At 42.8% G+C, this 72089-nt stretch overlaps 2 protein-coding genes across 3 annotated transcripts; both read right to left on the minus strand.

Annotated features, from left to right (window-relative positions):
- Nucleotides 1-694: 694 nt before the first annotated feature.
- LOC115141421 (transforming growth factor beta-2 proprotein-like) lies at nucleotides 695-25559 on the minus strand. Its single transcript, XM_029680258.2, has 7 exons — nucleotides 24257-25559; nucleotides 5870-6033; nucleotides 2873-3005; nucleotides 2644-2754; nucleotides 1785-1953; nucleotides 1236-1389; nucleotides 695-986 (listed from the first exon to the last, which is right to left on the minus strand). The coding sequence occupies exons 1-7, from the start codon at nucleotides 24600-24602 to the stop codon at nucleotides 828-830; spliced, it is 1236 nt and encodes a 411-aa protein (XP_029536118.1). The 5' UTR covers nucleotides 24603-25559; the 3' UTR covers nucleotides 695-827.
- Nucleotides 25560-28385: 2826 nt separating this feature from the next.
- On the minus strand, nucleotides 28386-37125 carry LOC115141422 (RRP15-like protein). 2 transcript variants are annotated; one of them, XM_029680260.2, is made up of 6 exons: nucleotides 37031-37125; nucleotides 36035-36399; nucleotides 35688-35785; nucleotides 34088-34277; nucleotides 28790-28966; nucleotides 28386-28655 (listed from the first exon to the last, which is right to left on the minus strand). In XM_029680260.2, exons 1-5 carry the CDS (start codon nucleotides 37077-37079, stop codon nucleotides 28808-28810), a joined length of 861 nt encoding a protein of 286 aa, XP_029536120.1. In that variant the 5' UTR covers nucleotides 37080-37125; the 3' UTR covers nucleotides 28386-28655; nucleotides 28790-28807. The 2 variants fall into 2 exon arrangements, with proteins under 2 accessions (XP_029536120.1, XP_029536119.1); XM_029680259.2 differs by having other exon boundaries at nucleotides 28386-28966.
- Between the last annotated feature and the right edge of the window lie 34964 nt (nucleotides 37126-72089).

The raw sequence follows: 72089 nt of genomic DNA on the forward strand, positions 1-72089 counted from the left end.
CCACCACTTCTCTCTCTCGAGAGAGAGTTTGAAAACAATTTGGGTGCTAACCATAAAACACTGGATTTTAAATAGGCAACACAATTATCAAAACTCAAAACAAAATATAAAATTACAATAGGTTCAAAAGGATGCAAAAGGAGACAAACAGCTTTGAATGTTGAAACCGGGGTCGGTCGTCTTTGTTTCTCAGACGTATTATTTCACATATAGACACGTATACTTTTTTCCAGTGTTTGCCGTACTCTTGCGTCTTTGTGTGACAAGTGTGTGAGGTGAGGCATGTTAACAGGGCCTTTCTAAACACAAAAACACAGGCACGCCTGTACAAAAGCCACAGCTGTGTGTGTGTGTGCGCACGTGTGTGTGTGTGTGTATGTGTGTGTGTGTGTGTGTGTGTATGGTTGTTTCAGGAGACATGTTTTCTGTACCTAGATCTGCTCAGCACCTTTTCCATTTGTGCTTGTAGGAGATCAAATATGTCTTTACAATAGTGCAGGAGACTGATCGTGTGACTGACTGTGTGTACAGTATGTGTTTGTGGAAGAATGTGTGTATATGTACAGTATGTGTATTTATGTGTGTGTGTGTGTGTGTGTGTGTGTGTACATGTGTGTGTAGGTGTGGGTGGGTGGGTGCATACACGTGTGTGTACGCATGTGTGTGTGACTGAATGTGTGTTTATCCAAGTGTGTGTGTGTGTGTGTGTGTGTGTGTGTGTGTGTGTGTGTGTGTGTGTGTGTGTGTGACTGACTGAATATGCACGTGTGTATGAATGTGTGTGACTGAATGTGTGTGTATGAATGTGTGTTGCCTTGTAACAGTTCCTAGCTGCACTTGCAGGACTTGACGATCATGTTGGAGAGCTGCTCTATCTTGGGGGTCTTGCCGATGTAATAGAGGATGGTGAGAGGTTCCAGATCCTGAGACACACAGCAGGGCGATGCTGACGCCTCCGGGTTGATGGTGTTGTACAGACCTAGCACCTGAAGCGAAGAATCACACACAGAGATCAAGTATGAGACTTGATGTTGACAAAGGCAATGGTCTTTGACCAGTGCTGCTTGAAACTATGAAAAAACAAAAAAGAGGAATGAGACGATCTACAGAATAACTCCACTGCCACAATGATCGCTACGCCACACTGCTACTCTCACCACTGCTCTACACTACCACTCTGACCTCTGCTGGCTCTAAACTGTGGATTATTTAACTTTTGACCCTTGACTTCTCACCTTGGAATGCTGGGTGTCAGCGCTCCATAGATAAGGACAGGCCCCGGCGCAGAAGTTAGCGTTGTAACCCTTGGGCTCGTGGATCCACCGCCAGCCCAGATCCTTCTTGAAGTCGATGTAGAGCGACCGCAAGCAGCAGTTATCCTGAACATTTCTGTGTGTAGGAAGACAGAGAGAGTTAGGAGTGAGGGATGGATACGGTTCTGTGGGAGCCACAAGTGTGTGTGTGTTTGTATGTGTGTGTGGGTGTGTGTGTGTGTGTGTGTGTGTGTGTGTGTGTGTGTGGGTGTGTGTAAGAGAGTGAATACATGCATAGCTGTGAGCAGAGAGAGTTCTGCGATAAGAGCAATTGCCAAGTGTGTGTGTGTCACTGAGAGGGTGAGCTGCTGACAGAGAAGGTAACTATTTACTAGGTATGTAAAGTATCTATTAGGTGTGTGTGTATGTGTGTGTGTATGCGCACATGCTTGTGTGTGTGTGTTGAGTTCCCGACAGCAGAGTGGTGTCGGGGTCATGTGAGGATCAGTGGGGATCAGTATGGGTCAGTACCTGGAGCAGAAGGCAGCGTCCAGGGCTCGTTTGGAGCGGTGGCTCTTGTGCTGGGACTCCAGGCGGTAGGAGGGCAGCAGCATCATGAGCAGGTGTGGAGCCTGGGCGCTGTGGCGCCGCTTCCTATACACCTTCAGGTCTCCGCTGTGGTGGAAGCTGTCATCTATACCTGTCAATCACACACATACATATCATCAATATTCATCATGTTCATACAATGTCAAATCAAGTTAGGGGAAATCAAGTGTGACATTTTAAAGTGGAAATGACACATTTAAAAAAAAAACTTGAATACACTACAATTTGCATTTCCTGCTGTACAGGAATATTCTCTGTGACAACAGAGTGATCAAATTAAGATATAACATCTGTGTAGGACCCATAGGGCTCTGGTCAAAAGAAGTGCACTATATAGTGACTTGTGTGCCACTTGGGATGCAACCAAAATGATCTGTACCAGTGAATCACACAAACTACATATCTGCTACTTACTACACTTCTTATTTACACTTGCCAAACACATTGTTGCATAACTATTCATGTCAGTTATCTACATATGAATAAAAGTAAAATACAATGTACTTATTTATCAATATACAGATATCTTTATTTGATCACTCTGTTGTCGCAGATAATTTTACTGTAGTGTTAAAAAAGGCTTCTAAAGTTTGTAATTTCCACTTAAAAATGTCAGACTTGATTTTCCCAAATGAAAAATGTATCAACCCCTTCAAAACTGTCCATAATAATTCACATTTCCTGTTGCTGCAGGATTCTTTTCTTGCTGTGAGAAACTAGTCAAATTAAGATAGCATCTGTATACCTGTAGAGTAACACACATATACTGTCCAATACATACCTGCAAAGCGGGTTTCCAGCTCCTCACTCTTATTGGGGATGATGTAGTTGTTTGAGGGAACAAACGTGCAGCACGGACAGTGCAAGCTGATCTTGAATCCACTGTTTCTGTCTGGGGGGAAAAATAGACAGGATTGTTCTATACAACAGGCCAATGAGATTTCAGCACCATGTACTGTCTGATCAGTGATTCAGCTGTAGTATAGGAGGTCAAAACCTCTGTGTCCTACCTCTGTGAAGCAACCATTCACTGACTGCCTCTGTCACATCAAAAGACAGCCACTCCCCCTCCATGCGCGTGCGCACCACCTTGCTGTCGATGTAGCGCTGCGTCGGGGAAGCCAGGTCCTTGTGACTTAAAATCTGTGGAAACACATCAAGCGCACAACACAAGTCCTATGTATGAGAACAACCTGGAGGGAAATTCTTGTAAGTCCCAGAAGCCACTCCTGGTTGGTCCCCTCTGTCTCCCAGACTGCTCTCTCCCTGATCGATTGAGCAGGTCTAGGAGGAGCCGAGCTGGGCCGGAAACAGATGCCGGACAGAGCGTTGTTATTCTGCTGTCCTTCATAACCATGTATTTTTGTTGGCCATGCTCTCCTTAATGTGAAAAACACTGCTCCTCTACTCCACCACTGTCTGCTACACCACTGAGATCTACTGCTGCTACAGGGAAGCCTGACGAGAGAAGCGAGAGAGGGAGGGAGAGAGAGAGAGAGAGGCAGAGCGAGAGAAAAATGAAGTTGAGACCAGTCAAAATCTCTGAAAAGTAAGCCTACAGAGACTGTGGCCAATTGCTTACAAACCCTTGAGATGAGAGACAGACATGGGGGGCCCATCGACCTGGATGGTCACTTACTTCAACATATCTAGGCCCTAGCTATCTTTCCTCTAGGCCCTGGTTAGTCTTCACTAGGCCCTGGCGAGTGAACCATCTCAGGGCCCAATCACTCCTCCACAGTCATGGCAAAGAGAGAACCTTCCTAGTAGTTAATGTATAGTATCACTGTATCTCTGAAAAATACATAATTATGGTGATAGGCTCAATTTCACTCTGTATCTGAATGTGTGTGGAACTACACACGTCGGCGTAAGGTTTTGGGTGTCCACTTCATGTACAGCACGACTTGAATGTATTACTGAAGGTTGTCAGTTGATCTCCTTGGAGAAACTCTCCCTGGTTGTACGGGCTCCATCCGTCCTCCCAAACACGCTTTCAACCGCCTGTCTTCGCGTGAGAAAATCCTTCATGTTGAGCTGTGTTTAGGCCATTCCGCTGACTGGACATAAACACCACTACGGCCTGGGAATGGGCTGGTGCCGACGGTCCTACACCGTGTGGAGGCAGGAGACGCTGGGCTGGCTGGGCCGGTAGAGCATCCCTTTGGAGACTCAGCACCGGGGTCTAAATCACCGCTCTGCATTCCACACTCCTCTCTGTCGACGCACAAATAACGCTGGACTGATCCAAGAGCCGCCCGGCTCCCGACACTACTGACTCACACATTTCTAACAGGCCCACGCTGAGCTTCATAATGTGTGTGTGTGTGCAGGCATGTACGTGCAAGTACGGCATACAGTCATTTAGTGGTAAGCATTATGTACTGGTGTGAAGTGGTAAAACTTGGGGGATTGAAACAAAGAATAGTATCTACGTGGAATACCACCATATTGTTATTCATGCTATGTTAACTGTGCTAATAGAGACACTGTATGTATATAGTATGGAGTGGTTGAGTAAAGAATAAAGGAAAATACACACCATAACGTACATCAGCTGTGCACAGTAAATCACCTGCTGAGTGTCGATGAACGGTGGCGATTGAACATGTAGAAACATCCGGAAATTAACAGAAAATGACAGCTGTTGTTCTGTGGTCAGGGGTGATAAGATGGCCACTCACTGCTTTTAACCATTCGCTAGCACGGTCTGTTTTGTCCTTAAGTGGAAATGACACTAGATGCAGCTCAGAGTGGTTCATCAACTAGGTTTTCATCCAATTGGCTAAAGATTTTCATGCAAATATTCTAAAATCTGCATAAAAACAACATGCACATTTTCCCACCAGAGATGTGTTTCCATAGAATGGACTTGTTGTGGATAAAAAGCTGTGCGTGATGTCATAGTGCACATAGTACCGAATAAATGCATTTTCAACTCTACTGATGGTTTTCTCACAAAAGATGTTGCGTTACATAGCGAGTGTGCCCACTCTGGTATTGACACATGCGCTCTAGCCAACAGCTCGCAGATACACTGCGGTTAGGCATATAGCCTACACGATGAGATTATTATGGACAAAAGAGCAAGATTATGTTTATTTGTCAAACGCCAAGCATCGATGATCATGTCACCAAAATAAGACCCTCGATATTTATTGGAAAGGAGCATATTAAGGTCATCACATTGCACCTTCGCCAACCTGTGAAGTTCATCTTCATTTATTTCATCTGTAACCTAATAAACTGCATGCTTTCCGGGACAAGTCGTAGTGGGAGTACCACACAACATGTCACCGCCTGACTCCAAGTTTACTTCGATATGATGGTTATTATATCAATATTGGTGAATAAAAGCGTTTCCACCGACATTTCTCGCATAATTAATTATACTGACACAAAAAGATGCCAACTTGTCTAGTGTACTTTGTTTAGTCTATATTTGGTAAGTTTACCGACAAATGTTCTGTTTCCATCAGGGTTGTCGGTACATTTTTTATCCAACATGTACAGTACTTCCCTAAAAGCATAAAAAGGTTGGAGTAGCGTCACTACAGACTTAGGTTCGAACCCAGGCTGTATCACAACCGGCCGTGATCGGGAGTCCCATAAGGCGACGCACAGCGTCGTCCGGGTTAAGGGAGGGTTTGGCCGGGGGGGGGGGGGACCCTTTACTTGGCTCATTGCGCTCTAGCGACTGCTTGTGGCTGGCCGGGCGCCTGCAGGCTGACTTCAGATGTCAGTTAAACAGAGTTTCCTCCGACTCATTGGTGCGTATGGTTTCCAGGTTAAGAGGGAGGGTGTTAAGAAGTGTGGTTTGGCGGGTGACGTTTCGGAGGACACATGACTGGACCTTTGCCTCCCGAGCCCGTTGGGGACTTGCAGCGATGAGACAAGATCGAAATTGAAGAGAGAAAAGGGGGTTAACATTTTCTTTTGAATAAAATAAAGAAATAAATTAGATGGATGGAAACCTGGTTAGAGATGAGGACAGAAGGGAGGTTTACCTGGTACAGCTCAATCCTCTGTTCAGACACGCGGGCCTTGGTGTTCTGGAGGCGGAAGACGCGTAGCTCAGCCTTGACCAGGTTAGAGGCATTCTTCTCCATGGAGGTCACGTCGAAGGTGAGCCGTCTGTAGTACGGGTTGTAGTGCGTGGGAGAGATGACATCTGAAACACAGGAAGGAGGACAGAGTTTAGCAACACGACTGACGATTGTGTTTGTGTAAAGACAAGACCAATCCAAATGTAATGGCTGACAGGGTGGAAATTCCTCCCTACTTTTTACTCTTCCCCAGTTTATTCACTCACTATGTTCAGCTGAGAGGTCATAAAAAGGCAAAATGACATCCACTCTAATCTTTGCTACTTCAAAGAACGGTCAAATTATCACAGTTCCTCTATGAGAAACCACAGCAGTTATCAAAATGGCTCACACGCCAGATTAGAATTGATGCCATTCGCTCTCTTGCAATGTTACGGCACACACATCTCCCTGTCTCTCGAAAGGGTCACTTGGGGGTAATGCTGCAGTTCATATGGTTCCTATAGGAACCCGGTACTATGGTAACATTCACTGAATACTCCCGAACATGTGTGTAGCTCTGTGTAACTATCTGATACGGCATCTGCACAGTAGTACTGTAACACTCACACACAACTCAAAACCATGTGTGGTGGAAGCGTGTGTTTGACAGAAGCTTATACAGTGGAACCGGGTGACACACTTCACATTGACAACCCTGTGTGTAGTGGTGCGCCTGACAGCCGTGCTTGGGCGCACAAAGCAAAGCAACACACGTAATGCTGGGAACCATGTGTGCGGTGGTGTGTGTTTGACAGTTCCCTACACCACGGTGTATTAGGAGGCCCGGAGCCTTAAATTGATGGCTGCAGCGTTAGGCAGAAGCCCAGGATTAGCCAGCCACCATGGATTGTTTAAAGAGAGTATACAACCGCAACGACCATCAAGACAGGAGGGAGAGAAGGGGGAGAGAAACTGCTAAGCAGTTAGTTGTACTTGGAGCCAGACCTAAATGGACAACTACAGACAAAATACCATTTATTTTACTCAACGTTGAGATAAATTAGTTGAATTATAATAGCTTGCGTGTGTGTGCGGTTTGTATGCGTGTTAAACACAAAGCTGTGACAATGCTCTTGTGTCAGAGAGAGCATGGGTGAGGTGACTGTGTCTAATGTGACCTTTGACCTTCTCAGTGAGATACCCACTCAGGTCTCTCACAGGCACCTACCAAATACCCGTCCCAGCGTCATGTTTCAGAGCAGTTCCTGTCTTTTTTTTTAATCAGTCTATCAATCTTTTTTCTCCTGCTCTTGTGTGTTGCGCCAGTGACCAATGGTCTGGGCGCGCCAACACTAACCCTTCTCTGTGTGACCAGAGAGTCAGATGAGCCAAGACTAACTACGCTCTTGCTCGCTTCCTTCCCATCCGTCAACAGAGAAAGTCACACTTCCAAGTCCCAATGGGCCAGCATAAGGCCGTGTGTAACTTCTACACAGCAGCGCTGCCTCATGAATGAGGCCGCTGTGCTTAAACACAACACTGGCCGCATTGACCGAGGGCACAGGAAATAGTGCAGCTGGACTAACCACAATGAACACACACTCGCCTAATGCACAGGTCTGGATATCCATTCGCACACATACAATCTATTTGCATACACTTCAAACAGACATACATACCCCACCAGACACGCCACAACGTGTTTCTTCATGGTACCGAAACCAAAAACAGATTTAATGCATTGCTCAGTTATGTATAGAGCCATGTCATCGTGGAATGCTCTTCCACCAGATGTTACTTAAGCAAAACGCAAGTTTAGCTTTAAAAACGGATTAAAAAATGCACTGTGCACCACAGCGACTCCTCTTTCTAAAGATGTCATTTAACTGTACTGTATATAAGAATATGAATATGTATATATGAATTGTGTGTAAATAGTATTTTTTGTTGTCTCCACCTGTCTTTCCTATATAACTCTTATTTAATAAAAAAAGTATAATTGAATGTATCTTGTCCATAACTGTTCTGTACTTCGTTATGTATTTGTACGTTTTATGTGGACCCCAGGAAGAGTAGCTGCTGCATGTACAGTAGCTAATGGGGATCGTAATAAACTAAACCAAACACACGCAAGCACACACACACACACACACACAAAGCTACTGTATATCCGTTATATACACATGGAATGCTCTCTCACACACACAACTACTGCACAATAGGTCATTTTACTCAACAAAACATAAACAGTCAAGCAGACACACACAATACAGTAATACATCGTCCCTCAAGCCGAGTCAGACCACGGTAACACTGATTTATACGAACATGACACCAAAATGATCCACCACAACTGGCGCCGCTGTGGTCCGTCTGTGTGCACTGCACCCGGGCTCATTCAGGGAATTGAGACGCGAGGAGGCAGTGGTGATGTCACACACGGAACGGAACACACCAAGCGCAGGCTCATTGGGAGGGGGTGAGGGGGTTGGGTAGAGGGGCTGCACTATACTTTCATTAAGCAGACCAAGGCCTCCCTTCTACCCCCTTTCCTCCCATGTGATGTCACATGAGTGCTGTCACACACTGTGAGTAGACAGCCCCCCTGATCCCTCTAATCATTCCCTTCATTACTCATCACTTCCATGACATTACAGGCCAATGACAAAATAGTCGGGCATGTGCTGCTGGGAGAAAAAAATACTATCCTGCCCCCATGTATATTCAGAAGGCAAGCAATGATTGTCATGGACTTTTCAAAAATAAACAACAAGTACATAGTTCTACTTCTTATCACATTTTTCAATCGGGCAAATCAGTTATGTGGCAAGTCACATTCAAGCAACCGAGGGAGGAAAAAAACTGGGCTTATCTTTCAGGGATCACACTGTTTCATAATAACACACCATGATTTTCTTCCTGCGCGGGAAGGAAGAAACCTGTCCTGGGATACTTCAAACATCAGCTTATAACATTTATTCATAACAACCTTCGGAAACATACAGTGCCGGAAAATATTCAGACCCTTTGACTTTCCCCCTCATTTTGTTATGTTTGGCATTATTCTAAAATGGATTAAATAAATAACAAATCATCAGCAATCTACACACAATAGCCCATAATGACAAAGCGAAAACAGGATTTGTCTGTAGAAGGAATTGTCCGTAGAGCTCCGAGACAGGATTGTGTCGAGGCACAGATCTGGGGAAGGGTACCAAAAAATGTCTGCAGCATTGAAGGTCCCCAAAAACACAGTGGCCTCCATCATTCTTAAATGGAAGAAGTTTGGAACCACCAAGACCCTTCCTAGAGCCACCTGGCCAAACTGAGCAATCGGGGGAGAAGGACCTTGGTCAGGGAGGTGACAAAGAACCCGATGGCCACTCTGACAGAGCTCTAGAGTTCCTCTGTGGAGATGGGAGAACCTTCCAGAAGGACAACCATCTCTGTAGCACTCCACCAATTAGGCCTTTATGGTAGAGTGGCCAGACGGAAACCACTCCTCAGTAAATGGTACATGACAGCCCACTTGGAGTTTGCCAAAAGGCACCGTATAGACTCTCAAACCATGAGAATCAAGTTTATATGGTCTGATGAAACCAAGATTCAACTCTTGGTCCTGAATTCCAAGCGTCACGTCTGGAGGAAACCTTCCTACGGTGAAGCATGATGGTGGAGGCATCATGCTGTAGGGGTGTTTTTCAGCGTCAACGACTGGGAGACTAGTTCGGATTGAGGCAAAGATACCGACGCAAAGTACAGAGCGATCCTTGATGAAAACCTTCTCCAGAGTGCTCAGGACCTCAGACAAAGATTCACCTTCCAACAGGACAACGACCCTAAGCACCCAGACAAGACAACGCAGGAGTGGCTTCGGGACAAGTCTCTGAATGTCCTTGAGTGGCCAAACAGAGCCCGGACTTGACCCAGATAGAACATCTCTGGAGAGACCTGAAAATAGCTGTGCAGCAACGCTCCCCATCCAACCTGACAAAGCTTGAGAATATCTGCAGCGAAGAATGGGGAAAAACTCCCAAATACAGGTGTGCCAAGCTTGTAGCGTCATACCCAAGAAGACTCGAGGCTGTGTTTGCTGCCAAATGTGATTCAAGTACTGAGCAAAGGGTCTGAATACTTATGTAAATGTGATATTATTATTTATTTATTTTCTTCTAAAAAAAAACGTTTTTGCTTTGTCATTATGAGGTATTGTATGTAGATTGATGAGTGGGGAAAAAAACAATTCAATACATTTTAGAATAAGGCTATAAACTAATAAAATGTGGAGAAAGTCAAGGGGTCTGAATACTTTCCGAAGGCACTGTATATACCTGTTCACCGAACATCTCATTCCAAAATCATGGGCTTTAATATGCTCTCCTCACAAGTAGAGTCTTATAGAGAAGTGGTTCCCAAACTCTGGCGTCAGCAGAGGGGTCGCGGGGGTCCACCCCCTCTCACAATATACAGCTCTGCAAAAAATGAAGAGACCACTGCAAAATGACCCGTTTCTCTGGTTTTACTATTTATAGGTATCCGTTTGGGTAAAATGAACATTTCTGTTTTATTCTATAAACTTACGACAACATTTCTCCCAAATTCCCCCCCAAAATATTGTCATTTAGATCATTTACTTGCAGAAAATGACAACTGGTCAAATTAACAAAAAAAAGTTGCAGCGTTGTCAGACCTCAAATAATGCAAAGAAAATATGTTGACTAGTGTTTATCTTGGGGGAATTACATTAAATATGCATCTTTCCCACGGCTCCAGAGCCGAGACGACTGTGAACTGCTCAATGTCTGCTGTGCAGTTATCTAAACAGCAGAGTCACAGGGACCTGTGCCAACCAATGCAACCCCTCCCAGGGTCCTTCACTCCTCACACTGTCACTGACCCTACACACACTTCCTGCACCCTGGCTCCACCCCCTTGCTTCCTGTCCCCAGAGCGGTTCCAGTACTGCAGCCAGCATCATCTTTATCTTTTAATGCACTCCAGACATGCAGGTTTTATACAGTGCACCGTGGTGTGTGTGTGTGTGTTGCAAAACTCTCTCAGTTTATACTGTAATGACACTAAAACTGCCCTTAATTGCAGACTGTTTGTCAAATGGTGATGTTTCAAACTGTGTCTGGCTTCTACATTACAGAGCGACATTAAGGAGAGGTTGATTTTTTTACATGAAAGGACCTTTATGGTGCTTGGCACAGGTCAGTGAAACACCTGAAGTGGGCAAACATTTGACCTTCGAGAAAGGAAAAAACTATTTAAGGCCGAACTGTTTCATTTGGAGTTAGTCTGTGCTGGTTTCGGCTGAGCCCACTGCTCCGGCAGCACTTGACTTTGACTCCTTTTGCTAATGGTCAGCCAATAAAAATGTCTGCACAGTTTTTACTTAGGATCTACACACAATGTTAAAATCTCATTCAACAAGCTCTTTCGTCTCCTTAACTGAAGACAACTTGATTTTTCCTGCCTTCACTGCCTGATAATAAACAGTGCAAATCATTGAGAAACAGCTGAAGAGTGCCTACAAAAGTTAAAAATACCTAACTCACAAGGTTCTGCTCTGGAGAAAACTTGCCTGGTCCCAGATCTGTGTGGGCTGTCTTGCCAATGATCATTGTCATGCCAAACATTTAGCATGACAACAACCAGAAGTTAGCTATACAGCACAAGCAGATCTGGGACCAGGCTAAAAACTGTGGTTTCAATAAAAACCTGTGATACTAGCACAGGCTATTAGGATTTCATAACAACACCTGCAAGTGTTTTTGCAGATAAATTGGCATGGTGCATGCAAACACAGTCACACACACACAGTCACACACGGGGATATTATAGGGTGTTTTGTGTAATATTAAAACATTTGAGTTGCTTGGAGACCTTTATGGCATAACATGTGGCTTTAATAAAATGTGACATTAAGTGGTATATATTTTACGAGGAGACATTCATTTTCTTTATTGTTGGAATGGTCCTACAAGCCATGAATTACCAGGAAAATATCAAAATGTTTGTTCAAATTTCCCAAAAGTCTGATTTATTACTTTGTAAAATTACTGGATGCAACTGTTTGCTGCCTCAGAGTCATTTTCACCATTTGAAAATGGAAATTGAGACCAAATATTGGTTTGCAGGGCCGAGATACCGGGACAGACCGAAGGGGAAATTATTTGACCTACTTTGGAGCATTTCTGACTTCTTTAAGACATGCTTTCAGATTCCCCAGGCTTACTCTATGGACAGACAGCCTGCTCTCTCACACACACACACTGGACCGGCAAGTGGTACCGATGCACCATGTCGGGAACCAACAGGACACTGAATAGCTTTTACCAGGAGTAGCCATAAGACTACTAAATAGTTAACCAAATAGCTACCCGGACTATCTCAGGACTTTACAGTGCGACCATTTACTCACATATGTGCCCAAACATTTTTCTGTGCGACCTATAATTTGATATTTATTTGCCTTAAATATTTATCATTGTGCTCCAACAGTTCTTTGTGTCCACCTACATTCTTCCACTTTGGCGCACACGTGCTCCTTGTAAAAAATATATTAAAAAATCAGCATAGAGTATCTGCATTATCTGCAGTATCTGCATTTGACCCTCTTTGCAGTAACTCTTTTGACTCATCAAATACGCTGCTGCTGTTACTGTTCATTATCTATCCTGTTGCCTAGTCATTTTACCCCTACCGATATGTACATACAGTTCATTCAGAAAGTATTCAGACCACTTGACTTTTTGAAAAAATGTTGTTCCGTTACAGCCTTATTCTAAAATTGATTAAATTGTTTTTTTCCCCTCATCAATCTACACACAATACCCAAAATGTATTACAAAGAAAAAACTGAAATATCACATGTACATAAGTATTCCGACCCTTTACTCAGTACTTTGTTGAAGCACCTTTGACAGCAATTACAGCCTTGAGTCTTCTTGGATATGACGCTACAAGCCTTGCACACCAGTATTTGTGGAGTTTCTCCCATTTTTCTCTGCAGATCCTCTCAAGCTGTGTCAGGTTGGATGGGGAGCGCCACTGAAATGCTATTTTTAGGTCTCCCCAGAGATGTTCGATCAGGTTCAAGTCTGGGCTCTGGCTGGGCTCTGGCTGGGCCACTCAAGGACATTCAGCGACTTGTCCCGAAGCCACTCCTTGTCGTTATCCAGTTGGAAGGTGAACCTTCACCCCAGTCTGAGGTCCTAAGCGCTCAGGAGCAGGTTTTCATCACAGATCTCTCTGTGCTCCGTCCATCTTTCCCTCGATCATGACTAGTCTCCCAGTCCCTGCCACTGAAAAACATCCCCAAAGCATGATGCTGCCACAACCATACTTCACCTTGGGAATAGGGCCAGATTTCCTCTAGACATGACGCTTGGGATTCAGGCCAAAGAGTTCAATCTTGGTTTCATCAGACCAGAGATTCTTGTTTCTCATGGTCTGAGATTCCATTAGATGCCTTTTGGCAAACTCCAAGCGGGCTGTAATGTACCTTTTATTGAGGAGTGGCTTCCGCAGAGGAACCATGGAGCTCTGTCAGAGTGACCATCGGGTTCTTGGTCACCTCCCTGACCAAGACCCATCACCCCCGATTGCTCAGTTTGGCTGGGTGGCTCTAGGAAGAGTCCTGGTGGTTCCAAACTTCTTCCATTTAAGAATGATGGAGGCTACTTTGTTCTTGGGGACCTTCAATACTGCAGACATTTTTGTGCCTCGACACAATCCTGTCTTGGAGCTCTACGAACAATTCCTCATGGCTTGGTTAAAACATGATCTAAAAACCTGCTTTTTGCTTTGTCATTATGGGCTATTGTGTATAGATTGATGAGGAAAATGTTTGATTTAATCCATTTTAGAATAAGGCAGTAACGTAACAAAATGTGTAAAAAGGGAAGTGGTCTAAATACTTTCCGAATGCACTGTATCTACCGCAATTACCTCGTACCCCTTCGGTACTGGTGCTCTGTGTATATAGCCAAGTTGTTGTTACTCATTGTGTATTTATTCCTTGTGTTATTATTTCTTCTATATTTTTCTCTTTGCATTGTTGGGGAGGGCCCGTGAGTAACCATTTCACTGTTAGTCTACACCTGCTGTTTACCAAGCATGTGACAAATAAAACGTTATTTGAGACGAGGAGACGTGGAGAGGAGAGAGCGAAGATAGAAGGGAGGAATGCAAAGGTGAGCGGGAGAGAGAGGGAGAGACAGATCCTATGTGGAATCAAGACGACCATCTAAGGATGAAAAAGAAAAAAGAAAAGGCATGAGCAATGACAACGGAGAGAAATATTTGTCAAGAAAAGGTCACGGAGAGGTCGAGGAAAGGTGAGAGGAGAGGTAAAGTCGACTGGCTGAGAAAGTCATACTTGACAGATGGAATAAGAGAACAACGAGACAGCGATAAAGAGAGAAGTCGAGAAGGAAACAGGGACAGACAGACAGGAGATCACAGAGGACAGAGTGGGGGGAGAGTGAGAGAGAGAGAGAGAGAGAGAGAGAGAGAGAGAGAGAGAGAGGGAATGTGAGACGGAAGAGAGCTCCCGCCTGTCTCGTTCCCTGCAGACGCCTCCACCCAGCCACTCACCTGCCAATAGCAAATTGAAAACAACTCTGCACATAATCCCTGGGAACTAAAAATACCCGGTGCTTTGAAGCCCCTTCCACGAAGGCCTGTCGGTCTCCAAAGACCTCTTTCCCAGCAACAGACCAACACACACACACAGAAATGTATATACACACATACACAGAAACACACAGAGAGAGAGAGAGAGAGAGAGAGAGAGAGAGAGAGAGAGAGAGAGAGAGAGAGAAAGAGACTCAGATGAGAGGGGTTTTTGGGCTTCAGCCACCAGTCAGACACATGGTCCCTCTCCACTGTTGCTGTATGGCAACCAGAAAACAAGCAAACTAGGCAGCAGCATAACAGAGCAGCGATGGAGAAAGATGAGGAGAGATAGTGGAAGAGAGATATATAGAGAAAGAGGGAAGGAGAGAGAGATACCTTATGGTGGTGTGTGTGTGTTTGTGTTTAAATGTGTGTGTGTATGAGAGAGAGAGAGAGAGAGAGAGAGAGAGAGAGAGAGGGCGAGCAAGAGAGCGAGGGTGTGCATGCATGCTGGGTAGCAGTGGCCTGGTCCAAACTCAGTGGGAGAATACCTCACCTCATTAATCGCTGAATACATAAACCTTCGGAACACTATGACACACACTGCAATACACCATCCTCTGCTCGATGATTGCGTAACATTACAAACCGCAATCACACATTCAACAGTCCCATAAAACGTGCCTCTCCGCAGGACACATTCACTAAACTGCCCTCCACTAACAGCAGCACTAGCTCTCACTCCCTTCTATTACTCTCATGTTAGAGTATCATCTTACACGGGAACCTGTCCCATGGTTGTAAACAATACCAAAAGTCGGAGAAACAGTTGTTATTCTTTTGCTTACTCTTTCTCCGGTTCTTTTTCTTCTTTTTAAAAATCTTTCCCTCGGTTATGCAATGCTGCTTGGCCACGGTTGTCCTCCAGTTCAAATGGCAGCAGCGTCCAGGTCTTGCGTAAGTTTAGCGGAGGATCGAGCCCCATTCTCAACAACAATCCCACAGCGCTGCCGATGCTGATACCTCCTGGCTCTCTGTCCCTCTCTCTCTCTCCTTCTCCCTCTCGAAGAACACAAATGAGACATCAACAGGGTGCACAACAGCAGAGAAACTGACACCGACAAAGACCTACTGCAGATACCTCAGTCAAAGAACCACACAACACCAAAGCTACATGGCATTATGATTACATATCAAACACAGTTTCATTATGATAGAACTCAGCTCCATGACACAGCAACAACATAGACAGGATTACGTATCACAGCCATATACCTGAAACAGGGATACAGGGGAAACACATTGACTATAGTAGTTGCTTTCGGACAATATCCTTTCAAGACTGATGTGCAATTGCTTGAGGTACAGTGGCACCAAACGCAGGAAATCACTCTCCCTTGAAACAGCTTGGTGAAAGTCAGATGCAGCTAATAATAGTGGCAAACACAGCGTGAGCGTGAGGCTTTGTCTCGCCCACAAATAGTTCAAACGGGCCCGCTCTCCACAGTGTGTTTGTCTTCCTGTTTGGCTGTTTGTATGTACAGCCCTCTCCTCACGAAGCAGCAACACACGCACGAACGCACATACGGACACATGCGCCACAAGACCAATGGTATTTACAGAAGTTTAGGGGAGATAGTTTAAGTGAACACTCTTGCCTAACTAAACACAATCCATCACACACGTCGAGCCACACCAGGCTCAACACACTGAGCTAACACATTCGAACACACAAACACCAGCAGTCAAACACAAACTAACAAAGATGCTGATATTATAGAAAAGGCCCAATGGAGTCAAAAACTAGATATGCCTGTACTTCGTATTTCTGCACTATGAGGGAATAATACTGTGAAAAAGTGCAAATGACGATAACGCTCTTTTAGTGTAAGAGCTGTTCAAAAGACCGCCTGAAATGTCAGCCTGTTTTGGTGGGATGGAGTTTTGACCTACCTGGTGACATCACCAGGTGTTAAATGAGTTAATAGACCAATAAGAAAGAGAGTTCCAAACCTCTGTCAATAACAGCTTGTTTTCCACCCTCCCCACTCAGACCACTCCCAGACAGTCCTAGAGAAAATCTTGCTTGAGAAATTGCTCTTTGCTAAGAAGCTATTTTTGTTTCTTTTGGACCATTTTAATTTAAACCAATCTTGTTACCCAAACAATGATTTGATAATGAAATAAAAACAACTGCATTGGACCTTCCATACTGCACGCACACACACAGGACACAAGCACATACAGTACCAGTAAAAAGTTTGGACACACCTACTCATTCTTTATTTTTACAATTGTCTACATTGTAGAATAGTAGTGAAGACATCAACACTATGAAATAACACATATGGAATCATGTAGTAACCAAACAAGTGTTAAACAAATCAAAATATATTTTATATTTTAGACTCTTCAAACCAGCCACCCTTTGCCTTGATGACACACTCTTGGCATTCTCTCAACCAGATTCATGAGATAGTCACCTGGAATGTATTTAAATTAACAGGTGTGACTTGTGAAAACTTAATTTATGGAATTTCTTTCCTTCTTAATGTGTTTGAGCCAATCAGTTGTGTTGTGACAAGGTAGGGGTGGTATACAGAAGATACAAATAAAGACAAACCTTTGAATGAGTAGGTGTGTCCAAACTTTTGACTGGTATTGCACATGCTTGGATGCACGCAAGCACACATGTAACACTAACACGGGCGGACACACACATGCATGTACACAATACACACCATTAAATCTTAATACAAGCAGTGCTATTCATAAATGTGCACTTGTCTTTAAGTCCTATGTAAGTCTGACACTCTCTGCTTCCCATAATACACGTGACACATCCTTCCTGCAGACAGTTTAAAAAGCTGATTAGAAGTCATTCTGTAACTAAAACACTTGACACATACACACTGAGCTTTTCTTTTATAGTGACCCTCCGCAAACTCTCACCAGAAGAATGTCTCTGCACAGTGCTAGGCTAGCTAGCTCACCTTAGGAGAGTTATATTATGAAGAACAAAGAACTGCACAAAAGCAAAGTAACAAATAAAAATCTAATTAAATAGTATTTCTCATATGCTTTGCAGACAACAGGTGTAGACTAAGTGAAATGCTTACTTACGGGCCATTCCAACATTTTTTTACGTTACAGAATTATTTGAAAATGGATTAAATTGTTTTTTTCCCCACTCATCAATCTACACACAATATCTCATAATGACAGAGCAAAAACAGTCAAAACAGTACTTTGTTGAAGCACCTTTTCAAGTCTTCTTGGGTATGATGCTACAAACTTGGCACACCTGTATTTGGGGAGTTTCTCACATTCTTCTCTGCAGATCCTCTCAAGCTCTGTCAGGTTGGATGGGGAGCATCGCTGCACAGCTATTCTCAGATCTCTCCAGAGATGTTCGATCGGGTTCAAGTCCGGGTTCTGGCTGGGCCACTCAAGGACATTCAGAGACTTGTCCCAAAGCCACTCCTGTGTTGTCTTGGCTGTGTGCTTAGGGTTGTTGTCCTGTTGGAAGGTGAACCTTCGCCCCAGTCTGAGGTCCTGAGTGCTCTGGAGCAGGATTTCATCAAGGATCTCTCTGTTATTTTGCTCCGTTCAGCTTACGCTCGATCCTGACTAGTCTCCCAGTCCCTTTAGCTGAAAAACATCTCCACAGAAGGGTGCTGCCACCACCATGCTTCACCGTAGGTATGGTGCCAGGTTTCCCCCCAGACGTGATGCTTGGCATTCAGGCCAAAGAGTTTTATTTTGGTTTCATCAGACCAGAGAATCTTGTTTCTCATGATCTGAGAGTCCTTCAGGTGGCTTTTGGAAAACTGTCATGTGTCAGGCTGTCATGTGCCTTTTACTGAGGAGTGGCTTACGCCTGGCCACTCTACCATAAAGGCCTGATTGGTGGAACGCGGCAGAGATGGCTGTCCTTCTGGAAGATTCTCCCATCTCCACAGAGCAGATGAACTCTGTCAGAGTGACCATCGGGTTCTTGGTCACCTCCCTGACTAAGCCCTTCTCCCCCGATTGCTCAGTTTGGCCGGGCGGACAGCTCTAGGGGAGTCTGGTTCCAAACTTCTTCCATTGTAGAATGATGTAGGCCACTATGTTCTGGGGGAAGTTTAATACAGCAGAAAATGCAGGATTGTGCCTCAACACAACCCTGTCTCGGAGCTCTACAGACAATTCCTTCGGCCTCATGCCTTGGTTTTTGCTCTGACATGCACTTTCAACTATGGGACCTTAAATAGACAGGTGTGTGTCTTTCCAAGTCATGTCCATTCAATTGAATTTAGCACAGGTGGACTCCAATCAAGTTGTAGAAACATCTCAAGGATGCACCTGAGCTCAATAGTCTCATAGCAAAGGGTCTGAATACTTACGTAAATAAGGTATTTCTGTTTATTTTTAATATATTTGCAACAACAAAAAAATCACCTGTTTTCACTTCGTCATTATGGTGTATTGTGTGTAGATTGATGGGGGGGATATTCAATACATTTTAGAATAAGGCTGTAACCTAATAAAACGTGGGAAAAGGGGGTCTGAATAGTAGGTAGGGATAAAGACAACAGGATAGATAATAAAACAGTAGCAGAAGCGTATGTGATGAGTCAAAAGAGTTGGTGGAAAAAGGGTCAATGCAGATAGTCCGGGTAGCTATTGGTTAACTTACTTACTATTTAGCAGTCTTATGGCTTGGGGGTAGAAGCTGTTCAGGGTCCTGTTGGTTCTAGATTGGTTTTATTTAGTTGGTTTTATTTAGTTGGTTTTATTAATCAGCATCATAGCTTGTCAGAGATTAGCAACATGGACGTTGTTCTATCACATTCATGTTCAATTAATTTACCTTAGTAGAGCTGTTACAGCACAAACAAAGTGTTACTTAACTATAGTAAACTACAGCGTATAACAAGGAGGCTTTATGAGCAAACAGCACCGAAGCACTCCAAATCTAAAGTGATTCAAACTTGCCATAATGCCTTTTATTTCAACCATGTAAAGTTGAATGTTCAGAACCTGTTCGTAGTGTAATGTGTTATCGAAAGGCGAGGTAATTAGTGCTCCATTGAATTGTCATTACTAGATAAAGGCAGAAACAACATGCGGTCTCTATTTACATTGGTACAACAGGTAGATGCTTTCCACTCACTGTGTTAGCTCCTTAACAGCTGACTTCTGTTAAAACACTGAAATGTTTGCCCAACGTCTCATAAATTGGAAATAGGTCAAGTGATTTGCTGCAAGTAAAATATATCAATGTCTAATGCATTGAGTGTAGTTTAGATAGTGTAGTCCAATTTACGATTTACGACACTATGTACAATGTACGCTTCTATTCTACAATGTACATTTCCAAAGTTAACATTAATGTAAATGCTTTAGACATGCTATACATAGTTTTATACAAACACTCCCAGTGATATGACTAAAATCATGGGAGTAGTAGGCTGATCTGAATGATTGCACTTCTATATTGAACAAAAACATAAATACAACATGTAAAGTGTTGGTCCCATGTTTCATGAGCTGAAATAAAAGATTCTAGAAATGTTCCATACGCACAAAAAGTGCATTTCTCTCAAATTTTTGGCAGAAATGTCTTTACATTCCTGTTAGTGAGCATTTCTCTTTTGCCAAAGTAATCCCTCCACCTGACAGTTGTGACATATCAAGAAGCTGATTAAACAATCATTACACAGGTGCACCTTGTGCTGGGGACAATAAAAGGCAGCTCTAAAATGTACATTTTTGTCACACAACACAATAACACAAATGTCTCGTGTTTTGACTGCAGGAATGCCCACCAAAGCTGTTTCCAGGGAATGTCATGTTAATTTCTCTACCATAAGCCACAACCAATGTGATTTTAGAGTATTTGGCAGTACGTCCAACCGGCCTCAACCGCAGACCAAGTGTAACCAGGCCAGCCCAGAACCGCTACACCCGGCTTCTTCACCTGCGGGATCGACTGAGGAGTATTCATGTCTGTAATAAAGCCCTTTTTCTCTAATAATTCTGATTGGCTGGGCCTGGCTCCCCAGTGGGTGGCTGTGCCCTTGCCCAAGTCATGTGAAATCCATAGATTAGGACCTAATGAATTTGTTTCAATTGACTGATTTCCTCATATGTACTCATATTACTGTAATTCAGTAACATCGTTGAAATTGTTGCATGTTGTGTTTATATTTTTGTTCAGTATATAATGAGCAGAATGTTCTATATTCAAGTATAGCTGTAACAGTTTGCATTGTAAAGTTGTTACTTATTTCTGTGGTGTAAAGTACTTAAGTAAAAAATACTTTAAAGTTTTTTAGGGGGTATATATGACTACTTTTACTTCACTACATTCCTAAAGAAAATAATATATTTTTTACTCCATACATTTTCCCTGAAACCCAAAAGTACTCATTACATTTTGAATGCTTATCAGGACTGGAAAATGGTCAAATGCACGCATTTATCCTCCCTACTGCCTCTGATCTGGCGGATTCACTAAGAACAAATGCTTTGTTTGTAAATTATGCCTGAGTGTTGGTGTGTGCCCCTGGCTATTCGTAAATTCCACACAAAAAAAGGAAAGAAAATGGTGCCGACTGGTTTGCTTAAAATAAGGGATTTTAAATGATTTATAGTTTTACTTTCATTTTGATAGTTAGGTATATTTTTCAATTACATTTACTTTTGATACTTAAGTATACTTAAAACCAAATACTTTTAGGGAAAGGGGATACCTAGTTAGTTGTACAACTGAATGCATTCAACTGAAATGTGTCCTCCTAATCCCTTTTACTCAAGTAGTATTTTACTGGGTGACTTTCAATTGAATTATTTTCTATTAAGGTATCTTTACTTTTACTCAAGTATGACAATTTGCACTTTGCCCTCCACTGCTAAATATCAACCAACCAGCATTCCTGTCTTATCACAAGGACAAGACCGCATAGGTGATGCTACTCTCGCGATGCCACCTTTCTAAGTCTAGGCTATAATGCTTTCTCCTCTCCAACTATTATCATAGTCGATAAAGGTTTGCACATGAAAGACAAGTCAGAATGAATGTGCTGCTAAATTACGAGGCTATTAGCTTAACCCCTGCCTTTGAACGATGCTGTGTACATGACATCATCTAAATCCCATTTTATAAAAGAAAGCAACACATATAGTTTAAACATACATACACAAATCATAAAGACAGCATAGTGTAATACACAAACCATGTGCCACAGTAAAGGGAATGGCAAAACTATCCCCCAACAGACAGACACACACACAAGGGCCACTGTGTTCCTGGAAGCCTCTAGTCCACAGGAGAGCTATAACACACTGGAGACATACAATAACTTAGAGAGTAGGCAGGGCTATGCTAAACAAGCATTTATGTATAAGGGCAATGAGGGCATGCTAACAGGCCAATGTTGTATCAGCGTGTACAGTCCATTATGAACGAGACTAATGCAGCATCATGAGAGACTGTCCCATGACATAGCCTAGGTGACAAGATTGAAAAAGGCGCAGCAAGCACACACAGGCAATGCATGCAGAATGCACACACACATACGAGATTGGGAAAGGGGGGGTGAGAGAAGGCAAACATGGGAAGAGTTTAATTGGGGGCCAACGAGTATCAATGAGGGGCAAAAATTAGTGGGGAGATGAGAAAGAGAGAGGACGAGATTGGGATGAGGGAAGGATAGGTTCTCTTACTACCGACCACTCCACAGCCCAGCAACAGTGGGTCTCCAGCTGGAATTTTCCATGGAGCAAGTGGCAGAGCAGAGCCCAGGGTAGCATTCAGTATTATATGTACAATGCCTGCTTGCTGGTTTAAATAGTGCACTGTGGGCCATGTCAGGCTTCTCTTTCTGCCCCCACTACGCCCTCCCCATCTCCCCCCTGCTCCGGCCGACTCCTCCCCTCCACAGCCCATCCTCACCCCCTTTTAGTTCGAGTTAGTGCCGTGGTGCCCCGCAGTGCTGCCTCTGAGGACTTCCTGGCACCCTACCAAATAAGGTTGACATCCTTGTGTGTTTGTGTGTCTGTGTGCATTATTAGCTGGCAAAGACATTCACACTTTGACACTGGATGACACACACACAGACAACTGTTAAAAAAAGAGCCACCTGTATCGTCTTTGGCTGTGCACTATGGGACTAACAACTGGTGGTTTGACTCCCTCTCCCTCTCTCACGTCTCTCTCTTTGTCATCTTTCCTCCCAGGAGCTAGAGTGGAGCAGTGTCAGAAGTGAAAAGCAAAAAGGATAAAAATAAAATAAATAATCTGTCTTTTTTTCTCTGGATGTTGACTCAGGATTATTTATACCCTATAAATGCCTTCCTGACTGTGCTTGGCACATTGCCTGATCTATTCATATTTAGGGTATTTATACAACAGGCAGGGCCAAGGATAATATTTAATGCAAAATATACTTTGGGGCATATAAAATATCTCTTAATTAATTTTTCCGCCATGCCGTGTACTCACATTTGAGGAGAAAAATATATTACAGAATAAATGGCACAATAGCAGTGTTTAATAGTATTATTGTGTTTAGACAACCATAACTTTGAAAATATGAATGACTATGTAAAAATGTAGTTATTAACACAGTGGTTTAGTACTTGAAAGCAGTGAGGGGGTAAAAACAACTTTAAAGTAGGTAATTTTCAGTGACTCTGGGAGCCCAGGGTTAGCAGTCCCAGACCCCTATTAATCCAATTTGGGAGTGTAGGTCACACAAAACACACACACACACACCATTTTCTCAATATCACCCTCTGCCTCCAGAGATGAAAGGAATAAAACTTGATATCTCAAACCTGTTCTGACAATATATTAGATTGCCCTGCTCTTAGTGCTATATAGCAGTCAGAGAAAACAGGAATTCAGAGGCGTCCACTGAGAATAAGAGGTTATCACTGATATCATCCACTCTTTCAATGTGATATAAATACTCATAGGCCTCTATGTGTTAATGAGTCATTTGCCATTGGTGCTCACCCTGTCCCTATCTACACAGCAGCTCTAGGCTGGAGAGACTCAGGCAAGGACAAGCTGAATTAACATAAAATTAGGGAAAACTTTCGTGTTCAGTTAAAAATGTACTCACATACGCAATACAAGGTACTCCTTCTTTAGAGTGAGATGGGGGATCAGTGTTTCATTGTCGTCTGCTTCTACTACCTCATAACTATGCAATAACACATTGTCAAGCCGGTGCCGGGAGTCAGCCTAGAAGGAAATCGATCCCCCTACTCTCACGAAAAGTTCATGTCAGGCAACTTTTTTCGATGATCGCTCTAGCAGCACAGGCCCGCATCATCGTTGTTTTACCTGTCTGGATGCATCAGTGCCAGGAATAGTTTATATCGTTTCCACAAACACACATGATGACATACATAAAGGGAATGGCGATTTTTGAATACTTTGCAGATAATACTACCAACTGGGCAAAAACGTCTCCACGTCATTTCAACCCAAAAACTCAGTGGAAAACTGCAGTCATCCAACTTTTAACCTAAATCCAATGACATGGTGACATGTTTTGTTGATTTCACTTTAGTTGACAAGAACCAAATGTAGATCAAAACTATACATTGAACTGACTTCTGCGCCCAGTGGGTAATTACCGATTATTGGACCTTTTAAAATTAGGCGTTTAACCATAACCATTACACATGTGCGCAGGCGCTCTGGCACGTAATTCAGACGCGCACACAAGCACACACACTTACTCTCAGAGGGGTAGGGGGGTTGCATGTCGATTTTGTGAACCTCTTTTGCATAGTACTCCTCCTCGCTTCGTTGGCGCTCACACGTTGCTGCCCGTTCGTTGGCTTTCTCCTGCAACAGGTCCCTCGTGCTGTTATAGATGGCGATGATATCCCGCGACACCTCCTCGGGTTTGGGGTATGTCTCCGGGGGGCTCGTGAGCTTCAGCTTGCTCAGTATCTGTCCCCGGATGGCTTCTATGCGCTTTTTCATAAACTGATCCATGTCCAGCGTACTGCATGTAGACAAACTGACAGCCACAGTGGCTAAATCCATGGTCAGGAGAAGACTTAAAACGCAGTAGTTCATTGTGAACTCTTAAGAGTAGACTACAGCAGCGTCTTGAAATCTTGACAAAAAAACGATAAAGCGGCCTTGGAAAGGGAATTTAGATATAACAGAAAGGCAATATAAACATGAAAAAACGCCAAAATATTGGATTTTATTACCACTAAATATAGGCCTACACACTTAACTACTTGTAGCCTAAATATTGGGAAACGTGGTAGTTTTGTGATCCCAGTTTCAGCACAGTATTTCAAAATGTACCTGGAAATCCACTTAACAACCATGGAAGGGAAATAATCTGTAAAATCCGTTATACGGGGAGCAGACAGCAGCAGTAGGCTATGTATATTACCAATCACTTCACAATAAACGCATACTAAACGCGCGTAAAGTTACAATTGTCCAAACAAAAAGACCGAATTGTGGCCATCAAATGGCAATGAAAGTTTAATACAAAAACCTTGAAGTAAAACAAACTACAACCAGCTAGCTCGCTATCTCCAGTTGTACAGAACAGACGTGTAGCCTGTGGGTTAGCGCACACCTCCACCGCATCAGAGCGCTGCGAGCTTTCCAACTGTGGCCAGTACCGCGCTCAGCACAAGTCCGTCTTTGATTTCTCTATCTCAAGATCAAGATGGGCTTCGCTGAGCAGTTGCATCGCGGTTCTTGACAGAATAACATACGACAGTGCAAAAATCAACCCGTTCTGGTACTCGCAAGGTGTCGTCTCGAGGAGATATAACCTATTAAAAGTTTTTATAACGCATGTGTTGGGTCAATATAAATGGAGAAAGTGCGGGATTTAAAAAAATCTAAAGTATGGCAAGTACGTTGAAGTATAAAGATAATTCCTTTTAATACAATGGTAAACCGTTGACGCGTTCCTCCATCCCTTCTTGCTGAAAATCGGTCCACAGAGCTGATGTTGCCAGTGGCACAACAGCATGCGGCCGGTTGTAGAGGGATATTTATAAGACTTACTTAACCACGTGCTCCCCCTTCTTCAAATTGATGTTGTGGTCGTCACTTTCAGACAGGGGGACTCCTTCAACTTCAGGTTACGAGACGATTTATTGTTAACGAGTGTTTAGTGTGCCCATCCGGACAGTGCAGCGGGTAATGTCCCTGCGCGCAACCACGGGGTCCTAACGCCAGATGGTTATTTTGGCGTCCACTAGCTAAATAACCATATCCACAAGTCCGGTGTAAAACATACACTTATTTTGCTACCGCATTACGCAATGGACAAAGTAGACCAGAAATATTTAAGATTCGAGTTGGGATGGCTCTACTAAAGAAACATATTTCAGATGAAAACTCCGAAATTTCAAGAACATGCAATTTAGCTTTCTGAGAAATGATATGAACTGGATAAATAAATGATATAGGCCGATTTGATTTGTGGGCTCTGGGTAAGCCTGTTCCTTTCTCAATCCTCCTTAATAACGTGACAGAAGTTGGCAAGAATACTGCTTCACATAGGTTTAAATAACTTAAATAAAAACGACATCACTACTGAAGGTGTTCTTTTTTAAACCCTTTATGCAGCTCTTAAATGGGGGATGTTTAGAATGGTTCTCCCCTGGGTCTTTGTTAGGGAGTGGTACACTACAGCTCTCTCTTCATCCCTGCACCTGTCTTAGGGGGACTGTACCATGTCAGCCATGAGTCCATTGACATTCCCGCCTCCACTCAATTTATCTATGTTCTTGTATTCTCACTCCCACAGTCATAATGCACCAGTCATTGATTTACATTTACGCTCCCAGGAAAATCCCACTGTTTTCATCCTTTGCCAAGGCTTTTTTCCTGTCTCTGCTCAAACCTCCCTCTCCCACCCTGCGCCCACACCTCCAACACCACTCCACCCAAACCAAAGCCTGCAATTCATCAGCTGTGACAGGCTCTCAGAAACTCTCTCAGAGCCCAGCTCCTGGTTCCATATAGAATATTCAAAAGAGGAGTCTTTGGGCTTGGTAGGGCTGCCTCTGTGGGAAGAGGAGAGGGAGGCTGGGTTGAGCTGATCTCAGCTATGCAGGACCCTTCAGCTCCAGACATCTTAGGCCAACAAGAGGTGTGAGTGTGTGTGTAAGGTGCATGGGAAGTAGAGGTAGATATCTCACACAGGGAGGGCAGTTCCTGCATGTCCTCTCCAACACCTGCTCACTGTGTTGAACACACCATGACCTCAGTCAGTGTATACGGTACAGTAACACAGACAGAACACCATTATTACTTTAAGCCCTCTAAACACGTGTAGTGAGTGACCCTGTCATGTGTAATCCCCTTCTGCACCTGCAGATAACCCTATATCATTCATTTACACACAGTGAACCTGTATTATTAACTCCTTCTCTACAATCCCTGTACAACGGCTCAGGAAAACTCTTGGGTCGTGTTCATTTAGGCCTACCGACAAAAGGACGGAAAACAAAAACAAGTGTCTTATTGGGCAAATTCAGGTAGTGCCTTGCTGATTACCTACATCTTCTTCCATTCTGTGCCTAATGAACATGGCCCAGGTTAGAGCAACAAAGGGACAGCTGGACCTAATAAAGAGGGACAGAGGGAAATACCATATAGACTGAAGAGGATGAGATGACATAGCAGGCTAGTTCTCTAGCAGTGTGTCAACAGAGCCAGGAGAACCCTGGCATTCCATAGCGGCAGGTCGCAGTGTTGCCATGACAAATGAGCGTTCTACGCAGTGGAGACAGGTCGGCTGAGTCGTGGCGGCATTCTCCTTGCGGCGATAAGGGCGCTCTGCAAATATTTCCACTACTTGTATGTGTGTGGCAAGGGTCAGACAGGAAGAGAGGGAGTAAAAAAAAGAAAGAAAGAAGAAATGGAGAGAAAGAGTCAGAAAAAAGTGCCACTGGGCAGTCTCCACATCAACTTGGCACTCAGGGTCACTTTGAGGCGAGGGCAGTCACCTTGGCAACCGTCCAGTAGACACACACAGGCAAGCAGTGTGTAAAACGGGGTGAGCGTCACAAAACGAGAAGTTTATGTAGTGGGAGAGCATCTTTATGTCAGCAGCTGTTCCGTGCTCTCTGGCACACACACATTTCCTCTCTGAGGGGTCATAAGTAGCACATCTCACATTCTCTGACAGACAGGGAGCATGTCTACCATGTATTTTGTTGTCATATGATAACTACAACCACAGAACATACAAATATATATACAGTATATATAATTGATTAAATAAACTAGATACTGTACAAAACACTAACTACATCTTCCTAATATTGAGTTGCACCAATCCCCTTTTGACCTCAGAACAGCCTCCACAAGGTGCCGAAAGCGTTCCACAGGGATACTGGCCCATGTTGATTCCAATGCTTCCCACAGTTGTGTCAAGTTGGCTGGATGTCCTTTGGGTGGTGGACCATTCTTGATACACACAGGAAACTGTTGAGCGGGAAAAACCCAGCAGTGTTTCAGTTCTTCAATCTTTTGTGTCTTGCCCATTCACCCCTTGAATGGCACACAAACAGTCCATGTCTCAATTGTCTCAAGGCTTAAAAATCTTTCTTTAACCAGTCTCCTCCCCGTCATCTACACTGATTGAAGTGGAATTAATAAGTGACATCAATAAGGGATCATAGCTTTCACCTGGATTCACCTGGTCAGTCTGTCATGGAAATAGCAGTTGTGCATGTTTTGTACACAGTGTATAAACACATTGATAGTCTTTAGATAAACTAGTGCTATAACTAGTAATACAACTAAATTAGTATTCATTAAAAGGCTACATTAGAACTAATCACAAATGAATCACAAAACTGAAAAAGGAAATGTTTATCAACTGGCTTTTTATTGAGGGACATGCAACTGTTATGAAACAAAAAAGGTCTATATACAACAGAGTTCAGACAGAAAAATGTTCAGTGGGACATTTTACAAGCCAGAGAGCACCAGCATTAAACAAACTAGGGATCCTGCCGTAAATAATTGCGCGCCAGAACAGGACCTTGATCCCAGTCTTTCTTCAGCTCCTGGTTCCATATAGAACATTCAAAAGTCTTTGGGCTTTGGGTTGAGTCTTTGGGCTTGGTAGGGCTGCCTCTGTGGGAAGAGGAGAGGGAGGCTGGGTTGAGCTGATCTCAGCGATGCAGGACCCTTCAGCTCCATTCCTCACAGTGGACTCAAAGGCACGGTCTTCTGTACTCCTGGGTGTGCTCAGTCATACACATACTTACACAGATGGGCCTGTCTGCTCAGTCCGACTCGCTGTTGTAGTCCTCTGCACCCCCTGGTGCCTCCTCCTCGCCCCCCTCCTCGTCGCTCTCCTTGTCCCAGTCCTTCATGGAGGCTCCCATCATGAAGTCATCTCTCAGCACGCTCCAAGCTGGCTTCTCTTCTGCCTCCCTGCCAGTCTATACACAAACAAAATATATTAGCTTTTTTTTATACAAAGATGGTACTTATTATCCATAAATGATCTGTTTCTTATATCAAATATATTTCCGCTTCAGGTGTATTGGTCAAACACAGGAATAAACCACCACTATAACTCCCAACTCATCAGTCTCATCAACTGAGATGCAGTGGTCTAAGGCACTGCATCTCAGTGCTTGAGGCGTCACTACGGACACCCTGAATCCAGGCTGTATCACAAACGGCTGTGATTGGGAATTCAATAGGGTGGTGGCACACAATTGGCCCAGCGTCATCCAGGTTTGGCTGGTATAGGCCTTCATTGTAAATAATAATTTGTTCTTAACTGACTTGCCTAGTTAAATGAAGATTAAATCAAATAAATACGAAATCATAACAATAGTCTCCTAGAAAGTTTCACAACATCCCAAAGTCAACGGTGCCACCAAGTGGACATCGGGGGAAACTACACTTAAGACAACAGGACACTCCAGAGAGTATATATTAAATTGTATGCAATTAAATAAGCTGTTTTGATGGCAATTATTACAGACCTGCCTTATACATTACGCAGTTTATTACTGTTAAAATCCCAAATTTGTCAACAGAAAAAAATCCTGTTTGAGCTTGGGAAATTTATTCCAGACATAATAGATGGTAGTTTTGGGATTGACATCAATCTAAGCCCTTCAATCCCCAGTGCCAGCCCAGCAATAACACTGACCCTCTAACCCTGAAGCTCAGAGGCCCTGTTAGTATATAAACATGTATGTCAACAGACTGTCCCTATGGTGCTGCTGTTATTATGAGAGCAGCAATTGTGTCTATATACACTGCTCAAAAAAATTAAGGGAACACTAAAATAACACATCCTAGATCTGAACGAATTAAATATTCTTATTAAATACTTTTTTCTTTACATAGTTGAATGTGCTGACAACAAAATCACACAAAAATTATCAATGGAAATCAAATGTATCAACCCATGGAGGTCTGGATTTGGAGTCACACTCAAAATTAAAGTGGAAAACCACACTACAGGCTGACCCAACATTGATGTAATGTCCTTAAAACAAGTCAAAATGAGGCTCAGTAGTGTGTGTGGCCTCCACGTGCCTGTATGACCTCACTACAACGCCTGGGCATGCTCCTGATGAGGTGGCGGATGGTCTCCTGAGGGATCTCCTCCCAGACCTGGATTAAAGCTTCCGCCAACTCCTGGACAGTCTGTGGTGCAACGTGGTGTTGGTGGATGGGAGCGAGACATGATGTCCCAGATGTGCTCAATTGGATTCAGGTTTGGGGAACGGGCGGGCCAGTCCATAGCATCAATGCCTTCCTCTTGAAGGAACTGCTGACACACTCCAGCCACATGAGGTCTAGCATTGTCTTGCATTAGGAGGAACCCAGGGCCAACCGCACCAGCATATGGTCTCACAAGGGGTCTGGGGATCTCATCTCGGTACCTAATGGCAGTCAGGCTACCTCTGGCGAGCACATGGAGGGCTGTGCGGCCCCCCAAAGAAATGCCACCCCACACCATGACTAACCCACCGCCAAACCGGTCATGCTGGAGGATGTTGCAGGCAGCAGAACGTTCTCCACAGTGTCTTCAGACTCTGTCACATGTGCTCAGTGTGAACCTGCTTTCATCTGTGAAGAGCAAAGGGCGCCAGTGGCGAATTTGCCAATCTTGGTGTTCTCTGGCAAATGCCAAATGTCCTGCACGGTGTTGGGCTGTAAGCACAACCCCCACCTGTGGACGTCGGGCCCTCATCCCACCCTCATGGAGTCTGTCTCTGACCGTATGAGCAGACACATGCACATTTGTGGCCTGCTGGAGGTCATTTTGCAGGGCTCTGGCAGTGCTCCTCCTTGCACAAAGGCGGAGGTAGCGGTCCTCCTCCACGTCTCCTGATGTACTGGCCTGTCTCCTGGTAGCGCCTCCATGCTCTGGACACTACGCTGACAGACACAGCAAACCTTCTTGCCACAGCTCGCATTGATGTCCCATCCTGGATGAGCTGCACTACCTGAGCCACTTGTGTGGGTTGTAGACTCTGTCTCATGCTACCACTAGAGTGAAAGCACCGCCAGCATTCAAAAGTGACCAAAACATCAGCCAGGAAGCATAGGAACTGAGAAGTGGTCTGTGGTCACACAAAAATGTGGCTACCACAGCATTCTGCAGCAATACGCCACCCCAACTGGTTTGCGCTTAGTGGGAATACAATTTCTTTTTTAACAGGATAATGACCCAACACACCTCCAGGCTGTGTAAGGGCTATTTGACCAAGAAGGAGAGTGATGGAGTGCTGCATCAGATGACCTGGCCCCCACAATCACCCTGCATCAGATGACCTGGCCCCCACAATCACCCGACCCAATTGAAATGGTTTGGGATGAGTTGGACCGCAGAGTGAAGGAAAAGCAGCCAACAAGTGCTCAGCATATGTGGGAAAAGCATTTCAGGTGACACTGGTTGAGAGAATGTGTGCAAAGCTGCCATCAAGGCAAAAGGTGGCTACTTTGAAGAATCTAAAATATATTTTGATTTGTTGGTTACTAAATGATTCCATATTTGTTATTTCATAGTTTGTCTTCACTATTATTCTACAATGTAGAAAACAGTAAAAATAAAGGAAAACCCTTGAGTGAGAAGGTGTGTCCAAACTTCTGACTGTATGTAAATAAGGTTTTTCAGTTTTTTCTTTTAGATAAATGAGATAAATGTCATTATGGGGAATTGTGTGGAGATTGCTGAGAAAAAAACATTGTATTTAATCCATTTTAGAATAAGGCTGTAACGTAACAAAATGAGGATAAAGTCAAGGGGTCTTCCTGAAGGCACTGTAGGCCTATATTTCAATACAGTATTCAGAACTAATTTTCCAGGTTACAGCTTGATTCGAAAATTGATCATTGTTTTTTTCACCCCGATATATACACAGTACCCCATAATGACAAAGTAAACAGGTTTTTAGACATGTTTGCTAGTAAAAAAATATATTAAGTATTTTTTTTTAAGTCTTCAGATTCTTTATTCAGTCCTTTGTTGAAGCAACCTCAAGTCCTCTTGGGTATGATGCTACAAGCTTGGCATACCTGCATTTGGGAAGTTTTTCCCATTCTTCTTTGCAGATCCTCTCAAGCTGTCAGATTGGATGGGGAGCATAGCTACACAGCTATTTTCAGGTCTTTCCGGAGATGTTCCATCGGGTTCAAGGCGGGCTCTGGCTGGGCCACTCAAGGACATTCAGAGACTTGTCCCAAAGCCAATCCTGCATTGTCTTGGCTGTGTGCTTAGGGTCGCTGTCCTGTTGGAAGGTGAACCTTCGACCCAGTCTGAGGTCCTGAGCGCTCTGGAGTAGGTACTTTGATCCATTCATCTTTCCCTTGATCCTGACTAGACTCCCAGTCCCTGCCGCTGTATATGTATTTTGTATATGTACTAAACTGCGAGTTTGACCAATTCCAGTCACCTTGTTTAGGTGGTCCAGTGTCCTCCCCATGATAATTGACAAGCTTAGTTATTTTTAAAAGGACATTCTACCCAAAACGAATGAAAATAAAATGATGCTGACCACATCCAAAATATAATTTCCACTTCAATAAATAAGCCCAATAACATACTAGTAAAAAAATATTTTTATATTGGACCATGCATTGTCTACATCAGGGGTATTCAACTCTTACCCTATGAGGTCCAGACTGCTGTTTTTCTATTCTACCTGATAATTAATTGCACACACCTGGTGTCCTAGATCTAAAATCAGTCCTCGACTAGAGGGGAACAATGAAAAAAAGCTGTGGAACTGGCTTCGAGGTCCCAAGTTGAGCATGAAAGGTATATATTATCAGATGTGCTACTAGCAATAAGCATTATCACCAGTAGCCCAACTGATGAGACATAGTGGATATAAATACATAGGCTGAAGCATGGGGTTTGTTTTTCTGCATTTACCCCATTGGACACATCCTGATTGTTATTATTAATAATAATTAACATGAAAAATTATAATTTGGGCTTTCAAACGTGCTTTTCCCATAATTGCTGTGCATTGACTGTTTCAGCAATTGGCATTTTGAAACTATTTAACCATCAACGTAATTTAAAAAAGAAAACGGATGGTTTATGTAATTTTATGAGGCATGTCTTAACTTGTTTCAAAGAAGCCTTACCAAAAGCAGACCCACTTCTTCATAGGCCACTGAAAACAGCATTTCTCTCATGTTCTATTGGTTTTCAAATCAACTTTCTTTCATTATTAATTAGCCAAAGGAACAATCCTAGTCATATTAGCAACCCATGCAAGTTGTTGCATGCTTTCTACATTTGTAACGGATATTTTCATCACCGTCACATGAAACCGCTCTCATGTGCATTGAGAACTGTGTATTCCTGCTAATTGCATGTTGGTAGTGGTACAAAGTATTTAAGGAAAAATACTTTAAAGTACTACTTAAATCGTTTTCATTTGTGGTGGTGGGGGGTATCTGTACTTTACAATTTATATTTAACAACTTTAACTTCACTACATTCCTAAAGAAAATAATGTACTTTTTACTGGTCCAATTCACAAATGTATCAAGAGAACATGCCTGGTCATCCCTACTGCCTCTGATCTGGCAGATTCACTATGCTTAGTTTGTAAATGATGTGTAGGTTGGAGTGTGCCCCTGGCTATCAGTAAAAAAAATTAAACAAGAAAATCTTTCTATCTGGTTTGTTTAATAAGGAATTTTAAATAATTAATAGTTTTACTTAAAAAAAAATCATAGTTTATCGAAATCTTCTGTTGCTTTAAAAAAAAAAAATGGTGTAGTGGTTGTATGAATTTGGGATCTATCGTCCCACAACTGTCCCAGAGTCTGTTTCAAATGTTTATTTCTCACACAGAACGACAAGCTAACCAATAGATTAGGTTAACTTTATTACTATAGGGTATAGAAAATTGACATAGGCTAGTGATTTTAATGTTGGTTTACTTGTCTTGTTGGCTGAGAAAAAATACATGTGGACAGTTCTTGGGGGGACGACGACGACACATGACGACTTTAACCCCTGCCCGAAGAAAACAACATATCAATAGTGGGAGAGAGAGGGGGATGAAACTCACCGTCTGTCTCTCTGTCTTGATGACGACCTCGCTGCCCCCCTCTGTGCCCCGCAGCACGTTGATGAAGTCTTTCTTGGAAACAGAGGAGAGGAGCTTGGCCTTCTTCCTCTCCGAGCCGCCCGCCTCCTTCACCTTCTCATCCACTGTTTTCTGGTGCTTCCTCACAGCGTTGAACAGCTGTACTACTCCCCTGTGAAGAGAGGTACACACAAGACACTGTTTTTCTGGTAGAATTTCAAGCCAATTCACAAGATTAATTGTAATATTTTGTGATGCTTATATTTAGTATAAATCATATAATGCACAATATTTTTTCCTTATCTAATAATTTTGTTATCCCCATCTTCATCTGGTAGGCACTATCATCATTAAGAGATATGCAGTGCCTTCAGAAAGTATTCATACCCCTTGAATTCCATGTGTTACAGCCTGAATTCAAAATGGTTTAAAGTGCCCCCCCTCACCCATCTACACACACAACCCCATAATAACAAAGTTAATTTTTTGTTGTTGAAATATTCGCTCATTTATTGCAAAATGAAATACAAAAATAACTTATTTACATAAGTATTCACACCACTAAATCAATACATGTTATTATCACCATTGGCATTGATCACAGCTGTGAGCCTGTCTGTGTAAGTCTCTAAGAGCTTTGCACACATGAATTGTACAATATTTGCCCATTATACTTTTCTAAATTCTTCAAGCTCTGTCAAGGTGGTTGTTGATCATTGCTAGACAACCATTTTCAGGTCTTGCCATAGATTTAAGCAGATTTAAAACAAAACTAACTCTGCCTCCCAGGAACATTCACCGCCTTCTTGGTAAGCAACTTCAGTGTATATTTGGCCTTGAATGGAGCAAAGTACAGAGATCCTTGATGAAAACCTGCTCTAGAGCGCTCAGGATCTCAGACTGATGCGAAGGTTCATCTTCCAACAAGACAACAACCCTAAGCACACAGCCAAGACAATGCAGGAGTGGCTTCGGGACAAATCTCTGAATGTCCTTGAGTGGCCCAGCCAGAGCCCGACTTGAACATCTCTGGAGAGACTTCAAAATAGCTGTGCAGTGACGCTACCCAGCCAACCTGACAGAGTTTGAGAGGATCTGCAGTAAAGAATGCGAGAAACTCCCCAAATACAGGAGTGCCAAGCTTGTAGCGTTCTACCAAACACTCGAGGCTGTAATCGCTGCCAAAGGTGCTTCGACAAAGTACTGAGTAAAGGGTATGAATACTTATGTAAATAAGGTATTTCTGCATTAAAAAAATATATATATATACACATTTGCAAAAAATTCTAAACCTTGTTTTTGCATTGTCATTATGGGGTATTGTGTGTAGATTGAGGGGGGGGGGACTATATTTAATATATTTTAGAATACGGCTGTAACGTAACAAAATGTGGAAAAAGTAAAAGTGTCTGAATACTTTCCGAATGCACTGTACTTATTGATTCAAGACATTTCAGCATTTCATTTTTTAAATTAAATAAAAAATCTGAAAATCAGGCTTTAAATTTAGAAAAAGTAAAGGAATGTGAATACTTTCTGAAGGCACTGTAGGTTTGTAAGCGGCACACAACTGTGTATGTACCTGGTAGCAACTCTCTGCAGGTTCCTCTCATTCTCTCGGTCTTTTACTAAGTCTGGTTTCTCTCGACACATCATCTCCCATGCTCGCTTTTTATCAGTCTGTCAGCCAGGAATAAAAGTAATTATGCACGCACATACAGGCAAGCTGTACTGAATAAATGTCATGGGTGCAAGTCAACTCCAGCTGAATTGATATCAGGCTATCATCTATCTGATTTCAATAACCAGCATCAGTTTAAGACCGGTTTTCATTAATGCAAGAAATTGACATACAGGTAGGTACATCCAAAAACAAACAAGTAGGACTATGCACACAAACATTTACAGACATGAAAAAACACACAGTACCTGTTTCTTCCTCTCCAGATTCTCCTTCTTCTCCTTCTCCTTCATTTTGTCCAGCTGTTTGTTCTTCAGCAGGATGCTGGGTTTGCTCTCCGGTGTCTTCTTCTGCAGAATCTTGGCCATAGCCTCCGCCCATCCAGCATTGGGGTTGGTGTCTACATTGTCTACTTCCCTGTTGCCTTCACCCTCTTCTTTCTCTCCTTCACTCCCTCCATCCGCAGTCTGTTCCACTTCACTCTCTCCATCCTCCTCTTCACTTCCTTCAACCTCTGATCCCTCTCTGTCGTTTCCTCCATCCTCTGATCCCTCTCCATCACTCCCTCTGTCAGAATCATCACTCTCAGCGCTGTGGTCCTCCTGGGGCTCTTCTGATGTGTGAAAACAAGGCATTTATCATATTGTCTTATACAAATAATAGCTAGGCCTAATCGGTTGCAAATTCAAAACAATTTAGCTCTGTCACTTCATATCTAGCTTAACCTAATAGACATTTAACACCCTCTAATATTATCATTATTCATGCTTCTCTGTAAAACACTAGCTACAATCTATTGATTCATTAACTATTAACTACATTAACTATTGATTCGATCAAATGTGTGGCTTACACAGACAGCTTTCTAGTCAATTATCTAAGTTAGCTCCATATGCTAGCCAAGTTACATCGCTTAGTCTAGCTAACGTTAATGCCATTTGACGTTTCAAATGCAGAGTGAAGACGAATGAAAGCAAGTACTGTAGCTAGCTAGTTAGTTGAACTGCCTACTTAACTTCATAGGGTTTAATGTAAATGTAACTTTTTAGATACCTAACGCTAGCCAACTATGCCTAACGTGCAGCCATATATTATCTGATCATGCTAGTGCCAATGCTATAGCTAGCCTAGCTACCAGCTTGAGTCCCGTCTGTTGGGTCTGGGAGAGACAAACGATACAAAGTTAATCATCTCGCTAGCTGGCTACTTCTATTGAACAATTCTAAGAAAAATAATTAGTGTACCTAATATCCCTGCTGAGTTCTCCACATGTGCCTTTTCCACAGATGCCATTATTGTGCAGCACTGAAACTACTCCGTGAATAAAGTTCCGTTCCGTGTAAAAAGTTCCCACTTGACTTGACCTTAAATCCAAAGGCCGGCAGATGGCGATATTGAGCCGTTTCCTCTTACCGTCCAAAGGGAACACATGCAGCCAGCTATACACTTGTATCCTTACTGGACCGGTTCATATATAAAACATTCTCCATTCCGGCTACAAAGGCATCGATTTTCCTCCTTACCTAAATTTTATAGAAAAAAAGCTGTGAAAGCTGGTAAAATATACATACTTTCTTTATGAAACACCATTTCCACCACCTTGCTAGTGGCTAATGCCTAGGAATCCGGATGTTGCGAATCGCGTTCAGCCATTCAGGTTGCAGCAGTCTGTTGTTTACCCCTGGCTGAACGAGGGGTGCAACATCAGGAAGTAGCATTAGCCACTCTAGCATGGTGGTGGAAAATGGTGTTTCATAAAGAACGTATGCAGCCTGAATGGAGAATGTTTAGTGTATAGCATACTTCAATATCGCCATCTGCCGACCTTTAGGGTAACTTGACTGAAAATGATTATGGGTTGACTTGACTGACTCCGTGATATTTTTAGCTACACAAAAAGAACTGCCTTGCATGCCACCCTGAGGGTCCTTTACTGTTCCAAACACACACACACACACAATTTTGTCAAGTATATTGCACAATCCAGATGTGCACAGCTCTTTGGGATTTACTCAAAAAGACTTACAGCTTTAATCACTGATTAAGGTGTTTATAACATGTTTTGACTCGGGGTGAATATTTATCCAAGCAATATGTATTATTGTTTTATCTTTTTATGAATTTCTATGTTAGAATAATTTTTCCACTTTAAAATGTTTCTGCTTGGAATATTTTGTGTAGATCATGATAATTATTATTTTTTTTAATCAATTTGAATCCACTTTGTAACACAATGAAATGTGAATGTCCAAGGGGGTATAAGGCACTGTAGGTTAATAACGTAAACATATATTATGTTTTGTACTTTCTTAAACCGGTGGACTGTGAACATGTGAGAAAATGTATAGACGACTATAACCACAGACGTTGTTTGGTTCAGATTTGGTCCGGTCTGGACCGGCCCTGATTTGGCCCAAACATAGACTTGCCTAGGGTTGGTTCCGATTTGGTCCTGCCTGACAAAATTGGGACTTGTTAAGGGCTGGAGCACATTAAAAAAACACCCAGAGTGCTTTGCAAGTGTTCATTTTTGTATTTACATGGTGGTCATTTAGCAGACGCTTTTATTGAGAGCAATTTACAGTCAGTAAATTGGATCCAGGTGCGACTGTCGTCACTGTCACAGCTGCAACCTAACTATTTAACATTACTGTGTGAGTAGTTATTGTACATCGACTGTGAATTTAACTATGAACATTGAACTATGATTACTGCTCCATTGTTACTGATATTGTGTGCAACTGGTGTGCTGTTTATTGGCGTGTGTGTCATTTACCATTTGTGTTCACATGCCACTTACCTGAGGTCCTCCTGTGTGTTTCAGTCTCTAAGCAATGATGCCACCGCTGCTGATTCCTTGCCTCTCAACCAGAGAAATAGCTGGCTGACTACAGTGGAGCTGCAGGCCAATGACGTCACCAGGCGATGTTCCCACAGCTGAGCAGAGGATCCAATACGACAAACCATGCAGCAGATCCCCAATGGTACAGTAAGTAGTACAGCACTTTGGTTAAATACAAAGATGAAATGTTATATTCTACTCTCTACATTTTGATTGACAATGGTGCTTATGTGCACCTTAGACATTTTATGAGCTTTGATGAGAAGCATAACCATATGGATTTAGAAGTATAACACAGAAACTATTGATAATGCTATCTATAAATCTAACATACTCTTTTCTGAATGTTATTTTAAAACTGTTGTTGGTCCCTTTCCTACAGAAAATAATCCAACTGGTAACTCTGAATTGGACCACTGGTTTCTGTCAAAACACCCACACTGTGATGAAAGTGACCTTGTGAAAATCCTAGATATGGAACAGCTTGGATGTCATCAGTCTTTGGGCAAGTCTTGATGAGGTTAAATCTCTCGCTCCTTCCCTCTGTCTCTCCTGGCCTCTTCTCTGTCACTTCTCCCCTCCTCTCCTCGTATCTCCTCTACAGCACGTGGATATTGCGGCTTCTTGATCAAGTTCTAATGAAGTGGTCAGTATTCTCTGATGATTCTCAACTCAACATAAGCAAGAGAGCTCTCCTATGTTTTTTTTGCTCATAATGGTAGATGTGGATGTATTTATTCAGTATCTTTGTAGTTGCACAACTAAGTGTCTGATTTACAATGACATAGTCTGCTCACTACAATCCTCATCCCAATATATTTTGACATGCATCCCTTATCACCCAGTAACTCCTCTTCCTCCTTCAGGCCGATGATATCTGCATCCTGTTGATAGACACTACGCCCCAGATGCAGAGACTGGAGGACACAACAGCCATTATTTAATATCTGCTCATAATTACTGAACCAAAATATAAACGCAACATGTTTAGTGTTGGTCCTATGTTTCATGAGCTCAATTAAAAGATCCCAGAAATGGTTAACATCCTTGTTAGTGAGCATTTCTGATAATCCATCCACTTGACAGGTGTGGCATATTAAAAAGCTGATTATAAAGCAGTATCCATTACACAGGTGCACCATGTGCTGGGGACAATAAAAGGCCACTCTAAAATGTGCAGTAGCGTGCAATTGGCATGCTGACTGCAGGAATGTCCACCAGAGTTGTTGCCAGATAATTTACTCTTAATTTCTCTGCCATAAGGCAGAGATCAACGACCTTTTAGAGAATTTGGCAGTACATCCAACCGGCCTCACAACCGCAGAGCACGTGTAACCACGCCAGCCCAGGACCTCCACATCTGGCTTATTCACTTGCGGGATCGTTTGAGACCAGCCACGCGAACAGGTGATGAAATTGAGGAGTATTTCTGTCTGTAATGTAGCCATTTTGTGGAGAAAGCTACGCCCAGTCATGTGAAATCCAAAGATTAGGGCCTAATGAATTTCCTTAAATGAACTGTTACTCAGTAAAATCATAGAAATTGTTGCATGTTGGGCTAATTATTTTGTTCAGTATAGTTATCAGTTATTACCAGGGGCACAACTTTGGAATTATAATTATGACTTTTTTCCCCGAATAAACACTCCAAACAGCCTACCCGACCGCTCTGAGGGGTCTGCATGGTCCTAAAGCACAACGTTGCCTCGTTTTGTATCACAATCCAATGAGAAAACTGGGGGGGACAAAAATGCAACTTCCGACTGTGGGGGACATGTCCCCCCCGTCCCCAGTGAAAGTTGCACCCCTGGTTATTAGCTGTGGAATTTTCCTTCTATACAGTATTATGATATGATTGCTTTGTAACTCTGCGACCAATCTCTAATCACATCCTGTAGTCATATAGAGTGGAGTTCCTCCTCCACCAATAGCTCAGGGTTGCAATGTTAAACGTTGAACTCCACTCTCTTATAAACTGAGGTGAACTGATAGACAGTGGACCAGCAGCAGTCGGTACGTAACCTGACACCACTGGAAGTCTTCGTGGCATTTGTCTAGAACAAATGAAAACGTTATTGAACTATTTACAGATTACAGATTACATATACAGAAGAATGAAGATAAATAGGAATATATTAGCATATACAATGGAATTATGTATTTAAAAAAAAATACAAATCAAAGAAATGTTTTAAACTGAAATGTCTTTAGTCAATAAGTATTCAAATCCTTTGTTATGGCAAGTCTAGAGTTCATGAGTAAACATTTGCTTAACAAGTCACATAATACATTGCATGGACTCACTCTATGTGCAATAATAGTGATTAACATGATTTTTTTTATGATTACCTCATCTCTGTACTCCATACATACAATTATCTGTAAGGTCCATCAGTCGAGCAGTGAATTTCCAACACAGATTTAATCACAAACACCTCATAAAGAAGGGCACCTATTGGTAGATTTTTTTTTTTTTAAAAGCAGACAATGAATATCCCTTTGAGCATGGTGAAATTAATGACACATTTGATGGTGTATCAATACACCCAGTCACTACAAAGATACAGGCGTCCTTCCTAACTCAGTTGACGGAGAGGAAGGAAGCCACTCAGAGATTTCACCATGAGGCCAACGTTGACTTCATAACACTTACATTGTTTAATAGCTGTGATAGGAGAAAACTAAAGATTACATTGTAACATCTCCACAATAGTAACCTAATTAACAGCGTGAAAAGAAGAAAGCCAGTACAAAATGTAAATATTCCAAAACATGCATCCGTTTGCAACAAGGCACTAAAGTAATACTGCAAAAAATGTGACAAAGCAATTCACTTTATGCCTTGAATACAAAGATATGTTGTGTCAAATATTTTTTATTAAACACACACAAGAATGGTGTATAGGTATACAAGACAGGTATACAATTCTTATCTAAACATAAAAGAGCATACAGGAACAACAAGACCCAGAGTTGTGGGTGCAAAACAAATAATACAAAACACGACATACAAAACAAGGACATGTAGAAAGAAAAAGGGTAGATATGAGGAGGCAGCACGGCAGTGCGACAGGTAGGAGAGGCAGACCCAATTTTTCAGACCTGAGCTCACTCCTCGTGCTTATTATAAGCAGCACGTTACTGGTCAGGTACCGTGTTATGTGTCTGGTCGCTGGTACGCAGGGAGCTGGGAGGGTGCAGTGCGTCCTATGCCTGCGCTCGCTCGTGCCGGGCAAATGTGGGAGTGGAGCCTAAGGGAGAGGTGCGCTTAGCGTAGTAGGCACTAGATCTCCCGTGCTTACCCACAGCCCGGTTCAACCTGTGCCTCCACTCTGGAGGGTCCGGGCTAGAGTAGTTATCCAGCCTGGGGAAGTGGTGCCAAGGCTGCGCACCAGAGCTCCAGTGCTCCCCCACAGCCCGGTCCTTCAGGTGCCTCCTCCTAACACCAAGCCTCCTGAAGGTCTCCCCAACCTGGTGGTTCCTGTGGCAGCCCCACACACCAGGCTGTCTCTCTGTGTCCTCCCTACAGGTGTTCCTGCCTGTCCGGGGCTGCCGGAGTCTCCCGCCTGTCCGGCGCCCGCAGGAGTCTCCCGCCTGTCCGGCGCTGCCGGAGTCTCCCGCCTGTCCGGCGCCAGAGCCCCTCAGCCCAGAGGCGCCAGAGCCCCTCAGCCCAGAGGCGCCAGAGCTTCCGCCCCTCTGTCCCGAGCTGCCCCTCTGTCCCGAGCTGCCCCTCTTTCCAGTGGGGTCATTTAGAAGGGTTGCCATGGTTAGGAAGCCACGGAGGCGGACAATGAGGCGGACTAAGACGATGGTGGAGTGGGGTCCGCGTTCCGCGCCAGAGCCGCCACCACGGACAGACGCCCACCCAGACCCTCCCCTATAGGTTAAGGCTTTGCGGCCCGGAGTCCGCACCTTTGGGGGGGGGGGGGGGTACTGTCACGTTCTGACCTTTATTTCCTTTGTTTTGTCATTATTTAGTATGGTCAGGGCGTGAGTTGGGTGGACAGTCTATGTTTGTTTTTCTATGATTTGGGGATTTCTATGTTTCGGCCTAGTATGGTTCTCAATCAGAGGAGGGTGTCATTTGTTGTCTCTGATTGAGAATCATACTTAGGTAGCCTGGGTTTCACTGTGTGTTTGTGGGTGTTTGTTTCCGTGTCTGTGTTTTTCACCACACGGTACTGTTTTGGGTTTCGTTCATTCCACGTTTATTGTTTTTGTATTCAGTTGTTCATGTGTACTATTTCTTATTAAAATAACCATGGACACTTACCACGCCGCATATTGGTCCTCTGATCCTTTTCGCCTCTCCTCTTCGGAAGAAGAGGAGGAAATCCCTTACTTTGCCTTGAGTTTTTGTATCAGAGAGGGGAAATTCTATTTAAATAGTAAGGAGTATTGTTTGGTAACTACAATTACTAGGTAGGTACATTTTTCTGAAGGTAACTTAACTGGTAGATGTTATAGCCAGGAGGTGTTTTTTACGACCGTATATGGGCATTAAATCACTCTTGTTCCAATTTATTCTGTATCCCGAGAAGGTACCAAACAAATTGATCACATCTAGAATAGCTGGGATGCTAGCCTGGGGTTCTGTTACATAGAGGAGGATGTCATCTTATTTTGAGTATCTTTAGTATTATAGCCATGTATTGCTGCATGAGATCTAATCGTCTGAGCGAGCGGTTCGATAATTAGGGCAAAGAGCATAGGCGACAGCGTACAACCCTGCCATGTCCCCCTGTAAAGGTTAAATCGGGGCGACAATGATTGGTTAGTGAGTATTCTGGCACAGGGGTTCCTATATAAAAGCTGGGTCCAATTTATGAACCCATCTCCAATATTACATTTCTGTAGGACCTTGAATAGATAGGGCCACCTAACTTGGTCAAAGGCCTTTTCGGCGTCAAGAGATATGACTGCAAGGTCCACGTTGGGTAACCTCTGAGAATACATAATATTGAAGAGGCGCCTGAGATTGAAGAATGAGTTTCTGTTAGGGATAAAGCCAGTCTGAACCTGAATGGACCAATTTGCCAATTAAAGTGCTAAGCCTGATAGCCAGAGTTTTTGCTAAAATCTTTTGGTCTGTATTAAGGAGAGATATTGGTCTGTGTGACCTTACCTCTTCTGGATCTCTACTCTTCTTATGTATAACTGTAATGAACGCTTCATCCAAAGTAGAGCTCCATCCTCATTGGCCTGAACCAACATTTTGTGCAGGTAGGGAGAGAGCATGTTGCTGAATGTTTAATAGAATTCACCAGGGTATCCATCTGGGCCCGGGGTATTGCCACTCTTTAGAGATTTAATTGTTTCTCGAATTTCATCAAGAGATATTTCCTTATTCAGGAAGTTAGAATCTTCCTGGTTCAAGAAGGAAGATTACAGTCCTCCAAAAATGTTTGCATAATTAAGGGGTTAGGATCCGCTTTAGCTGTATATAGAGTCTCATAAAACTGCCGGAATCTGTCATTGATGTCTTTGGGGGGAGAGAGTAATTCCCCAGAGATGCAGATTTAACTTTGTGAATCATTCGGTCACTCACATTTTTTCGAAGTTGTCTGGCGAATAATTTGTGTGGTTTGTCACCAAACTCAAAATATTTTTGCTTGGCATAGAGAAAAGATTTAGCAATTTTAGCTGAGAGAATCTGATTATATTCAAATTTTAAAGAGGTATTTTTTTATGTTTCTCCATAGATGGATGGCTAGCATTCTCCCTATCCAGTAAGTGAATTTGTCTCTCCAGTTCTTCCAGTTTTCCTCTGTTTTGCCTACTCCTGGCAGCCTGAAAGGAGATGATACATCCTCTCAGATAAGCCTTCAGTGTTTCCCACAATAATGCTGGGGAAGTCTCTGTGTTGTCGTTGGTATCAAAGAAAAATGTATTTTGGTCTTTAAGATATTCACCGAATGTTGGTTCTGTGAGGAGCTGAGGATTCAACCTCCAGTCCCTCTCGTTTGGTACAATGTCACCCAATCTCAGGGAGAAGGTGAGTGGACTGTGGTCTGAGATTATAATATCATGATACCTCATATTACAGGTATAGGGGAGTAGGTCTAGCATCCACCAAAAAGTAGTCAATTCGAGTGTAAACATTGTGAACATGAGAGTAAAAGGAGTATTCCCTACCCGTAGGTATTTTTTTTTAAGTTAGAATTTTTTATGTAGGTATTCAAGAATTCGCTTGAATAGGAGGTAGGGGTTCGCCGGGTAGAGGATCTATCCAAATATTGGTCTAGCACACAGGTCCCCTCCAATGACTAGGTTAGTATGGGAGATATACACCTACACTTAAGTCTGCTATGAGAGTTATTTTTCAGATGGGTTTCTTGCAAAAATATAATATCAGATGAGAGTGCTTTCAAGTGGGCTAGGACCTTGCCTCTCTTAAATGGTTCATTTAAACCCTTGACATTCCAGGAAGTGAATGTAAGCCCCGCCCTCCTCTCATTTGTAGTTCCTATGGTGGCCTGCATAACATGTAACTTGATAAAAAGGTAAGAAAGCACACCAAACCATCACGATCAGCATATGTAGCACCTACACCCGAGCAGTATCCAACCCACCCCTCCCCCCTGCAAGCACCTTCACTTCCCACCCTATTCCCCTAATTTCCCCAACACTTTACCACCCCCCCCCGCCCCCCATCAACCCACATTTAACAGGCATGCACAAACAGGAGAGAAAAAAAAGGAAAAATAAAAATAATAAACACATTATCTGGCTGATGCCAAAGAAGCACGGCGCGACCTCGAACAAGAGGTAAAACAAAAAATAAAATCCCAACTATACGTTCACCTCTCACTATCCTAGAACTTCTACTAACATATGAACTGAGGAGGCTCCCGCGAATAAAGTGTTCAGTTAGCATCTAATAAATCTAAACAGAATAAGTTGCAACTTAAACATATTGCGCATTTAAGCGTCATCCTGGGTCAATCCCAGAGATAAGCAAGATATAGCCTCACAAGATTATATTGCTAAGCACTGCCGGTCAAAACATAAACCATCCGCAACCGACATAGTCAGCCATACCTTTACATACTGTGGGTCAGGAGATCGGAACAAGGATTTGCTAAATTAAACGTACCCCCCAATAAAAACTATTTATATATATATATATATATATATATATATATATATATATATATATATATATACACACACATATCATCTATATCTATATATATATATATATATATATACACACACATATCATATATATATATATATATATATATACACACACATACATACATCTATATATATATATATATATACACACATACATCTATATATATATATATATATATATATATATATACACACATACATACATCTACATATACATACACACATACAGATATTTTTTTTCCTTTTTAAGATTAAATAAAATATATATATATATATATACATACATACATACATACACACACACACACACACACACACATACATACACACATACATCTATATATATATACTATATACTAAAATGCTAAGAGAAAATAGTAATAGAGTACAAATAGTAATTATATGTACGCACACCTACACAGACACAAGCACTACAGAGGGTTGGTGGGAATCTAGTCGGGAGAGCGGCCCACGGCTAGACAAAGGCAGAACAGCACAAAACATCAACTTGCTAACCAGGTGTCTGTGTCTGCCCAAACATCACCCCCAGTCCCCTGCAAGCAATAAATACATGGTATGTAAGGATTGTAAAATATATAACGAAAGAAAACAAAAATGGGGGAATACTTATATTCATCCGAAGGTGTCAGTGATCAAACCTGGAAGTAAAAATATGCATCGCTCTGAGCACAGCCGGGATGAAAGTGAATTTAAGTGAGAGCTCTGACCGCCATCCATTGGTCGGCTCAGCGTCTTACATGTTCGGTAGTCCTTGTTGAGCCCGTTTAATACGGTTTCACCCATTATGGTATAGTATGGATTCGAGTCCATGAGCAGACCCTAACACACAATGACAAGGCACTCTAACCTGTACGGGGGATTGGCGTATATCCCCGGATAAACTTCTCTGCGTCCAAAACCGAGGAGAGACAAATCTTCTCACCGGAAGGCAGGGTAATTCTTAGTCTTGCAGGGAAGAGCAAGGCTGGGCGAAGATGGAGTTTGTAGAGTTTGGTCATGACATCTCTGTAGGCGGCGCGATGCTTTGCCACATCGGGCGCATAATCCTCATAGACACGGAATGGGTGCCCTTTATGTGACAGGTTTCCCCTCATTCGAGCTTCACGCAGGATAAGATCGTTGGTCTTGAAACTGTGACAGCAGATGATTACTGGATTACTGGGCGAGGACGTTGGCCCGGTCCAGGCACTGGGACAAGGGAGCGATGTGCACGGTCCAGCTGGGGATCCGAAGCCAAAACATCCGATCCCATTGCATCCTTCAATAGTTTGGCGAAGAAGTCGGTGGGGCGAGAGCCCGCCTCTACCCCCTCTGTCAGACCAACAACGCGAAGGTTATTACGTCTGGATCGGTCCTCCAGGTCCACCACTTTCACAGAAAGCCTCTATCCTGCAATGACGTGCATAGCTTCTCTAACTCGTCGATCCTACCAGCGTTGAATTCAGAAGCTTTCTCAAGGTCCACAATACTCTGGCCATGCGAAGCGACCGTTCGAATGATGCTCTCGATTTTGGTGTCCAGTTCAGCAATAGTGGCCTTAAGATCCTCAGCTATAGCAACACGTAGCTCCCCCAAAGCCCGGGTAAGTTCTGTAAGTGTCACATTGTTGCATGTGCCTCCCGCCATGTCTGTCTCGTTGTTTAGTGTGGATTTATTGCCCTTTGGTCGCTTATTACTCAGCATTTTCATATAAAAAGTTACAATCTTGTATTAGAAAGAAACGTTTGTTGTAAAAAGTGCCATAAAGTAGGTTAAATTAGATTATTTCGCAAAAAAGTTGCAGGAGCCTCTCACGCACAGCCGTTCACTCCAACATGCTAGTTCCACCCGGAATACAAAGAGATGTTTGGGGAAAATCCAGTATAACTCATTACCGTGTACCACTCTCCATATTTTCAAGCATGGTGGTGGCTGCATCAAGTTATGGGTATGCTTGTAATCGTTAAGGACTGGGGAGTTTTTCAGGATAAAACATTTATGGAATACTGCAAAATCCTAGAGGAAAACCTGTTTCAGTCTGCTTTCCTACAGACACTGGGAGATTAATTCGCCTTTCAGCAGGACAGTAACCTGAAACACAAGACCAAATCTACAGTGGAGTTGCTTACCAAGAAGACAGTGAATGTTCCTGAGTGGCCGAGATACAGTTTGACTTAAATTTGCTTCAAAATCTATGGAAAGACTTGAAAATGGTTGTCTAGCAACGATCAACAACCAATTTGACAAAGATTGAAGAAATTGGAATATATTAATTGGAAAACATTATACAATCTAGGTGTGCAAAGCTCTTAGAGACTTACCCAGAAAGACTACCAGCTGTAATAACTGCCAAAGGGGATTCTAACATGTATTCAGTGGTGTGAATACTTATTTATGTATTTCATTTTCAATACATTTAAAAAAAAATTAAAATATATATTTTCACTTTGTCATTATGGGGTATTGTGTGTAGATGGGTTAACAAACACAATAAATTTTTTAAATTTATTTCACCTTTATTTAACCAGGTAGGCAAGTTGAGAACAAGTTCTCATTTACAATTGCAACCTGGCCAAGATAAAGCAAAGCAGTTCGACACATACAACGACAGAGTTACACATGGAGTAAAACAAACATACAGTCAATAATACAGTATAAACAAGTCTATATACGATGTGAGCAAATGAGGTGAGATAAGGGAGGTAAAGGCAAAAAAAGGCCATGGTGGCAAAGTAAATACAATATAGCAAGCAAAACACTGGAATGGTAGATTTGCAGTGGAAGAATGTGCAAAGTAGAAATACAAATAATGGGGTGCAAAGGAGCAAAATAAATAAATAAAATAAATACAGTAGGGAAAGAGGTGGTTGTTTGGGCTAAATTATAGGTGGGCTATGTACAGGTGCAGTAATATGTGAGCTGCTCTGACAGTTGGTGCTTAAAGCTAGTGAGGGAGATAAGTGTTTCCAGTTTCAGAGATTTTTGTAGTTCGTTCCAGTCATTGGCAGCAGAGAACTGGAAGGAGAGGCGGCCAAAGACAGAATTGGTTTTGGGGGGGGACCAGAGAGATATACCTGCTGGAGCGCGTGCTACAGGTGGGATGCTATGGTGACTGGCAAGCTGAGATAAGGTGGGACTTTACCTAGCTGATGACATGGAGCCAGTGGGTTTGGCGACGAGTATGAAGCGAGGGCCAGCCAACGAGAGCGTACAGGTCGCAATGGTGGGTAGTATATGGGGCTTTGATGACAAAACGGATTGCACTGTGATAGACTGCATCCAATTTGTTGAGTAGGGTATTGGAGGCTATTTTGTAAATGACATCGCCAAAGTCGAGGATTGGTAGGATGGTCAGTTTTACAAGGGTATGTTTGGCAGCATGAGTGAAGGATGCTTTGTTGCGAAATAGGAAGCCAATTCTAGATTTAACTTTGGATTGGAGATGTTTGATGTGGGTCTGGAAGGAGAGTTTTACAGTCTAACCAGACACCTAGGTATTTGTAGTTGTCCACGTTGTAACGGCGTTCTTCGTTTGTTGAAAGAGAGTCGGACCGAAATGCAGCGTGGTGGTTACTCATGTCTTTAATGAATGAAAATAGCGATACATGAAATAACTGAAATACAAAACAACAAACGGAACGTGAAACCTAATACAGCCTATCTGGTGAACACTACACAGAGACAGGAACAATCACCCACAAAATACACAGTGAAACCCAGGCTACCTAAATACGGTTCCCCATCAGAGACAACAAGAATCACCTGACTCTGACTGAGAACCGCCTCAGGCAGCCAAGCCTATACTAGACACACCCCTAATCAACCACAATCCCAATGCCTACAAAAACCCCAATAAGACAATACAATAACCCCATGTCACACCTGTTAGCAATTGGATATGTAGATGGGTGAGCCGGTCAAGGATCGATTCAGACTAAGTGGTAAATTTTATGACAAGTAAACAGTTTATTCAGAGTGAAAATATGTAGTACAGCGTAATTACGGCTCTTCCGTTAGTTCGTGTGGAACGGCAGGCAGAGTGCGTAAACAGTCAGCACAGCCCTTATATACGTCACAGAAAGTAGGTTGACCCTAGGAAGATCGGATCTCCGGATTGGTTCAGCTGGTTGTAGTCTGTAGTCTTCCGCCATTGGCTCAGTTGTCTGTCCGTCATCGTAGGATCTTCTTCGGGCACACAGTGTTCGGTTAAAAAAGGGAGATTATGTGTGTAATGTGGGAGCTATCCTGTAGGGGACCCCACAGGCTTTACTGTGAGTTGTAGCCATGTAATTAGCAGTAAGTTAGTCACCTGCATACGAAATAGCAATTCCTTACAAAACCCTCTCTTCACGTCTCACCAGAGACGTGACACAACCTAACTGGATCCAGACACAAAGAGAAACTTTTCCCATAAGGACTATGAAATAAGGCACGGTATTAAACAGAAATAGATATTTATGTATTACCATCATGTTCTCCATTCAATCCCACTATGTACTAAGTTGGCTACCAGCCACCTAGGAACTTACAACCCTCATTTAACAGAGCGGAGAACAGCTCAAAATAAAAGTAAAAATGATTGTCCACATTAGCCAACTTTTTCCAGCAGGAAAAAGTTTCTCATACCCTCTCTTCACATCTCCTAAGAGATGTGATATAGTCCAGATACATTACTCCAAGCAAAAACGAAGACATAATCCAAAAAGGAAAAATATCCTAAACTAGGTATGTCTATCCGGAAATGGCCCACAAAGAAAAATAATTTCCCCCTCTTCCCATCCCAGATGGGACACGACATACAATGGAGAAGCTTAATCAATAAAAGCAACTGGATCCCCCTTTTTACTCCTGCTAGGGTGTCACTCAATTATCCTTTATTTCAGCAGTCATAGCATTTCATGAAAATAATAAAAAGTTTATTACTAATAACAAGTTATATATGCCTTTGTTGTAATGCCTTTGTTCCTCCCAAGGGTGTCACTTATCAAAAACAGGATAAAACTTTATTGTTATTGACATGTAAGATGTAGGATAAAACTTTGGTCATGGAAAACAGAGTAAAGAATTATTAGAAACCATCTGGTCCTTTCAGCTACTCCTATCCTGTACCAGGTGGTACCAGTCCCCCAGGGACTCCAAACCATGTGTCATCATCAGACAGTCCCATCCTCCCCTGAAAGCATGCGTCCGTATCAGCATCGCCAACTGGAGCATCAAGCAAAGGCATATGCCTGAAGCCCTCACCACATCTGTAACAGACTTCTCAAAACACGGTATGATGCAAGCAGCACATCACATCAATAACAAATAATACAAGAATTAGGGTCAGAAATCCAGTAACCATCCTACCAGTGCACTTACCAAACCAGGCCAAGAGAACAGACTCCTCCACCCCCCCGTGGACCTCATCTTAGCAGATAGTGCATCAACCCCGCCTTAGATTGTGAAGTTTAAAAACTATCATCTGGACTGGTATTATTAGGAATATATGTGCAACATTGTTTACCGAACATCTTGCAGACGTCCCCCTGACTGGCAAGAAGCATATTCAAGGCAAGTCTATTCTGTCTGGAAACCCCAAATGTGGCCTCAAGCTGTTCAGACATACTAGTGAGTGCATCACGGGAGTAATTCACAAAACGCTGTTGATTATAGTAGATATAATTAATCCATGCAGTCTGTCCAGCATCCACCATGGCTGGACCCATAGTAGGTAGTAAGTGCCAGAGTCCATCATTCCTACCCAAGGCCTGAAACTCATGAGGAATCCCCACTGGCACTCCCAACAGGTTAGTGTGTATATCAACTACATCCTCTGTCCATGGAGCACTACTACATCCGTCTCCCATGGGATGGAATGTTTTCAGGTCCCCTGGTTACAGAACTCAGCAGCTGTTCAGCAACAACATCAACAATGGTCCGTGGAATTATCAAACTGGTCAGACCACACGTACCTTGCCATTCTCCTCTAAGAATGGGTCTCAGCACTTTTTGCTCCACTCATCCAACATACATCAGCCAGACCACTAGTTTGGTTTAGGCCTGTAACTGGCCAAGTGGAATTAATGGTTATGATACTCCTGCAATCAGCTTCAGGCAATCTCCCATAATCAATGCCATTACCTGTACCCGTGATGCACTCGTAATTGCCCCCATATGCATCAACACCCCAAATGGCCCGATGAGGAGGTACTGCAGGAAACACAAGGCTCAAAGAGGAACAGAGGGTTGAATTGGGCTTAACCTGGTAAAAACTTCTCAAAATACACAACCACCCCCCTCCTTCTCCTACAGCAAATGGGTGTGTAGCCAGAACAGGTCTATCATGACTACAAATAATACAGTCCTTTCTTCTCAGGGTTTTAGCTGTGTACCTCATATAAGACAGCCACAAATTGTCCCTACTATCAAAACCAGTCTCAGTTTCTAATTGATCCATAGCCGAATAGTCTCTAACATTAATTACCTGAATGGTATTTTTAACACAGTGGTGGTAGAGGAGTGTGTCCGGTTACCTCTGGTCTTGGCAGTACCTTGATAGAAAACACACCCATCATGTCTGTCCTCGTCCTTTGTAGTCCGAGGGTGTGAGTGCCTGCATCAGAGAGCTTAATAGTTTTGATGGTTAGTAGGATTTCATCACCTTTACAAAGTTCAACATTGCTCCCAGGTTTCCCCATATCATGGAAAACCTATCCACCCTTGTGGGATCCTCCATGCTATAAGGATACCCTCTTCTCCAATCCTAGAACTGTCCGAAGTCGGTTACCGTGTAATCTCTATTCTAACTTCTTATCTACCCAGATCTAGGGATCTCTTATGCTTATTTTGGAACAAAATTACACATCACTTAGCCAGAGCCAGACACATCTTCACTTCTATGAACAAAAACAGGGGTGATAGGACAGGTAGGGTTACTTCATTCGAGAGTTGGCCCCCGGAATTCTGTTAATTCCAGTTCTTCTCCCGAACTCTGTTTATTGTCCGACAGTGAAAAAATGTCTTACCCTTCCGCCGTGCGATATGAATCTGGGTAGCTCTTTCAGCTAGCTGTCACCAGGGGTCTCCTATGGTCCCCAAGCCTCTGGGACTGGATTGAGTGACTTCACCTGTAGTTCACCTGTAATGCATAAAATCCTGGACATACAGGCTTGGTTAACAAACAATTTCTCATATGTTTTATCTGATTATATCTTTAACTTCTATTCCCAATTGTTAGCTTACATTTTTTTATATTTTTTTTAGTTTCTTATCCAATAAGCCCCATCCTATCCTAGACCACAATTTACCCATCCCCCTTTTGATACCCGACTCTGCCCAGGTATCAACCTTACCTACTCTAAATACTGACTTAGGTAAGATTAGTATATTATCCTTATGTCTGACATCATGAAGGAGCCCCTTTTAGTTTTCCACATGTCCAATTCTCCCTTGGGCATCAATCCAGTACCAATTCCCTGTCAAGTTTCTTATCTACTTAAGAACTATCTGCGCTACTTATATATTTTCTTAAATATATATTTACCAATTTAAACCTTTTCTCTCATATTTCTCAAATACCACTAAGCTTCTAACTGTTTCACTTTATCCAAAATCATGTCTATGAGTGTCAATCTCTAAAGTCCTTACATTTCCTTAATCAACCTAACAATAATCCTAAATCATCACAGATGTCCTATATACCTGTTAAATTGAATACTATTTTTTTTTTTTTTTTTTTTTTTAAACCCCTAATGGTCAAAAAAAAAATCAAAACAAATGCTTATCATATCAAAATCCTTCCTTCAAGGACTCTCAGTATTCTATCTGACAATAACATGAATTTAATATATGTTGCAGAGTGCAGAATTCCTTGTCTACAGTGATTTATCACCCCTAAGAACTGAAACTTATTTTTCTATGTAATTCCCTGCCCTTTTGGCTTAATATATATCCTATCCTAACCTCCTAACCTAAACTCCTTTATAATGAATTTACCTTAAAACTAGTACTCAATATGACCACATTCATTATACCAATGACTCTCCCCCAAGGCTGATCAGACCTTAGAAGACAGTCATGATAAGGTCCATGAGTCAACCCACCCTTTTATAGTCAAGTTCTATACTACACTAGACATATTAAAGAACCCTTTATCCTTAAAATCCAAATTCACTTGTGTAATTTAAAACTCATAAAATAAAAACTCATAAAGTTCCATATTTGAGCGTGTCTCTTTAAAATACCTTTGCACCAAAACAAATAGTCCTAACAAATGTTTTATGTGTATATATTTGCAAACCTTAATGATTAATCAAAACTTCCAGGCCTTTCCAATTTGGTCGTTTATGGCCTCATTCTCCCCAAGATTATAATCCCTGATATTTAATAAAAATAACGTATTTTCCCTTGGCTCCTTCAACTCACATTTACATCTCAATAAAACAAAACACCATCTGCGTGTTCCTCAAGGAAAAACAACTTGCCCCTGTTACGTATGTCTACGTATCAAGGGAAATGTACAAATAACCAAATTCAACCTCGCTAGTTTACCGAAACATGTACAATTATGTTTTACCATAGAGGTTGCTTTTCACCATTAATACCCTGACACCGTTCCACATAATGGAAACAGTGCTCAAATTCACTGGTGCTATTCAAACGATCAAACCAAGAATCAACAACCATCAGAATCCACCATCACGATGTTTTATGACTCAGACATCCAATCCCTCTCTCTCACGGCCCAATTACAGTCCAAATAAACGCCACAAATCAATGATACCCACCCAGCGAATCAGCTGCTAGTTTTTAGCATCTTTCCTGACGATTTACATACTCCTTTTAAAGGACACTAACCATTTTCTCTGTTCACCCCCAGTCAAGACATCATTTCCGTGGCGACGGAAACCTCGCGAGTGATGTCATCAACAAGCGCTCAATCTTGACTTATTTCGCAACGATTTTCAACTCATTGTAAATAATGGTTGGCTGTCTGCAACAACAGTATTTCGGGTTCGATAAACCAAACCTAATTTATCACATCTGTTGAATCCTGAATTAGAGTTTACAACATCAATCAACATCTCTCAATTCGCTAATCTTATAAAAACATTTCGATGGACACAAATCTATCGTAATTGTTCCCCCGTTATTATTCAGAATTAATTTGATTTAAGTTACTGTCTCGTCTTTGAATTAGCATTTTAATTACGACTCTTTTCCCAATGTATTATTCCCAACAAATCATTTAGTGAACAGACATCGCTTTGCATCAAAATCTCCGTTCTTATATTAAGTTGAATGAATTAGTCTTTCAATTTGAACCAAACAAACTATTTAAAACGTTCAGTTTATATCTTATACCAATACTAGTGACTATAACTTTCTCTGCAAAACAATTAGTTTAATTAAAACCAAAAACTCAGACATATATAACTACTCTTTACACCTCAGCTGGGAACCGAACCCCGGCCTCCCACGTGGCAGGCGAGAACTCCACCACTGAACCACCAATGCTATGGAACTGAGATTCTCCGCAAATAGACCCAATTTTCAGTTATCTGCATTTGTTACTCCGGCATCTGAACAACAGAAAATAGCACTAATTTAAACGCCCAAAGTTTTCCCTCAATTAGGATTCTCATTAATCTCGCTCCCTTTGTATCTGACCCTTCTTTCTTAAATACGTGAATTTTGTTCTTTTCTGCCTCTTTCTCTCTTAACCCACATTCCATTGTTTTCAGCTGAACTGCGGATGGCGGTTCCCCTCCTAAATGACCTTCCTGTGTCCATTTTTAGCTTTAATCCCTCCCAAACTTTCTTCATGTGCTTCCATTGTTTCTTTCCCCCTGATCTATATTCTATTTTTTTGTTCTAGGAACTCATTAAACCTCAGCTTTGGAGTATTGAGGGTCGCCATTGTGAATTTTTAATCGTGATTTTATTTAATTCAATCGGAATTTAATCGTAGTTTTAATCGGAATTCTCTCCTTCTATCTGAATATAGTTAGCATATACTTCGCCCGACGTTGATTAATACCCACGATGTACTCGAAGAGACACTGCTGCACGTGCTCTGTCTTATCTCTGAGCTTCTCCTTTGTATGTTTTAGTTCGAGAAAAACGCATGGGTCGGTATGGGATTTGTGGAGCGCACAACCAAGGGATCTATTCAACTATTTAGTCTCAATATTTAAATATTATATTCAGATATTATTTCAATTATACATCAGTCATTTTGTTCCTGATTATACATTTAAATTTGAGCGATTCTATAGCAATCTCTTTAGGCAATATCAACAGGAATGAAAAAAGCGAAAATCAGTGTTTTAGCCCGGCGGCTGTCAATCAAGTTTGCACGGTCATTCGACTACTGAGGTGGCCTTGTCTATCAGCACGTGTGCATAATAGCCCAGTTACGTATCCCCACCTAGCGGTTTACTCCGCGACAAACGTTTCTCTCAATTTAATTTCCCCGGTCTCAAAATCATGGAACGCAAACTCTGGTTAATATGTTTTCTCAATACTACAGTCATTCATACGAAATTCACATAGAATTTCCAACATTCATAATCGTGTCCTTTACATGTTAAAACACAGCCTCTGCTTTCCCTCACCTCTATACACAACCCAATATATATATAATTAGGACAGTTTTCTATGCAGATTTCAGAACAAACAGGGTCCCGAAGGAATTTAACATATTGGTCAATCACAATTCACTCATTCCTATTAAAATAACTCAGTACAGGCCAATTAATAAAATTCTATAACAACTGTCAGAACACAGAAGTCATAGGTACATATTAACAGTTACAAATAGACAAAACATACAATTACTGGTTATATCTCTGACCTCTTATTAAATCGACCCCTATCAGACCGAGCTAAGCGGATTTACTGGATAGAATTCAACTTCTAGAATCCAATTCTATCCCCTACTGATCCCTATCGAAGTTAACCGCTATCAGAATTAATACACGTTCTCTCTGATCCCTGAAAGCCGATCCCTATCGGTGAATCTCTTATCAGTCTAGCCTCGACCGGTTCCCGGGACAAAATTGCAATTTCTCCCCTCGGCGTTAGGTTTAATGAATAGTAGTTAACTATCCCCTGACTGTTCTCTATTCCCGACTCTTATCAGTGAATTTCTCAGACTAGCCTCTACCGGTTCACGGGACAAAATTCCCCTCGGCGTTAGGTTCAATGAATAGTAGCTAACTATCCCCTGACTGATCTCTATTCCCGACTCTTATCAGTGAATTTCTCAGACAAAATTGCAATTTCTCCCCCTCGGCGTTAGGTTTCTGACTGATCTCTATTCCCGACCCCTATCGAAACTTACCCCTATCAAAATTGATACACATATCCGATACACATGTCCGACCCCTATCGAAACTGAATTTATATATTTTCGACCCCTATCGGAATTATCTAGGCCTTTACGTGATCTCTCATCAATTGAAAGCTATCAGACTGTGACTGATATCTCATCAGTGATTCATATCACACCGGCCGTCGCCGGGTCGTTACTAGATATGTTCACTACACTGTTCTTGCGACTCGTCAGCAAATTATAAATTTACACAAGAATTCATACTTACTCGGAAATACTGATCGAAATTTAGGCAGACTATACGACAATATGCAAAGTTTGATTTAACAGGTTTTGCTTACCTTATTTATGGTGCACCTTTAGATCAGTTTCCCGAGTTGAGTAGAATTGTTGTCCACCCCCCGAAAATCAAATCACCCGTCCTTCTCGAATCTTCCTCTCCACGCGCTCACCCCCTCTCTCACACCCAATCTGCTCGCTTCGACTGGACCGTTAGTTAACCATCCTCTGCGTACCATTTCTGTTAGCAATTGGATATGTAGACTGGTGAGCCGGCCAAGGATCGATTCAGACTAAGTGGTAAATTTTATGACAAGTAAACAGTTTATTCAGAGTGAAAATATGTAGTACAGCGTAATTACGGCTCTTCCGTTAGTTCGTGTGGAACGGCAGGCAGAGAGCGTAAACAGTCAGCACAGCCCTTATATACGTCACAGAAAGTAGGTTGACCCTAGGAAGATCGGATCTCCGGATTGGTTCAGCTGGTTGTAGTCTGTAGTCTTCCGCCATTGGCTCAGTTGTCTGTCCGTCATCGTAGGATCTTCTTCGGGCACACAGTGTTCGGTTAAAAAAGGGAGATTATGTGTGTAATGTGGGAGCTATCCTGTAGGGGACCCCACAGGCTTTACTGTGAGTTGTAGCCATGTAATTAGCAGTAAGTTAGTCACCTGCATACGAAATAGCAATTCCTTACACACCCTGGCCTGAACAAATAATTAAAGAAAACACAAAATACTAATACCAAGGCGTGACACACGTATTCTAAGTCAGAGCTGTCCGGAGAAGTGATGTTGGACAGGCGGTCAGGTGCAGGCAGCGATCGGTTGAAGAGCATGCATTTAGTTTTACTTTTACTTATTTAATCCATTTTGAATTCAGGTTGTAACATAACAAAATGCGGAATAAGTTGAGAGTTATGAATACTTTTTGAAGGCACTGAAGTTTACATCAGGATGCACAACCATTTTGAATTTGTGTAAATTTTGTTATACAAGGCAACTTTACTGATGAATTGTGACACAGCTCGAATACTTAACAGGAAAATCATAACTGCAAAGCTTTTTCAGAAACTTTTTTCATCATTCATTTTGTAACAAGTCCTATGAATTGTTGTGATTGCATTGTGTTGAATAGAAAATATACAACTGCTAGGTCTCCTGAGGTGCACATGTCAAGCTAGCTTGTGCACATTTGATTTAGTCCTCATTAATTTACTTGCATAAAACTCCTTTAATTTTTAAAGTGGTTGTGGTCACTGTGGTACAGATTTACCTTCCTCCAACTTGTCTCAGCCACGCAGATCCATGTCCCTGGCAACACTGGCAGAATGCCCAAAAGCTTCCCGCACTCATGCTTGTGATGAAGTTACTGCTCGGGCTCATGCTCGTGCTATTCCCATATTAGTGCACAGGCAGAGTAGTCCCAGTAAAATCGAAACTAGCAAGATGGCGGCAGCCATGAATTGGTATATGCAACCGTGAGTAGATTGCGTTTTAAACAACAATTGGGCATCTTGGAGAGGCTGTCTCTAGTTATTATTATTGGTGCTTTCAGGACAACTGGGAACTCTGGAAAAAAACAAGCTCAAATCATGATTACAGTGATCTTCAGGTCGGAAAGTCAGAGCTATAGAATGATGCCAGAGTTTCCGACATAGAATTCTGAGTTGGATGACCTTTCAAAAGATATTTCCCAGTCTGAGTTTTATTTTCAGTTACCACTTGTCTTTGAAGGCACTGAAGTTGGAAGTCTGAGATTTCAGAGTTCCCAGTTCTTTGGACCGCAGCAAGAAGCTCCGTATGTGCAACCCCGAATTTACAACCACAAACCATTTTGGCACATGTTATATGTTACAAAATGCAGAGTGTGCAAATGTAACCTTTATTTAACTAGGCAAGTCAGTTAAGAATAAATTCTTATTTACAACGATGGCGTAGCCCGACCAAACCCGGACGACGCTGGGCCAATTATGCACTGCACTATGAAACTTCCCATCACAGCCAGGATTCTAACCAGGGACTGGACTGACACAACTTGCAGCTAAAAATCCATTGACTTCGACCACTGCGCCACGAGGGAGCCCTTAGACATGGGCAAATGTAATTTTTATTCACAGAAGAAGATTCACCAGTCCAAAGTTTAGTGATTGTGTTGCATTTATCCTCAAATTGAGTTGCATGCTTGCAAATCGTATTGAATGTATTCACATGTCAAGTTACAACTTTGGAACCATTCTTACATTGTGTTGGTAAGGTTAGGGGTACTCACACACACTGTGCTTTTAATATACATTGTTTTCAACCTGTATATTTGACACACTATGACATACATACATGTGCATGTTCATTTATACAGTAATTACTATTCAATCTGTCCTCATCTGGGATTTGAACTCTTGATTCACGATACTTTGGTCTTCCTGCTATGCCATCTTCCCGCTATATCCGTGTCATGTATCAATTAATCTGACTATTCTCTAATCATTGATTTTATTTACTTATTTCTGTACAGTTGTCTTATGTTGGTGGGGCATATTAACCTGTTTTAATCATACTCCTGCATCACTATGATCAATAAAATATTTTCTTGAGTATACTTTTAACCAGTGGAGGTCAGTGCTGTTTAAAATTTGGATTTTTTTTTCATGGGCATGGCCTTATTTCTTTACTGCATGTTGAATGACTGTCAGTGACCACCCAGTTCAACAGCGATTAGTAAAAACCAAAACCTTACCTTGACTTGGAAGAGTTTCAGTGTTGTGTTGGATAGTCATAGCCAGCTAGCTAACATAGAATCCATCTGTTGGAGCAGGGTGTTTCAGTAGGCTAAACTAGCTAACTCCATTTGCTAGCTAAGTAAGTGAAACTGAAAAACACTGACGAAATCTATATATTTCTCTTTTGCTTTTCCTTCATTTTGGAATAAATTAATTTGTTCAAAAGTGTTCAACTATTGTCTTTCTCTTTGAGTCAATTACTCACCACATTTTATGCACTTTCCAGTAGGTTACTGCCATTTGGGACAAGATTTGAAGACAGCATCCCATGATAACGCACTCACGTTCCACCGAACGCAAAACGTTTGTAGGCACTGTAGCAGCGTGAGCAACTTGTGCTAGCAATTCACAGTACTTTGGCCTTCCTGCTATGCCATCTTCCTGCTATATCCGTGTCATGTATCAATTAATCTGACTATTCTCTAATCATTGATTTTGTTTACTTATTTCTGTACAGTTGTCTTATGTTGGTGGGGCATATTAACCTGTTTTAAACATACTCCAGTGAACAGAACAACTATCCCAAAATGGAAATATCTGACACGAATAACAAATAACAAGCAAACAATTAACAGAATCAAATCAAATCAAATCACATTTTATTTGTCACATACACATGGTTAGCAGATGTTAATGCGAGTGTAGCGAAATGCTTGTGCTTCTAGTTCCGACAATGCAGTAATAACCAACAAGTAATCTAACTAACAATTCCAAAACTACTGTCTTATACACAGTGTAAGGGGATAAGGAGTATGTATATAAGGATATATGAATGAGTGATGGTACAGAGCAGCCTAGGCAAGATACAGTAGATGGTATCGAGTACAGTATATACATATGAGATGAGAATGTAAACAAAGTGGCATAGTTTAAAGTGGCTAGTGATACATGTATTACATAAGGATGCAGTCGATGATATAGGGTACAGTATATACGTATGCATATGACATGAATAATGTAGGGTAAGTAACATTATATAAGGTAGCATTGTTTAAAGTGGCTAGTGATATATTTACATCATTTCCCTTCAATTCCCATTATTAAAGTGGCTGGAGTTGAGTCAGTGTCAGTGTCACTGTTTTGGCAGCAGCCACTCAATGTTAGTGGTGGCTGTTTAACAGTCTGATGGCCTTGAGATAGAAGCTGTTTTTCAGTCTCTCGGTCCCAGCTTTGATGCACCTGTACTGACCTCGCCTTCTGGATGAAAGCGGGGTGAACAGGCAGTGGCTCGGGTGGTTGATGTCCTTGATGATCTTTATGGCCTTCCTGTAACATCGGGTGGTGTAGGTGTCCTGGAGGGCAGGTAGTTTTCCCCCGGTGATGCGTTGTGCAGACCTCACTACCCTCTGGAGAGCCTTACGGTTGATGGCGGAGCAGTTGCCGTACCAGGCGGTGATACAGCCCGCCAGGATGCTCTCGATTGTGCATCTGTAGAAGTTTGTGAGTGCTTTTGGTGACAAGCCGAATTTCTTCAGCCTCCTGAGGTTGAAGAGGTGCTGTTGCGCCTTCTTCACGATGCTGTCTGTGTGAGTGGACCAGTTCAGTTTGTCTGTGATGTGTATGCCGAGGAACTTAAAACTTGCTACCCTCTCCACTACTGTTCCATCGATGTGGATAGGGGGGTGTTCTCTCTGCTGTTTCCTGAAGTCCACAATCATCTCCTTAGTTTTGTTGACGTTGAGTGTGAGGTTATTTTCCTGACACCACATTCCGAGGGCCCTCACCTCCTCCCTGTAGGCCGTCTCGTCGTTGTTGGTAATCAAGCCTACCACTGTTGTGTCGTACGCAAACTTGATGATTGAGTTGGAGGCGTGCGTGGCCACGCAGTCGTGGGTGAACAGGGAGTACAGGAGATGGCTCACAACGCACCCTTGTGGGGCCCCAGTGTTGAGGATCAGCGGGGAGGAGATGTTGTTGCCTACCCTCACCACCTGGGGGCGGCCCGTCAGGAAGTCCAGTACCCAGTTGCACAGGGCGGGGTCGAGACCCAGGGTCTCGAGCTTGATGACGAGCTTGGAGGGTACTATGGTGTTGAATGCCGAGCTGTAGTCGATGAACAGCATTCTCACATAGGTATTCCTCTTGTCCAGATGGGTTAGGGCAGTGTGCAGTGTGGTTGAGATTGCATCGTCTGTGGACCTATTTGGGCGGTAGGCAAATTGGAGTGGGTCAAGGGTGTCAGGTAGGGTGGAGGTGATATGGTCCTTGACTAGTCTCTCAAAGCACTTCATGATGACGGAAGTGAGTGCTACGGGGCGGTAGTCGTTTAGCTCAGTTACCTTAGCTTTCTTGGGAACAGGAACAATGGTGGCCCTCTTGAAGCATGTGGGAACAACAGACTGGGATAGGGATTGATTGAATATGTCCGTAAACACACCGGCCAGCTGGTCTGCGCATGCTCTGAGGGCGCGGCTGGGGATGCCGTCTGGGCCTGCAGCCTTGCGAGGGTTAACACGTTTAAATGTCTTACTCATTTCGGCTGCAGTGAAGGAGAGACCGCATGTTTTCGTTGCAGGCCGTGTCAGTGGCACTGTATTGTCCTCAAAGCGGGCAAAAAAGTTATTTAGTCTGCCTGGGAGCAAGACATCCTGGTCCGTGACTGGGCTGGATTTCTTCTTGTAGTCCGTGATTGACTGTAGACCCTGCCACATGCCTCTTGTGCCTGAGCCGTTGAATTGAGATTCTACTTTGTCTCTGTACTGACGCTTAGCTTGTTTGATAGCCTTGCGGAGGGAATAGCTGCACTGTTTGTATTCGGTCATGTTACCAGACACCTTGCCCTGATTAAAAGCAGTGGTTCGCGCTTTCAGTTCCACGCGAATGCTGCCATCAATCCACGGTTTCTGGTTAGGGAATGTTTTAATCGTTGCTATGGGAACGACATCTTCAAGGCACATTCTAATGAACTCGCACACCGAATCAGCGTATTCGTCAATATTGTTATCTGACGCAATACGAAACATATCCCAGTCCACGTGATGGAAGCAGTCTTGGAGTGTGGAGTCAGCTTGGTCGGACCAGCGTTGGGCAGACCTCAGCGTGGGAGCCTCTTGTTTTAGTTTCTGTCTGTAGGCAGGGATCAACAAAATGGAGTCGTGGTCAGCTTTTCTGAAAGGGGGGCGGGGCAGGGCCTTATATGCGTCGCGGAAGTTAGAGTAACAATGATCCAAGGTTTTTCCACCCTTGGTTGCGCAATCGATATGCTGATAACATTTAGGGAGTCTTGTTTTCAGATTAGCCTTGTTAAAACCCCCAGCTACAATGAATGCAGCCTCCGGATAAATGGTTTCCAGTTTGCAAAGAGTTAAATAAAGTTTGTTCAGAGCCATCGATGTGTCTGCTTGGGGGGGGGGGGGGGGTATATACGGCTGTGATTATAATCGAAGAGAATTCTCTTGGTAGATAATGCGGTCTACATTTGATTGTGAGGAATTCTAAATCAGGTGAACAGAAGGATTTGAGTTCCTGTATGTTTCTTTCATCACACCATGTCTCGTTCGCCATAAGGCATACGCCCCCGCCCCTCTTCTTACCAGAAAGATGTTTGTTTCTGTCGGCGCGATGCGTGGAGAAACCCGTTGGCTGCACCGCCTCGGATAGCGTCTCTCCAGTGAGCCATGTTTCCGTGAAGCAAAGAACGTTACAGTCTCTGATGTCCCTCTGATGTACCCTTGCTCGGATTTCATCAACCTTGTTGTCAAGAGACTGGACATTGGCAAGAAGAATGCTAGGGAGTGGTGCACAGTGTGCCCGTCTCCGGAGTCTGACCAGAAGACCGCCTCGTTTCCCTCTCTTTCGGAGTCGTTTTATTGGGTCGCTGCCTGGGATCCATACCGTTGTCCTGTTTGAAATGCAGAACACAGGATCCGCGTCGCGAAAAACATATTCTTGGTCGTACTGATGGTGAGTTGACGCTGATCTTATATTCAGTAGTTCTTCTCGACTGTATGTAATGAAACCTAAGATGACCTGGGGTACTAATGTAAGAAATAACACGTAAAAAAACAAAAAACTGCATAGTTTCCTAGGAACGCGAAGCGAGGCGGCCATCTCTGTCGGCGCCGGAAGTAACACACACAGAATCGATCTGCAATGCTTCTGGGTTTTTCACACTCAACAATTTCCCATGTGTATCAAGAATGGTCCACCACTCAATGGACATCCAGCCAACTTGACACAACTTTGGCAAGCATTGGAGTCAACATGAGTGTAACGATCGTCGTCCCGTGTGGAACAAACACTGACACGGAAAAATAATCACCCACAAAACACAGGTGGGAAAAGGCTACCTAAGTATGATTCTCAATCAGAGACAACGAATGACACCTGCCTCTGATTGAGAACCATACCAGGCCAAACACATAACCACAACATAGAAAAAGGAACATAGACTACCCACCCCAACTCACGCCCTGACCATACTAAAACAAAGACATAACAAAAGAACTAAGGTCAGAATGTGACAATGAGAAGGCTTTTGACTCCTTGTAGAGTCCATGCAGGGACAAAGTGAGGCTGTTCTGAGGGCGAAAGAGGGGGGTGGGGGCGTTTAATATTTTTAGGCTTGATCAAGTTGTTTACAGTGAGAGTAAAATAACTTAGCTTCTGATTTTAACTAGTAACACCAACCCCAATGGTACAGCAACAGATGCTCCTCAGAGAAGGGAGGACCATCCTAAAAATAGTGAAACATAAAAACATTGCTATTCTTTTTTTAATTAAACTATACTATATTCATGTCTCCAAATAACTGACTAAAACACATTGTTTTGCAATGAAGTATGTGGACACCTGCTCATCGAACATCTCATTGCAAAATCATTGGCATTAATGTGGAGTTGGTTTCCCCCTTTGCTGCTATGACAGCCTCCACTCTTCTGGGAAGGGTTTTTATTTTAATTTGATTTATTTCACCTTTATTTAATAATTGAAACTAGGAGGCACTATTTTCATTTTTGGAAAAATAACGTCCCCAAAGTAAACGGAATATTTTGTTAGGACAAGATGCTAGAATATGCATATAATTGACAGCTTCGGATAGAAAACACTCTAAAGTTTCCAAAACTGTAAATATATTGTCTGTAAGTATAACAGAACTGATATTGCAGAAGAATGCCTGAGAAAAATCTAATCAGGAAGGGACTCTTATTTAGAAAGCTCTGCGTTCCTATGCGTCCCTATTGAGCAGTGAATGAGATGTCCTTCCCTGTACTTGTATATTATCTACCTCACTTGCTTTGGCAATGTTAACACATGTTTCCCATGCCAATAAAGCCCCTTGAATTGAATTGATATAAACCAGATTCCTTTTTCTATGGCTTCCCTAATATGTCTAGTGTCACAATACATAGTTTCAGGCTTTTATTTTGAAAAATGAGCCTGAACGTCAACATTGCGTCAGTGGTCAGCTGGAGTCTCTCAGAGTATTTTGTGCGTAAGGGACAAATGCAGCCATTGTTTCTCTCTTTCCTACTAAGAAGCCACCTGTCCCGGTTGATATATTATCGAATAGATATTTTAAAAATACCTTGAGGATTGATTATAAACAACGTTTGCCATGTTTCTGTCGATATTATTAATTTGGAATATTTTTTCGGTGTTGTCGTGACTGCAATTTCCGGTCTAATTCTCAGCCAAACTTGAAGAACCTAACGGAGTTATTTCGGCTACAAAAATAATATTTTTGGAAAAAAGCAACATTTGCTATCTAACTGGGAGTCTTGTGAGTGAAAACATCCGAAGCTCATCAAAGGTTTAATTTGATTGCTTTTCTGATTTTCGTGACCAGGTTGCCTGCTGCTAGCTAGGCATAATGCTATGCTAGGCTATCGATAAACTTACACAAATGCTTGTCTTGCTTTGGCTGTAAAGCATATTTTCAAAATCTGAGATGACAGGATGAAAGGCTAAGCTGTGTTTCAATATATGTCACTTGTGATTTCATGAATATGAATATTTTCTAGTAATATTTATGTCCGTTGCGTTATGCTAATTAGTGTCAGTTGATGACAACGCTCCCGGATCCGGGATGGGTAGTTACAAGATTAACCAGGTAGGCCAGTTGAGAACAAGTTCTCATTTACAGCTGCGACCTGGCCAAGATAAGCAAAGCAGTGCGACAAAAACAACAACACGGAGTTACACATAAACAAAGTACAGTCCAATAACACAAAAGAAAAGAAAAATTGCCAAATCTATGTACAGTGTGTGCAAATGTAGAAGAGTAGGGAGGTAGGCAACAAACGGGCCCTAGAGGTCGAAAATAATTACAATAAAAGCATTAATACTGGAGTGATAGATGTGCAGATGATGTGCAAGTAGAGCTACTGGGGTGCAAAAGAGCAAGGGGGTAAGTAATAATATGGGGGATGAGGTAGTCACGTGGGCTATTTACAGATTGGCTGTGTACAGGTACAGTGATTGGTAAGCTGCTCAAACAGCTGATGTTTAAAGTTAGAGAGGGAGATATAAGACTCCAGCTTCAGAGATTTTTGCAATTTGTTCCAGTCATTGGCAGCAGAGAACTGGAAGGAAAGGCGGCCAAAGGAAGTGTTGGCTTTGGGGAGGACCAGTGCAATATACCTGCTGGAGCGCGTGTTACGGGTGGGTGTTGCTATGGTGACCAGTGAGCTGAGATAAGGCGGGGCTTTACCTAGCAAAGATGACCAGGAGCCAGTGGGATTGGCGACAGATATGTAGCGAGGGCCAGCCAACGAGAGCATACAGGTTGCAGTGGTGGGTATTATATGGGGCTTTGGTGATAAAACGGATGGCACTGTGATAGACAACATCCAGTTTGCTGAGTAGAGTGTTGGGGGCTATTTTGTAGATGACATCGCCAAAGTGAAGGATCGGTAGGATAGTTAGTTTTATGAGGGTATGTTTGGCGGCATGAGTGAATGAGGCTTTGTTGTGAAATACGAAGCCGATTCTAGATTTAATTTTGGATTGGAGATGCTTAATGTGTTCTAGAAGGATAGTTTACAGTCTAACCAGACACCTAGGTATTTGTAGTTGTCCACATATTCTGGGTCAGAACCGTCCAGAGAAGTGATGCTAGTCAGGCGGGAGGGTGCGGGCAGCAATCGGTTGAAGAGCATGCACTTAGTTTAACTAGCATTTAAAAGCAGTTGGAGGCCACTAAAGGAGTGTTGTATGGCTTTGAAGCTCGTTTGGAGATTTGTTATAACAGTGTCCAAAGAAGGGCCAGAAGTATACAGAATGGTGTCGTCTGTGTAGAGGTGGATCAGAGAATCACCTGTAGCAAGAGCGACATCATTGATATATACAGAGAAAAGGGCCTGAGAATTGAACCCTGTGGCACCCCCATAGAGACTGCCAGAGGTCCGGACAACAGGCCCTCCGATTTGAGACACTGAACTCTATCTGAGAAGTAGTTGGTTAGTTTGTGAAGCCAAGGCTATTGAGTCTGCCGATAGGAATACGGTGATTGACCGAGTCGAAACCCTTGGCCAGGTTGACGAAAACGGCTGCACAGTACTGTCTTTTATCGATGGCAGTTATGATACCATTTAGGACTTTGAGCGTGGCTGAGGTGCACCCATGACTAGCTCGGAAACCAGATTGCATAGTGAGAAGGTACGGTGGGTTTCGAAATGGTCGGTGAGCTGATAATTGATTTGGCTTTCAAAGATTTTGGAAAGGCACTGCAGGATGGATATAGGTCTATAACAGTTTGGGTCTAGAGTGTCTCCCCCTTTGAAGAGGGGGATGACCGCGGTAGCTTTCAATCTTTGGGGATCTCAGACGATACGAAAGATAGGTTGAGTAGGCTAGTGATAGGGGTTGCAACAATTTTGGCGGATAATTTTAGAAAGAGATTTTCCAGATTGTCTAACCCAGCTGATTTGTAGGGATCCAGATTTCGCAGTTCTTTCAGAACATCAGCTGTCTGGATTTGTGTGAAGAAGTGGGGGTGGGGGTTTGGGCAAGTTGCTGCAGGGGGTGCTGAGATGTTGGCCCGGGGTAGGGGTAGCCAGGTGGAAGCATGGCCAGCCATAGAGAAATGCTTATTGAAATTATAGATTATCGTAGATTTATCGGTGGTGACAGTGTTACCTGGCCTCAGTGCAGTGGGCAGCTGGGAGGAGGTGATCTTATGTTTACGGATTTAGGGTTGTACCTGGTGGGTTCCTTGATAATTTGTGTGAGATTGAGGGCGTCTAGCTTAGATTGTAGGACTGCCGGGGTGTTAAGCATATCCCAGTTTAGGTCACCTAACAGAACGAACTCTGAAGATAGATGGGGGGAAATTAATTCACATATGGTGTCCAGGGCACAGCTGGGAGCAGAGGGGGGTCTGTAACAGACGGCAACAATGAGAAACTGGAGAGATTTATTTTTAAAATTAGAAGCTCGAACTGTTTGGGCATAGACCTGGAAAGTATGACAGAACTTTGCCGTTGAGTGTCAGGTCTCTGGAGTAGATTGCAACTCCTCCCCCTTTGGCAGTTCTATCTTGAAGGAAAATGTTGTAGTTGGGTATGGACATCTCAGAATTTTTGGTTGCCTTCCTAAGCCAGGATTTAGACACGGCAAGGACATCAGGGTTGGCGGAGTGTGCTAAAGCAGTGAGTTAAACAGACTTAGGGAGGAGGCTTCTGATGTTAAAACGCATGAAACCAAGGCTTTTTCGGTTACAGAAGTCAACAAATAAGAGTGCCCGGGGACATGCAGGGCCTGGATTAACCTCCACATCACCCGAGGAACAGAGGAGTAGGAGGATGAGGGTACGGCTTATAAGGCTATCAAAACTGTCCGTCTAGTGCTTTGGGGACAGAGAATAAAAGGAGCAGATTTCTGGTTGTGGTAGAATAGATTCAGGGCATAATGTACAGATGGGGGTGAGGGTACAGTGGAGGTAAACCCAGGCACTGAGTGATGGACGTGCTAATTATGCTGGGTGCGGTCACCGCATGTGTGGGAGTTGGACAAAGGAGGTATCTGAGGCATGTTGAGTGGGATCTAGGGGCTCTATAGTAAACTAAAACAATGATAACTATCCTAAACAACAGTATACAAGGCATATTGACATTTGAGAGACATAAAGCGAGGAATAAAGCAATCACAGGTGTTGATTGGGAGAGCTAGCTAAGACAACAACAGCTAATCAGCTAAGACAACAACAACAAGTAAAATGGCGATGAATGGGCAGAGAGGGTCGGTTAACTATACACAGGGCCTGAGTTCGAGGCTGGGGCAGACAGATAAACAAAAAAAGAAACAAAATGGAGTACTGTGATTAATGAACAGTCCAACAGGCATCAGCTATGTAGCCAAGTGATCATAGGGTCCAGTGAACAGCATTAGATGGCGCAGGGTAGTCGTTACTACGCTAGCACGCGGGAGACACAGCATTTAAAGTTAGCAGGCCGGGGTTAGTAGAAGCGTCTGCCCCCTGACGTCCGGCAATGGCCGGTTGAGGGCACAGCGGATGGAGTTCCGTCGGCAGAACAGTCGGGGTGGTACGGCGGGGCGCCGTGTCGACAAAGGGTACAGGCCAGATGGCGAAAGGGGTATTGTAGTTGTAGTAATTTAGTTTGCAAGCCGGGAGATGCGCCTGGCTTGCGGCTAACTGGTGCTAGCTTTGGGGCAGGGGCGTTAGCCACTATAGCCACTCGGTAGCAGCTAACTAGCAGCGATGATCCGATGCAAAGGTCCAGAGCTTATGGCAAGGATCCGGTGAAGTAGTGGATTCTAGCCGTGTTGGGGTAGAGTCCGGGAGGCATCAGCTGTGTAGCCATGTGATCACTGAGTAGGCCGGGAGGTGGGCCTGGCTCAGAGCTAGCTTTGGGGCTGGGTCACTCGGTGGCAGCTAGCTGTGATGATCAGGAATAATGGTCCAGGGCTTATGGCAGGAATCGGGCGTTGTAGTGGAGAAAACAGGCTTAAAAAAACGTCTGGTGTCTGTGCGGAAGGTTTCTTACGTGCTGTTCCTGAAGTGTATTTTTGTGGTGTTTTAGTGATTCACCATAGTGAAGGCGTAGACTCAGTTTTTAAATTTTACCTTTATTTAACCAGGCAAGTCAGTTAAGAACATATTCTTATTTTCAATGACAGCCTGGGAACAGTGGGTTAACTGCCTGTTCAGGGGCAGAACGACAGATTTGTACCTTGTCAGCTCGGGGGTTTGAACTCGCAACCTTCCGGTTACTAGTCCAACGCTCTAACCACTAGGCTACGCTGCCGCCCCAGGTTTCTTAATTTCTTTCTTCGGTTTTTGCATTTTTATCAAACCATTTGTCATTGTTTTTAATTTTCTTAGGTTACCTTGACCTTTTTTTGATGTGATTGGAAAGCTGAAATGTTAAATATACTGTTTAAACATTCTACAGCCAGGTTAAAACCTTTACTATTACAGTGAAATGTTTTTTCCAGGAAGTTTTCTAAAAGGGATTGATTTTGTTCTTGCCTAATAGTTTTTGGGTGGGTTTCTACACTACTTTCCTTCCATCTATAGCATTAATATTGTGCAGTTCCTTTTGCTTTGATGCCTCATTATAGAGGATTGCTCTGTTCAATTAGACTGTAATTTTGCTGCGATGGGGGTTTCAGTGGGCTGACTGTGAATGCTCTGAGAGACTCTGGGTTTAGGTTAGTGATGAAGTAATCTACAGTACTACTTCCATGAGCTGTAGATGTACCTACCATAGGAGACTCCTTGAAGCCTACTATTGACTATGTACAGACTCAGAATGCGACAGAGCTGCTGGAGCTGTGACCTGTTTTTTTTTTTTTTTCCATAGTTGTGTCTATGGGGGGCATATTTGGGAGGGAATACTGTCACCCCCAGGTAGGTATTTGTCCCCGTGTGCTGAGAGTGTCAGGTTCTTGTCCAGTTCTGGCAATTAGGTCACCACAGACTAGTACATCTCCCTGGGCCTGGAAATGGTTGATTACCCCCTCTAGGATGAAGTTGTCAGTGTTAAAGTATAGGGATTCTATTGGGGGGGATATAGGTAGCACACATGAGGACATTTTTCTCTTTTGAGATAATTTCCTTATTCATTTCGAGCCGGAAGTAAAATGTTCCTGTTTGGACTAATTTAATAGTGGGTTTAGGTTTGCTCTATACCAAATTAGCATACCACCTGAGTCTCTTCCCTGTTTCACACCTGGTAGTTTGGTGGATAGGACTACCAGCTATTTGTAACCCAGAGGGAAACCAGTGGGTCCGTCTCCTTTATACCATGTTTGTACATTGTCCTATTGTCCTAATGTGTCATAATTGTCCTAATGTGTCTCTGTGTCCTCCTTGTCCTGATTGCAGGTTCATGGGACATAATCACAGTGCACCAGTCCCCTCCAGTCCCACTGTGGGAATTCTCTGTAGAGCCTCACAAGACATTGGTAATGATATGACACTTTACTAGTTCAAACCTGTGCAGGCACCCAGAGGCCTCATTCATGAAAGTAACCAGAAGTACACACCTAGTAGGTTCAGTGGCTTATTGAATGAAGCTCTCACCACCTTCACTATCACAGAGGTCCAGGTTGAGGATGAACCTGAGTAATACTGCCAACAAAGTGAACAGCTTCCGTTCACACAGTGAAATATGGCCGTACAAAAAACTCTGTTAGCTTCTCTCACATCAGTGAGTTTGTGCGAGTGTCCGGCCAAGCATCCGAGAACTGTCAGGGTTCAATGACCTCTTTCCATCATAGCTGTAGCTGTACTGTAAGCATAATCACAATCATAAATAACTAGCAGTAGGGTGGTATTAGCCAGTCAAGGCAACACAAACATGGGAATGGAACTGAACTGGCAGCTGAAAGGCTGCTGGTCTCTGATCCCATGTACCTTCCCCTGCCCTTGTGCACTTGGACAAGGCACTCAACCCCCCACAATTGCTCTTCGTCGAGGGGCACTGCACTACAGCTCATCCTGTGCCTCTCAACATGTGTGTGTGTGTGTACACTCTTTAAAAA

The sequence above is a fragment of the Oncorhynchus nerka genome, linkage group LG14, assembly GCF_034236695.1.
Source record: "Oncorhynchus nerka isolate Pitt River linkage group LG14, Oner_Uvic_2.0, whole genome shotgun sequence".
NCBI classification, from domain to species: domain Eukaryota; kingdom Metazoa; phylum Chordata; class Actinopteri; order Salmoniformes; family Salmonidae; genus Oncorhynchus; species Oncorhynchus nerka.

What these genes read in the sequence shown, in the direction of transcription:
- LOC115141421 (XM_029680258.2), bottom strand. Translation starts at nt 24,602, where the DNA reads ATGAACTACTGCGTTTTAAGTCTTCTCCTGACCATGGATTTAGCCACT. An exon ending in TGAATGGTTGCTTCACAGAG is followed by an intron (nt 2,755 to 2,872) that starts GTAGGACACAGA and finishes TTTTCCCCCCAG; the next exon opens with ACAGAAACAGTGGATTCAAG. An exon ending in GACGCTGCCTTCTGCTCCAG is followed by an intron (nt 1,390 to 1,784) that starts GTACTGACCCAT and finishes TCCTACACACAG; the next exon opens with AAATGTTCAGGATAACTGCT.
- LOC115141422 (XM_029680260.2), bottom strand. Translation starts at nt 37,079, where the DNA reads ATGGCATCTGTGGAAAAGGCACATGTGGAGAACTCAGCAGGGATATTA. An exon ending in GAACTCAGCAGGGATATTAG is followed by an intron (nt 36,400 to 37,030) that starts GTACACTAATTA and finishes TTCACACATCAG; the next exon opens with AAGAGCCCCAGGAGGACCAC. An exon ending in ATCTGGAGAGGAAGAAACAG is followed by an intron (nt 35,786 to 36,034) that starts GTACTGTGTGTT and finishes CCTGGCTGACAG; the next exon opens with ACTGATAAAAAGCGAGCATG.